Source organism: Thermobia domestica, chromosome 12, assembly GCF_964235325.1.
Source record: "Thermobia domestica chromosome 12, izTheDome1.hap1.1, whole genome shotgun sequence".
Classification (NCBI taxonomy): domain Eukaryota; kingdom Metazoa; phylum Arthropoda; class Insecta; order Zygentoma; family Lepismatidae; genus Thermobia; species Thermobia domestica.
In genome coordinates this window covers 194891898-194963986 of record NC_137465.1, presented here as the reverse complement: position 1 = coordinate 194963986, position 72089 = coordinate 194891898, and the positions used below count along the sequence as shown (strand labels likewise).

The following is a 72089-nucleotide window of genomic DNA, read 5'->3' as shown; positions in this document are numbered from 1 at the left end:
ATTTCAAATGCGGAAACCTGAAAATTGCATGATTAGTGGATATAGCAAATTATATACTATACTCAGATAATCATCATGGTGTAAATAACTGTTTGCATAACTTGAAGCGGTAAACCTTGACATGTTTCCAATTTTTCTCAGTGTCTCATATTCTTAAATTGATCGTACACTTTCCATATTACACGTGCGAATTTAAGAAGAGTAAGATAGTTGTATGAAGTTGGTACTGGATTTAGTAACAAAGGTCGCAACATGACATTCATTAACTTCAATTAGGAGGTATGTTGCAGGACAATCTTTCCAAAATATCTTTCCTTTAGAACTACAAAGGAAACAGGTATACGTTCCATAGCATGGGTAATTGGTTGTAAGAAATGTTCCCGCAATGCAAAATCACGTTGTTCGAAGTAGTTTTTATAATGATTTAAATTGTATCAGATGGTCTAAGACATGTCAAGACTTTTGCACACAAGATGGCGTCAGTGTCCTAAATCACATGGTATGAGTCGCAACGGGTCCAGTGTTCGTAGTTTTAAGGAAATTTCCCTAATCTAGGGAAATTTCATAGGTAAAGTTAACTGGGTCCAGTGTTCGTAGTTTGAGGAAAATGTCCCTAATCTGAGGAAATTTCATAGGTAAATTTTGCAAAAACGGTAAATTTTTTGATAAAACGTGAAAACCCCGGGAAGTCCTCACTGATTGGCCAATATATGCAAGTATATGCTTAAATTTTTATTGTCGTTCAGAAATAAACCAGTGCAAAATCAATCTGTCTCTCTCTCTCTCTCTTTGTGTGTACCGGTATGTATGTGTATGTATGTATAGGTATGTTCAAACTAGCATAATTTGCACCCATTCTTGGCTGAGTGTATTTGTATGTATTTTGATGTTTAAAAAGTGAAAGTGAAAGTAAAATCTAGAAGCAAGGAGCAAATGAATAAAACAAATGTGGTTGACACTCCTTTAATATATCTAAAGTAATCTTACCACACAATTTCTGTTATATGAATTACACATTTAACAGACTAGGGGAAATTTTATAAGAAATGGGAAAATTTTGTGTCAGTTGATGGAAACTTTCTTAAGAAAACGTACGAACATGCTGGTTATTTGTCAGGTGACAGTTAAATCTAGTAGGGGTGTAAAGCGTGTTCGAATTCTTACAAACAGATATAAGGTGTTGATCCGTGAAGATGAGGGAAGTTCCCGTAAAATAGCGCTACATTTTGCAAAATTACTTGAATCAAGGTGCAAATGCTGCACCGGAAAGAAAAAAGTGCTTTTTATGGCAAAAGTACGGTAACAAAAAACAATAACTAAAAGATAGTTCATTTTCTTCCGCTCCAAATCGCTTCTCACAGTGGGAGACCAATGAACAGGAATGGATGATATTTCGGTTGAAGTCAAGCAAGAATGGCATGTAAACAGTTATTATATCTCCAATGACCTAAACATCCATCACCAAGCAATGGCATGTAAGTAGTCATGACATCACCAACGAACTAAATAAACAACCATCACAAAACAATAGCATATAAGCAGTCATGACATTACCAATAACCTAAACATCAACCAACAAACAATGGCATGTGAGCAACTGTGATATCACCAATGACCTAAACATCCATCACCAAACAATAGAATGGAAATAGTCATGATGTTGCCAATAACCTAAACATCCATCACCAAACAATGACATGTAAGTAATCATGTCATCGCCAACAATCTAAATAAACATCCATCACCAAACAATGGCATGTAAGCAGTCATGACATCGTCAATGACCTACATAAACAAGCATCACCAAACAATGGCATGTAAGTAGTCATGACATTACCAATGATCTAAACATCCATCTCCTAACATTGGCATGGTAGCAGTCATGACATTACCAATGATCTAAACATCCATCTCCTAACATTGGCATGTAAGCAGTCATGACATGGCCAATGACCTAAACATCAAACACAGAACAATGGCATGTCAGCAGTCATGACAGCGCCAATGACCTAAATAAACATCCATCACCAAATAATGCCATGTAAGGAGTCATGACATCGCCAATGACCTAAACATTCATCACCAAACAGTGACATGTAAGCAATCATAAAATCGTCAATGACCTAAATAAACATCCATCACCAAATAATGGCATGTAAGCAGTCATATCATTGCCAATGACCTAAATAAATAATCATCATCAAACAGTGGCATGTAAGCTCTCATGATATCGCCAATGATCTAAACATCCATCACGAAACTGTGGGATGTGAGCAGTCATGACATCGCCAATGACGTAAATAAACATCCATAACCAAACAATGGCATATAAGCAGCCAAGACATCGCCTATGACCTAAACATCCATCACCAAACAATGACATGTAAGTAGTCATGCCATCACCAATGATCTAAGCATCAATCACCAAACAATGGGAAATAAGTTGTCAGGACATAACCAATGACTTAAATAAAAATCCATAACCAAACAATGGCATATAAACAGTCATGACATTGCCAATGACCTAAATAAACAACCATCACTAAAGAATGGCATGTTAGAAGTCATGACATAGTAAATGACTGAAATAAACATCCATCAACAGACAATGGCATGGTCATTGACGATGTCATGACTGCTTACATCACTAAACAATGGCATGTAAGCAGTCATGATATCGCCAATGACCTAAACATCCATCAGCAGACAGTGTTCAGCCATTTGAAAGAAAACTAGCTACAAAAAAGTTGTTTGAAGTTTGAGTCTGACTCAAAATCATTTATTCGATCGAATTTGTATACGACAACAATGTGTCAAATGGATCGTGGTTGAAACAACTAGAAGCTCCGCCGTCTGTGGCAAAGCCCACACTGACGCTCAGTAAGGTTATACTGGGCGTTCGGTGGTATTTGAACGAACTAGTGCATTATGATCTGCTGCTACCGAGCAGAACGATAGACTCAATGTCGATAACCAGCGCAAGCGCACCTAACAGTAATGGCTTATTTTCATGCAATCATCCGTTGCCTACGATTTCTATGTGTAGCCAATAGAAAGTTGTGTTAACACGTAGGTCTGTACTTAAACAACTTTCTCAATTGGCTATTCAGCCATCGCAAGCAAAGAACTCGACGAACGGTTGCATGAAAATACGCCTTAAAAGAAACGATCGACTGTGGTAAACAGAAACAGTAACTTTAACAATCTTAACAACGCCAGACCGCATACATCTTTAACTATCCATCAGAAACTGAGATAACTTGGCTGGGAGAATTTAATGCATCCACCGTTTAGCCCATCTAGGTGTCATTTATTTCGGCCTCTTCAAATATTCTCTGAATGCTTAATTTCAAAACAAGCCTATGGAAGCCACGTATCCACATTAAAAAAAAAAAAAGAAACCACGCAAGTTCTATAACGATAGAATTATGGTAATCAAAGAAAATTGACGAAAGGTCGTCCGACACAATGGTGTATATGTAGTTTCATAACATTTCATAATAAGAAAAATAACCAACTTCAATAAGAGACTAAAAACTAGAAAATAATTAGGAAAACAATATTAACCGAATATAACAAAAGCGCGAAAAAATAGAAAGTAGTAAAAACGACAAAATGCAGAAAATAATAATAATACAGCACTTAAAAGGAGAAAATAAGTCTTTACCATTATCTATAAAAAATAACTGAAGTCTGTGCCAAACCAAACAAGTAAATGCCTCAGAATGTTATCATCGAAACAAATCTGACATTGGGTATTAATTTATTTGGCTTGACGCAGACTTCAAATTTTTTTATAGTTAATAGTAATGAATTATTTTCTGATTTTTAAGTGCTTTATTATTTTCTACTTTTTGTCATTTTTATTCTTTCTACTTTCCAATAGGAGAGCTCAGTGGTAGACTTCTTACCTCTGGTGCGTAGGGTCCGTGGTTCGATCCCTGCTCAAGTAAGTTTGTGGTGGACAACATAGTATCCGTGTGTTTTCTCGGGATGCTTCCGTTTCCTTCCACATTTTATTCCGTCTATTCTTCAATTATAATTCAGTTGCCTTAGTCATAATCTCCCTTAGCCTAAAGGGCATAATCGTGGAATGTTAAACGTATTTTATTTTATTTTTGCTTTCTAGAACTTTTGTTGAAATCGGTTAATATTGTTTTCTTAAAAAAAGATTTTATTAATGAAGCTATATTTATTATACGTATATTCTTGCTTATTTAGAGGCCCGGCGAAATTAAAATACCGCTAATTTTACAGTAATTATGTGATATCTTCAAATAGATAAAAGATAATAGAAATTTGGAACAAGAGCGCCCTAGACAATATTATTTTGCGTGAGGTACCGTTATCACAAGTCACCTAGTGGCTTTCTGTTTTCAGCCGTTTAAAAACGCGAAAATAAATGGCGATTTTCAAAATGGATCGAAATCGAAAGCAGATAAGTGAGTCATGATAACGGTATCTCATGTAAAATAATATTGTCTAGCGCGCTCTTGTTCCACATTTCGATTATCTTTTATCTATTTGAAGATATCACATAATTACTGTAAAATTAGCAGTATTTTAATTTCGCCAGGATGAGGCCTCTTAAATGACATAGTGAAATGACCTGTAACGTCATTGGACGAAATTAATTTGGAAGAAGGAAATAATTCCACAACTTACTTATCTTTACGAATATAAACAAAAACTGTAGCACTGTTACCTAACTTACTTTGCTAAAAAGCAGTCTACTTCGGTTTTATGATCCAGAAATCTTATTCGTTCCGACGAAGTAAGATGAATCTTAATTATTATTTCTTTATAATATGCATAATGAGACAAAAGAACAAAATATCTTATGGACAAATTCTACTTTGCAAAAAATGATTGATGGCTGAATTGTACTTTGTCCGCAAGATATTTTGTCCAAAGTACAACTCGTTCCATACGACATTTTGTTAAAGGTACTATTCGTCCGTAAGACATTTTATCCAAAGTGCAATTTGTCCTATATATTGGGTAAAATGTCCTATTAATGAATCGTACGCAGGAGAAAATATAATAGGGACGAATTGTACTTTGAACAAAATCTCATATGAACGAGTTGTACTTTGAACAATCTCTTATGGAAGGATTGTACTTTGGAGAAAAGTCTTATTGACGGATTACGCTTTGGAGAAAATATCGTATGGGTTATTGTACTATAAACAAAATGTCTTATTGGCGAAACGTACTTTGGAACAAATATGTTATGGATGAATAAAAGTTTGGATTGAATGTCTTATGGACGAATTGTATATATTGTGTACAATCTGTCTCATGGACGAATTCTAGTTTAAAATGTCTTAACAATGAATTGTACTTTGAACAGAATGTCTTATGGGGGAATTTTATGTATAAGTCTTATGGACGAATTTTATGTTCGAAATAAAGTCTGTTGGATGCCGTGTCAGTAGACCAAATGTCTCCAGACAAGATGTCATTTGGATTAAATAAGCCTGAACGAAATGGGTTGTCACCGTTTTAACTGTATTTCTTAGCAGGAGGGGAAATGTTGCTTTGAGAATTAGCCTAATTTTCAATGTTTTAAAAATTAGAACTTTCTAAACATGTTTAAACTAGATATGTATATAATCGTGACTCCAGGTCACTGGTTCAATGGTCCTCCAGGACTCCGGGTCTTAATAACCGAGTCTGAACCCGTCTGAGTACGAGCCCTGTAAGAAGATAGCAAACCAGTATCCAATTGAGAGTGAACGTGATGCCTCACGAACAATGTCAGCGCAAGCACTAGCCTCATTGATAATAACGAGCCCTTATCCTTTAGATTAAATGAGGTTAAGTACCAAATAAAATTACGCTAGCACGAGTCTTGTTCAGAACAAACAGTCGAAACTCGATGAAATGCTACTGTGATTTAGTGTTTGCCCCAGAAAAATAATGAGAATAGGCTCCCCTAACTCCAAGTGGTCTCCAATTGCAAAATAGTCATTTCTGCTTTATACTCACAAAAACACTAAATGATACAATCAGACGTTGATCAACATGGACAGACATGTTATGACCTGTTTGTACACTAAAATATTGCTAACCGTTCCGGAACATAGCAATTCCCAGAACTTTTGAAACACTCCTCGTGTATAGGCGAGTAATAGAATGAATTGCCTTTTCCCGAAATTCATGCCCACGCAGGATAACTTCTGTGAACTTGTCTATATTGTGGCAAGTGGAGGTAAATCATCTGGGATGTGGCAATTAGGTAATAATTTTCTCTTAAGGGCAACCGTACGTACATTTGCTAACTATTTGCTATTTTGAATTAGCACAACATGCCATATGGAAGATACAGATTGAGTAGGAGTTTAGCAAGTCGTGGGCAAATGTATGAAATGTTAAATAATAAGGGAAAACGAGATATGCTTTTAGCGGCTTTCTGGTTCTCCCCATATTCTGCTAACCATTATATTAGCTCTTCTCTCTCTCTCTCTCTTGGTTTCCTTACTCTCAAACGATTATGAAATCTCTCTCTCCTACTTTGCGCTTTCCGCAAACCATTTCCACACACAATCTAACCAGAGAACGCTCGTTCTGCTCTAATGTAGACTTTTTTCCTCCAATGGGAATCGAGTGTGCTTCACCAATTAGCGGAGGTCAAAATGTACGAACACATTACATAAAAGAACTTTCGCGCTTGCATTTTGAGGTTTTGTGAGGCTTTGAGTGTGGGATTTCGAAACGTTTTTTTTTTCATCATTTGACTTTTTCTCTTGTATCTAATTCTAATTAAAATTGGTTATTACATTTACTAAAAATCAGTTGTGTATAAATACGTCTGTTAATGGTGTCTTAATTGATTTTACTGGCAAGGAATAGCATTATGCTTTAGTACTTCGGTAGATACTTTCTACGGCTAATTGGATTAGAGATTAGACTTGATCTAGTGAAATTAAAATTATTCAGCGTACGTTTAAGGCCTAATGTAGTAAAATCTGTTAAGAGCACTTTATTCACAACACCATTTACTATATGCATGAATATTATACAGGGTAAGCATAAATGATTCATTCACTTTGAAAGGGCTATATTTTCAAAAATATTACACGTACACGTATGAAATATATATGAAAAGAACCACAAACTCCAAGTTTATACGCCCTCTACAAAAGTTGAATATGTGCCCATTTGGTGACACGACACACGTCCAGATGATAGTCAAGATCATTCCATACATTTTGTAGCATAGACCTATCAAATGTCTGCACTGTAACACTGATGCGTTCAACGTCCTTAACGTATCCCCACAGGAAGAAGTCGCAGGGCGTTAAATCTAGGGATGGCCACAAAGTTCCGGTTCCGGCGGAATCAGTTCCACGAGGAACCGGTTCTCTTAGATCCGGTTTTCAGAACCGGTTCCAGATCTGGATCTGAAAACCCGGTTCCAGAACAGGATCTTAGGAACCGGTTCCAGACCGGGATCCGAAAGCCCCCAAAGACCCGTAAAGGAGGCACAAAGTTCACCTTCAAAACACTGCAAAAAGGACCATGTGCTTGTGCCCTCCCCGCCCAGACCCGCTTGTGACCCCAGAAAAAATTTTGGTCCACCAGTGGGTGTTTAGCCAAATGAGTTGGCCAGTTTGTCTGTTTAGCCAATGAGTTTGCCAGTTACCGAGTTTATTTAGCCAAATGAGACAAGCGGCCGAAGCCTGGGCGCCTGCCTGTCGCTTCTACCATTTCATCTAGCACAGTGTTCACAGCCTGCCAGGAGCTCGGGTTTAGCGTAGGGATGGTCACCAAGTTTCGGTTTCAGCGGAACCGGTTCCGCTGGAGATCTGGTTTTCAGAGCCGGTTCCAGACCTGGATCCGTAAAACGGTTCCAGACCTGGATCTGAAAAACCGGTTTCGGAACCGGATATTCTAGAAACGGATCCGTTCAGATCCGAAAACCGGTTCCACCAGGAACCGGTTCTGGCCATCTCTAGTTAAATCAGGAGGTCTAGGGGGCCAGAGGAACAAAGCTAAGTTATTCTCACCAATACACCCAATCTAGCGATGCAGGATGTGCCAATGAGGAGTGCAACGTCTTGTGTCCCCTCCATTGCTGCCCCTTGGAATACATAATACAAACTTGGTTCTTTTAATATATATTTCATGTGTGTATGTGTAATACTTTTGAAAATATAGCCTTTTCAAAACGAATTAATCATTTATGCTAACCCTGTATAGTATAGCATACATAAATATGTGAGGTATCAGCTGGCGACTATATTACACAAGCGTAACTTGAGCGTTATCCATAATCCTTCACTGTATAAACTCTTGTCCATAGGTACTTTACCATGTAATAATTGATTGATAGATTCATTTATTGATTGAGGTTCAATGGGGGCGTCAGCATCGACGCTATTGCCCCGTGAGCCGGACATACTAAAAATAACACAAAATTTGCCATTATTCTTGTGCTTATTTTTCGTAAGTAAAAGTTGATAATAAAATGCAACTTATCACAATTATAGATAATGTTATGCTACAACAGAAAATATGAACTTCAACAATTTGCAGTGTTGCTATCCATAGAATTTACAGTGTTGCCAGAATAATATTTCCCCCAAAATCTAAGTTAAGGCAGCGACTAGAAGAACGAACTCAACTGCATTTGATTACGTATCTTGTTCTCTTGTATCGTGTAAATAATAGTTGTATTTAGTTTGTAATAAACAAAATAGTTTGATTATACAGTTATTAAAATTAAATAATTATTATTTAAAAAAGTAGTTCACAGGATTCCTAAACAACATGATACGTAATCAAATGCAGTTGAGTTCGCTCCTCTAGTCGCTTAACTTAGATTTTGGGGGAAATATTATTCTGGAAACACTGTAATTTCTATGGACGGCAACACTGAAAATTCTTCTGGTTATTTCTCTCTCTCTCTCTTTTTTTTTTGTCCAGGTTTTTAATTACAATCTTGAGCTGACGAATGAATAGAGCTAGTATATTATAAATTTACTAGCTTCAATTACGAGTTTCGCTGGGTTTAATTAAGAGAAAATAGCAATATGTTTCGTTAGTCAGTCACTTTTACTATTACTAAAGAGCTCTTTGATATCAATATTATTTTGATCGTTTTTATATTTCCTTCCTCTCCCCATCTTGCGGGCACGACATCGGAAGTGCCACTGTTCATCTTAGAGCTAACGAAAACTATGGATCCGACACTGATATTGGTATTTTTCGATCATTTATATATATATCCCCTTCTCTTTCCAAATTTCGGGGCTGAATTTGAATTTAAACAGCATCGGAAGTGAAGTGTCATTGTTCATCTCTGCAACTCCGAAAATTATAGATTCGAAACTAATATCATTTTTTAAAAATCATTTTGTTAAATGCTAAAGCACAGAATAGCATTTACCTAAATTCGAGCCTGCATATACTAGGGATGGCCACAAAGTTCCGGTTCTGGCAGAACCGGTTCCGCGAGGAACTGGTTCTCGGAGATCCGGTTTTCAGAACCTTTTCCAGAACTGGATCCGAAAACCCGCTTTCAGAACCGGAGCTTAGGAACCGGTTCCAGACTTGGATCCGAAAACCCGGTTCCAGAACCGGATCTTAGGAACCGGTCCCAGGTGTGGATCTGAAAACCCGGTTCCAGACCTGGATCCGAAAGCCCCCAAAGACCAGTAAAGGAGGCACAAATTTCACCTTCAAAACACTGCAAAGAGGACCATGCGCTTGTGCCCTCCCCGCCCAGACTCGCTTGTGCCCCCAGAAAAAAAATTTGGTCCACCAGTGTTTTTTTGTTTTTTTTTTATTTTGGTCCACCAGTGAGTGTTTAGCCAAATGAGTTGGCCAGTTTGCCTGTTTAACCATTGAGTTTGCCAGTTACCCAGTTTATTTAGTCAAATGAGACAAGCGGCCGCCGCCTGGGCGCCTGCCTGTCGTTTCCACAATTTCATCTAGCACAGTGTTCACAGCCTTGCAGCAGCTCGGGCTTAGCGTAGGGATCGTCAGAAAGTTTCGGTTCCAGACCTGGATCCGAAATCTCGGTTCCAGACCTGGATCCGAAGAACCGGTTCCAGACCTGGATCCGAAGAACCGGTTCCAAACCTGGATCTGAAGAACCGGTTTCAGACCTGGATCCGAAAAACCGGTTCCGGAACCGGATCTTCTAGAACCGGATCCATTCAGACCCGAAAACCGGTTCCAACAGGAACCGGTTCTGGCCATCCCTAGCATATACACTTAATCACTCTACCACGTACTGAAGTGCTGTCTTCATTTTGTAGGCTCTGTTTCACTACCTTATCTAGATAGATATTAAATACTATAGGCGAGAGACAGCATCCCTGCCGTACTCCGCTCCAAATTGCACTCCCCTCTGTTATTTCCTTCCCTATCCTAGCACTTACTTGTTGGTTCAAATATACGTAATGTTATTAATAACATGTTTTTCCCATTGTCGATGTCAGAATATGAGGTATTTCAGTACTCTGTAAATCATATTATGAAATCGAGTATTTGGTTATTGGTTGAATTGAATTTAGGTTCCTTTAAGGCCATACGAGATATCAGGCATAAGAGATATGTGCATCAAGGCCATAAGAGATATCAGGTATACATCTAGGGAGGAGTTAAAACGGAGAGTTATTTTTGCCCTCGCTGAAATAGAACGTTGATGAGAGTTTTTAAAATATACTCAAAACTAGATTTAAAATCTCCTTTATTACCTGTTATCCGTGGAGTTTCTAGTTCGATTCCCGACCAAGTAAGTTTATGGTGAACAACATCATGTCCAGTCCATCAAGTCCTCCTTTTCCTTCCACATTTTCATTCCACCATTATCATCATCCCTTAATCATCTATCTTCCTTAGTGTAATAAACATATTCCTGGGACATTAAACTCAAAGACATAATTCCATTTCATTTCTAGTTCTTCGTCGCTTGTAGAGACTTTTCTCATCAATATTGAAAATGAAATGAAATCTTTCAGTTTTACGTCCCACGATTATGTTGGCTAGGCTCAAGGAGACGGCGATGATAAGAAACGAAGGAAATTTTGGAAGAAAGTGGGAGGAGCTGGAAGAACTCCGAGAAAACTCACGCACACGGTGTTTGTTCATCATAAAATTCATTTGGCGCGAACCAAGGATTCCATGCACCGGAGGTGAACGCTCTACCACTGAGCTTATCAATATTAAACATAATATTTAAAATCTGAGAAAATGATACAAAGCATAGACTTCAAAAACACCGTAAAAAAATTTCATAAGTAAATTTACAAAATACAGTGTCAATCTGTTTTCCACTCCTCTATGTAAATCAATTTACACCTTTAAAGTAAAATTACTAATATGAAATGGTCAAAAATTACATTTTTCTTAATAAAAATACCGTACTTTCTTATAAGTCTACTGTAAATTGTAAAAAAAAACAGTAAATTTTGGTAATTTAATCTAGGGAAATGTATATCAACTTAGAAAATGAAGGGGCAGCAGTGGCTCAGTGGTAGAGCGTTCATTTCTGGTGCTTTGGATTCCGGGTTCGATCCTAGCCCCCGAGAAGTGAACTTTGTGGTGGACAAACACCGTGTGCGTGAGTTTCCCCGGGGTTCTCCCGTTTCCTCCCACTTTCTTCATTCCACCATTTCATTCATTACTCATCATCACCGTCTCCTTTAGCCTAACCGGCATAACCGTGGAACGTAAAATTCAAAGATTTCATTTCATTTCATTTTTTACAAAATGATGGCTAAATGATTTTACATTGATGTTTGGAAATTTAATTACATTTTTTTTTCTAGTGAAGATGAAAGTTCAGTTTTAAAAAATTCAAAATATCTACCTTTTCAAAAAGTTCACGCCTGATTGCTGGGTAAGAAAAATATTCTACAGAAATATGTTAGACCATTCGTAAAATGATGTATTTTTCTGAATCTCTGCATGTCTAGAATGCATTCTTAGTAACTATAATAAATGCTGTGGATATGTAATTTTTTCCACACGTTTTATACAATTTGGTGTTGTTTATTTGGTTTACATTAGAAAACCTTCGAAAGTGTTAGTTGCACATCTAAATATTTCTTTTTCTACAGCTTAGTAACTGTCTTTTATACAATATTTGTGCTCTTTCTTATCATTTAGCGGCGAGCGCACGCGCCTAGGGTTCACGGGATCACTGGTTTGATTTATAGGGAGTAGATTGAATGTGTTAAGGGTCTTCACTACTGCGAAATTAAACTACCGCTAATTTTAGAGTTTTTCTGCAATATCTTCAAAACAAATAAAAATACTCGAAAAGCAGAAACGTTGTAAACTAAACAGTACGATTTTACATGTGATATCGTTATCACAACTCATCTAGTGGCCCCGCGTGGCGTAGTCGCTAACGCTCTCGCCTCCGGTGCGAGCGGTCCCGGGTTCTATTCCCGGTGGGGGCACTCGGTCAAAAAGTGTAAAACGCTTTTTCAGGCCAGCCACCCTGAATGAGGTTTTCCTGGGTTTTCCTCATTCACACTAGGCAAATGCCGGGGTGGTACCTAACTTATAGGTCCCAGGCCGCTTCCTTCCTTCCCCAATCCTTTCTTCCTCCCTTTCCCCGGATTGTGTGGTCGCCGAGGGACGTCATCCCTCAAAACGTGAAGGGCTAAATGGCTTTAGATGCCGAAAGCCCAGAAATCTAAATCCTATCCCATCCCCACAACTCATCTATCTGCTTTCGATTTGCAATTGTGGAAAGATTTAGCATTTTTGCGGGTTCTGTAAATAGCAGGATGCCAAAAGCTGATAGGTGAATTGTGGTGAATGTATCACATGCAAAATCGTATTGTCTAGTTTACTACTTTTCTGCTTTTCGAATATTTTTTATTTGTTTTGAAGATATTACAGAAAAACTCTAAAATTAGCGGTAGCTTAATTTCGCTGTAGTGAAAAACTAGTGGTTCATATTTTGCTTGAAACTATAGGTGTGCGTTTCATTAAAACTCGTTGCTGGAAAGTACGCTAAACCACAATGACGAACGTTTAATTCCCAACATATGGGAACACTGTTGTTCGCTTCAGAAGTAAACGAGTTCTGTAGCAGTTTGATTCATGTGAAAGCTGATATCGAATTATACTTTGAATACTGCACAAAAGTTACTACACAAACTGTGGATTAAATTATGTTTTGTAACAGCGGTGATTCACGACTTTTAATGACTTATTCACATTTCCTTTAAACATATTGGTAAAATATATATATATATATATATTCTTTGTTAAGAAAGCTAGTCTTTTCGGAGGCCATTCTGCTTGAAGAGATTAGAGTCCAAAGTGGCTCAGTGGTAGAGTGCTCATCGGTAGTGCGAGGCAAGTGATCTTTGTTTTGGTCACACACCGTGTGTGTGGATTTTCTCGGGGTTCCCTCCTTTACTACCACTTTTCCATTTTACCATTTCATTCACTCTTATTATCACCATCTTCTTAGCCTCGGTGCATAAACGTGGACTGTAAAACTAAAAAATTCACTTCTTAAAGTGAGACTGAGGATGTGAAATCTTGTTACAAATTATATAGAGTAAGTTTATAGAGAATCCACTTTAACACCAACTGAGATCCTATACTTCTCCTGTTGAATAGACAAATACGGCTAGTTTCTCCACCATTGTCGGTGAATCACTCTTAAAAGTCGAACACACATACACTTCTATTTTTATTTATTTATTTATTTTTGCCATAATGGTACTTTTCAATACAAGTCCACGTCAACTTCCTTTAATTTTAAATACCATTCTTGTCGTTGGTTGTTTATTATAAGTTGAAGTTGGAAGTTGTACCTGGTAGTTCTTTCAGATAAGTTTCTAGTTCTCAATCTTCTTTTCTGGAACCTCGTTTTTTTCCTTGAACTTCCGACTTGCATCTGGGTACCTGCTCGGAAAGCTTATCTGAGGAATTAAATTTGAACTTGTGACCTGCAGCGGAAATTTGTTCGTATAAGCTACTAGTTTTCAATCTTTATTTCTGGAACCATTTTTGAAATTTGAACTTGCGAGTTGTATCTGGAAGTTTGCTCAGAAAAGGTATCAGTTTTCAATCTTTATTTCTGGAACTATCTTAGAAATTTGAACTTGCAACTTGTAACTGGAAATTTGTTCGGATAAGCTCCTAGTTTGCAATCTTTATTTCTGGAACCATGAGCTCGTTCCTGGCTAAGCGGTTAGCGCACACGCCTTTGGCGTGGTAATCTGGATTCATTTCCCGATTGAAGCTCATGTGATTCGGGTTCCACGTTAACTAGTAGGTTCCGTCTCATATAGCTTCGGTGCTAAAAGAGACGTTAAAATCAACTCAACTCAATTCAAGAACCATATTGGAAGTACGAATTTGCGAGTTGTATCTGGAAATTTGTTTGGATAAGCTACTAGATTTCAATCTTTATTTTAGGAATCATTGAAGTTTGAACTTCCAGGTTGCATCTGGAAGTCTTTCAGATAAGCTAGTAGTTGTAACCTTTATTTCTGGAACCATATTTGAAGTATGAATTTGTGACTTGTATTTGGAAATTTGTTTGGATAAGCAACTAGCTTTCAACCTTTATTTTTTGAACCATCATTGAAGTTTTAGCTTGCAGGTTGCGTCTGGAAGTCTTTCGGATAAGCTAGTAGTATCAACTTTTATTTCTAGAATCATATTTTAAGTATGAATTTAGAGTTGTATTTGGAAATTTGTTTGGATTAGCTATTAGATTTCAACCTTTATTTTTGGAATCACCATTGAAGTTTAAACTTCCAGGTTGCATCTGGAAGTATTTCAGATAAGCTAGTAGTTATAACTTTATTTCTGGAACCATATTTGAAGTATGAATTTGCGAGTTGTATCTGGAAATTTGTTTGGATAAGCTATTAGATTTCAACCTTTATTTTCGGAACTCTCAATAAAGATTGAACTTGCAGGTTACATCCGAAAGTCTTTCAGATAAGCTAGTAACTTTCAACCTTTATTTCTGTAACCACTTTTGATGTTTGAAGTTTTGAATTGCACCTCGAAATTTATCGGATAAGGAACTACATGTAGCTTCCAAACCATATTTCTAAAACCTCCTTTGAAATATCAGAATGCATAATTTCTTTACCACATACAGGGTGTTTGTTTTTCTCAACAGCAACTGTTGTTCATCATTGTTCCATGTCATTTACCCGTTGATATTCTCAGGCACCGACGACTCTATTTCATGACAGTATAAACACCTTTGCAAAATAGTTACTACGTCTATGAATTAAAAATTAGACAAATGCGCGTCACGAACTGTGGTGAATATCGTGTTGTCTGTAGTCACATCATTATAGAGTAGCCATATTTCGTACATTCAGGCAACTGTATTACTTTTTGATATGAACTGACACAACACAGCTGAGAATTTGTAACGTTGCATGAAAGAGAATTTGAGTTTCAAATACCTTTTAGCAGAATGTTCACTTGTTAATGACGAACATTCTGTCAGCCTAGAAAACCTCAAATTTTCCTAAAACCTGAAAAAAAATAAGACATTTTCATAATGCTATGTAAATGGGAAAATTCGCGTTCGTATGTTAATGTCATCCAAGCATCTTATTATAATTACCCACTTGTTATTACTAAAATACTTGCTTAAAACTAGAAAGAAAATAAAATAATTTAGACATTGTTTTTATTGTAAATAAATAAAATAATTTATTTCTCTTTAAAATACAATAAATAATATAAACAATTCTGCAACTAATACATCTTATGTAAAAAATAAAAAATCACTCAGAATAAGATGAATGAGAAAATAATAATAATTCTGTACAATGTAAAAAAGATGGAACAATAAATGTTGTGTAAAAGCTGTCTCTTTGCTTTACTTTAAACAATCTGCTTCAAATTACACTTCAAGTTTAGTTTATTTGGTGACGGTAACGGTCGGCAGCTGCAGTTTGTACTCTACCAAACTTGACTGCCAGTAAATTACAGTACTTGATGTGGAGATTCATTCTAATGTGTATGCATTTTGGTCAAATCTCTAAGCACGAGTGTTTGCTTGTTGTATTAATCAGATGTTATTAAGAGTGTATAAGAGTACAATCGTAGAATTCTTAATAAGTTATGCTAAATGTAACGATACTTTTAAGTGACTAGCACATATTATTTAGATAGCTGGTGGTACGTAGTTGTTATACAAGAATTTCTGAACAACCGGGTCTTCTTCTGGTGAAGCAATATACATGTTTCTCTTAAGCATCCCTTCGTGTCCGTCATGGCTGTAGCTGTGAGAGTGAGTATATTTGGGGTGACTTACAATTTCGTATGTGGTGTGTTCCTTGTGTCCTTTCTTCTTCAAGTTGAGTACAACAGCAACAATAATGGACAAAATACTTAACATGATAGCCTTGGAAGCTAACGTGGCGACCACTCCGAAGCAAATCACTTTCATGGTTATCAATTTCATACCAATAATCTTCATATGACCACCACCACCTTTTCCCTTCTTATCATCACCTCCACCTGCAAAATCAAATAAGAAAAAAACATTTGAAATCATAATAACTGCCCCCGTTAGTCCCCAATTAACAATCTCATCAAGTGTTATTGCATACACATGCATAAGAATTAAAAAGCTTTTTATCATTTCAAATATGAAAAACAAATTTAATTTTCTTTTCCCAAGATTGTTACGAAAGGTAAATTGAAATTTAGATTACTGAAGGTACAAATTGTGTGTCTTCTGTGCAGATCTTTATGAATATCTGATTAACGTTTTATATCATTTTTAATAATATACAGCACATTAGCATATTAACACCCGAGAAATAGTAAAATAAAAATTCCAAAGTAATTACAAAGTTAATTCCATTTTTATACCTTCGTAACAACTTTAAAAAAGAAAAGAAGACTAATAATTACACAAAAGAGAAAAATTAACCCAAAACACTCAAGACACTCACAATATGCTCTAATAATAAAATATTGTTACAACAATATAACCATATTTTGTACAAGTACTATATACGACATACATAAGCTGGAAGAGATGTTTGGATGACATTATTTTTATTACAATAAATTGTTTCGAAATTGGACTCTATTTTGAGATTTTCTAGGCTTTTTATTTCGACGAGAACGATTTCTGGTGGTAGTTTCTGAATAACATTATGTAACATTTACAAAGATTGTGTTTTTCATTTGTCATTTATAAATTAAATTTTATTTAATTATCCTGAAATGAAATTCTCAAGTTAGGCAGAGTATATATATAAAGATTAATACAGCGTAGAAACAAGTATACGGCGGTGAATATAGCCATACAGAAATATATAACAATAAAGGACAAAAGGTTTGAAAATTATAAAAATAATTTATTGCTTAAGTTAAAAGTACATAAATAAATTATTTTTACATATGTTACATTATCAATGTTACACCAAAATAAATACAATGTTTAGATATATAGAAGGCAAATGTAATTATATAAAAACTACTTGATCAGTTAGTAGAAAATTATCTTTAATCTACTATTATCATTAATATTTATATTCCGGAACGGAACTGGATAATAAGATTTTTTAAAAAAATGGATGGAACTAGTTATTTAGTGTTTACGATATAAATTTGAAAACAAATTTTTAAGGTTAACAGTGACTCAGAAAGAGACAAAGGTAGATTTTCATATTAGATAAATACAACTAACGTTTATGGAAAATTTTACACTACATACAAATGAACAAAATTTAGCATATTAATATTGATTGTACTAAACGGTACCTTGAGAGGTAACGTCGTTATTGCATGTTTCTTGGAATTGTTTTTTGTTATAACAATTAAATATAACTTATTTTAAGAAATAGTATTATTCAATTAGTATATGAAAAGATGTCACAACAATAATTGAAATTTTTCTAATGTTAAATATTGAATTAACTTAAAAGTATACGATAGCTTTTAACATAATTTTAAGTTCTTGTCTTCAAATATTAAAATTTTTGGAATCTTCACGTTACAAAAGTTTAACACACTTGTCAAAATTAAATCAAGTTACCTTTTAATGAGATGTAATAAATATTATTGGAATGTGATCAAGGAAGTTACTTAAATTAAGATTTAATGCTTTGGTGTTATTAACTGAATATATAGGTTTTGTGTTTCAAAGATTTAACGGTAGTAATTGGTAACTGTTGGTGGAGAATAATTGTCATAATTGAGCTGGTAAGCGAGGGACTCATCTTGTGGAGTGACAGCGATATTTCTCTCATAACCATCATAATGATGTGGTGTACTAATGATTTCGTAAGTTGAGTGTTCCTTGCTGTGTCCTTTGCCAGTAAGGGAAGCAGATAGAACCAATGCTACCATTGCAAGTGTAACGGCTTTCATGGCGAAAGTGAAAACAGCTCCAATGGACAATGTAGTTAAGATGAGCAGCTTAGCCTTCAAAGCGCCGCCATAACCGCCGCCGCCGCCGCCTTTTCCTTTCTTGTCTCCTCCTCCTCCAAATCCGCCTAATCCTCCTCCTTTCTTGTCACCACTATCTTCACCACCATAGCCAAGGTCAAAATAATCGTATTCGCCGCCATCTTCTTCACCACCTGTTGAAAATAGTTACTATCAACACATAATAAAGAAAACATAATTTAAATAAGATCATAATTAAAATGCATATTCTTTAAATATCACTTCCAACAAAATGTGCTTATAAAATAAAACAGTGCCATTTAAATATTTAAAAGAATTAGTTGTCTTAAATTCTTTCTAGAAATAGGGTATAACCTTATTCTTAATAGTTGTATAAAACAAATTATTAAAATAATATTTTTAGAATGTTCAAACTGCAATTCTCTTACTAATTTACCAGTGAGCTCCCAAATTCTTATTTATTTCTTTGCATTGTTTTAGATAGTTTTGTTGAAAAATTTGATTTTAACACATTATTATAGAATAAATATTTACAAGTATAATAGCATACTAATTATATTCATTGCAATTTTAATATTAGGAATAAATATCGAAAGTAAAGTTGATGCCGAACTTAGTATAAGAAATCAATAACGAAGCCCTGAAGATATATCATAATGCCCAAAAATTAAGAATTTTCAATTTATACTGCAGAACTTACAAAAAGATTGTTCTTCTTCAATTGTACTGCTAAAGTATTTTGACGACTACTTCTCATAGTGTATGTATTTCAATGTATATTTAAGCTTACTTTAAAAAGGACATTTAGCAAAACCCAAAAACATTTTATTTCTATCGGTTTGAATTAAACAGAACATAAATACTGACGAACAAGATTATTTGAAGAAATTTTGTATAGTTCAGGGCTCTATATATGTTTTATCAAGAAACTTAAAAGAACAATGTAAATTTATTAAAAAAGCTCTCTTGAATACTCCAAAATGTAATGCTTTATTAAGGTAAATATTAGTCAATGTTAATACAATACTTCAGTTTAGAACCATTATGATTAAATAGTTTCCACACTTTCTTGCTCCCTTATTTATGCAGTTTTGTGAAACTAATAAATCTTTAAAGAATCCGATAAAGTAAACTATCTGATAAATCACAATACTTTACGAATGAAAAATCACAAAAAAGCAGATCGTGCAATTATTTATTTAGTTAACATATTTGTTCCCAATACGTCATTGTTTAAAAATTACACTTGGCAAAAATTTTTCAAATATTTATTTATCATGTGTAAACACTACTGGAAATTCTGAGTGGGAAGTTCAGTGAGCGAAAATATATTTTGTGAGAAAATTAAAATATTTGTTACGTCATTAAAACATGATAAACTTCTCATATACTATGAAATATTCATTATATACTAACATTAAATAAATAGAAAATCTATATAATCATATGAGTATTATTATAATCGTATATCGTAATATATATTCTCTTTAACGATGTTTAACCGAATTATTATAAAGAATTTTACTACTATAATCTCTTAAATTAATATTTTTGTTAGATCTTCTGTATCAGTAAGTTCATTTATATATATATATATATATATATATATATATATATATATATATATATATATATATATATATATATATTATATATATATATATATATATATATATATATATATATAATAAATTTGGTTATGTTTAAATTCATACTTACTTAAATTTTACATTTTATAATTTTTACTTACACTATATGTGTACTTATAACATTATTCAATAGTTAAATATAGGGCCTGACACTTATTCTACAGAATATATATAATTTAGATTGATATATTGACTTCAGTTTACGGCAAATATCTTGTAAGGATAAAGGTAAGAAAAATTATTGCTTGAGTGGACATTACTATACTGTACTGGTGAATGTAAAAGTTTGTATTTATGTAAATTTACTTTTTAAATGCTAAAAAATTTTGTTTGAAATATTTTGTTGCAAAAAAATAGCTTTGGTGTACTAACAAATTTCGTTGAAGATAGCATGTATGCGTGTTTCATTAGTAATGAGCTCTATTAATCTAATTATTATAACATGTATCTTTCTAATGGTATTAAAATATTATATTTGTTTTATGGTTTCTAACGTCTATCAAAGATTATAAATATTCTTAATAGTTGTTTAATAAAATATACCTACATTATAGTGTAATACAATTTCAAAATTTATGTTTGTGCATTCACTGCAACATTATTATTCATATAGCAACTTCAGTAATTGATAATCATTATAATCAACAACAGAAATCTTTTACGAAAACTCTACCATATCAATTAGTTAGTTAAATATTTTTCTGTGAGTGGATTAATAAACACTAATTATTTAACCTAAATACTTTAATAATAATAGATTCTAATATCATATATTTGAAAGACTGGCTGTGTAAATACATTAACTCAAATGATATTTTGACATTAGTCTTTATAGTCATTATCTATAGTTAATTAAATTTAAAAATCAAATATAAAAATGAGTAGCATGCAGGTATCGTTATGTTTTATACACTATCAAAAGACAAGTTAACTTATATGTGAAATATAAAGCAAAATTTTATCATGGATATTATTCTTAATTATTTTCTTTCTTTCAAAAAGTAGTATTCAGTATTTACTCACCTGACATCCTTCATGTGTGGCGATCCATTATGTGAACTTGCAGATCATAAATGCATGATATGTTATCTACACTATTTAATTAAAAAGTAAACATGTTGCTGTAATGCAAATAAATTATTTATTGAAAATTTCCTTATACATTAAATTCCCTTTGCTATCTCCTACATTCGATCCTTTGTCACAAGGAAAGAGAGACGACAGCAAACAATTATATTACTGTACACAATACTTGCCTTTTACTTACATTGATTTAATTCATTATGTAAATCGTAGACTGTAAATGTCAATATGAAAATACACAATCATTTGTCACATAATGTTACTCTCCTATCTACTTAGAAATCTCAGTAAAGAGAACAGTACTTTTTCGGTGGTATACTTTTAATTAAATTAATACTTTTATTGCCGTTCTATTTCGAACTTGACTAGGAGCAATTAATGTCAGTAATTGAATGTTTCTGAAACATAAATTCATAATTACATTTTAAAAGAATTTGGAAAGATTTACAATATTTCACTTTAATTTAAAATTTGATTTTACTTATTTCAGCCTTCTTTGTTTAAAAATCCTGACTTACATCATGATTATATTTATGTAGAAGTATATGGCAAACATAATAGTCAATGTTTCTGTTTAAAAACATTGAACTAGTTTTTTTTAAATTAAGTTCTTAATGAAATCTTCAATTGCAATGGTAATCTCATGTGGGGTTTCAAGCCATTTAATGAAATGTTAAAATTAGTTATTAAGCCTAAATCTAGTGTTGAAATTATCATGAATTAGGTATATAGTTGTAGTGCTAGAAATTTCAACGTTTCAGTTCGAATAGAACAGCATTGGAATAAATAATCATATTGTTAAGTAGAATAATATAAGATTAACTGTTCAAATTTGTATATATCACAAAATATTTTAATTTATTTTTCTTTATCGGATATTTGTTTTATTGTTGGAACGAATACTGAAAGTCAACTAGAAATTTTATGCCTTGCGAGTAAATAAGTTCATGTCATCCGTAGTCCAATCTTCCAATGTCCACACGTTAAAGTATAGTATTTCCGTTTAATTGTAGAAACACAAATAGTCTCAAATTATCTTTGAAGAAAAATACTGTCGATAGTTCAGTGTGTCTAAGATGAAATATTATTAGTTTTTTACATATTGTCATGATACGGAGGTGGTGGAACGTATGAATTGTAGGCAAGATCATGAACGTCATACGGGTGGTCAGAATGAACGTATAAATTTCTTCTTCTTTGATGACTATCAGCAGTATGTGTAACAACTTCGTATGTTGATTCTTCTTTGTGATGTTTTTTCATATTCATAACTGTAGATGCAACAATTCCTATCATAGCTAACATAGCTGCCTTTGTTGCCATAGCTATTACCATTCCGACACATATCATCTTCATTGTCATCAGCTTCATTTTCATCATTCCACCATGACTCCCCCCTTTTTTGCCTTTCTTGTCACCTTTCTTATCACTACCACCACTACTGCCATAGTCATAGTGTCCATAATCATATTCACTACTCTCCTCGTCATCACTACCACCACCACCACCTGTAAGAGAGGTATCATTTTTACATATTGACATACAAAACTTTAATTTGTAAATTTAATTAATTATGTTCTTTGTACGCACTTATATAGTATTAAGTAGTGACGTTGCTAAATCTAATTTTGAATTGAATATAACAACTTTCAAGAATTCATAATTATCAATGCTCTTTATACCACACCACATTAGACACTAAAAAAATACATCAGACTTAATTCTTGTTGTTTAATTTTCCAATATTGGTCTCAATAATTTAATATATATGCTATCCCGTAATTCAGACTTGATTACGAAGCAAATTTTATCAACTAGTGTTATACAATGTTGTGTTCAATTATAACATTATTTATATCATGATCATTATTAACAAATATGGGTAAAAGTAAACATTGTTTATGAATGAATATATGCTCAAAATATTTACTTACAGGAAAAGAGCATATTATATTAATATTTTTTTTTTTACTTTGATAAAATTCTTTTGCAATAATGATATCTCAATGCAATTTTCTCTCTCAACTTTTTGGTTGAATAAATAGTAATCGAAAGCATAAGGTGGATATACTGTGTCTTTAATGCCTAATATAGCCACAGTATACAAATCCGATTTTAAAAATGTTAAATTCAGATTAGTTATAAGTTGCAGTTAGATCAAACATTACACATTAATGTTTGTAACTTAAGACTTGAAAAAATGATTAAAAAGGAAGTACAATTATAGAAATATTTTTATCTCGTTTTTCATGATTTTACTTTTACTCTCTTTAATTATACAACTAAATTTAGCAACATCACGACTGGGACAATAAAAATTTACTTGTTCATTGGAACTTGATGTCATCGTGGAAAATTTCTAAAATACGATATATATACATATATAATATTAAGGTATGTAAGTAAAGACTCAAAATATTTCAATAAAGCTCTGTAAATTTGTTTTAATTAGCATTCGCGAATGTGATATTTAACGTAAATATTTTCTGAGGTAACTCTTGAGTCAACCAAATCTGCTAGAATAATTTAAATTCAAAATTTTACATAAATTATTTTACATAAGAATTTTACATATCTTAATCTTAAATTTTATATAAATTGTTATGCTTTTTAAGAATTATTAGAAATAATTATTTCTGAAAAATGAAACTATATTTATTTCGTGAGGTATATTTAATTATTACTGTTACCATAGATACTTCAAATTTGCAATGAAGACACAGATGTTACAGCGCAACATAATAAAGGTAAATTACATTAGGTTCACCAAATCATTTGCCATCATTTGCAAATTAAAGGAATTGAACAAGAATTTTACGACTTAATTATTTTTACAAGTATATAATAGTATATAGAATATCGTGTATCTATAGATTAAAGACGAGACCAAGAAGTGAAAAAATCAGACAGTAAAATGCAAGTTAGATCATTAATGTGTAAATACTGTACTTACTACGTGATGTAATCAAAGTGACTTGTAAATATACAAAAAATGTTGAAACAATACTAATATGCTTTTGTATGACGTATGTGTGAGTGTGCTTTACTTACGATTTTAAATAAAAATCAAAGCCCTTTTTTACGTGATTAAGGCGCAACTTCAACAGTGATTTTATAATCCAACACAGGGCTTTATTTTGTGCAGATACTAAAGTGTTCTGTTACGGTTAATCCCACTTGTAATGAGAGGTGATCAAACTTCTGCTGCATATGGTGATTTTAGCGATATAGAATGCTTAAACGTATCTTAATCTTACCTTTTATATTTCCTTATTGAGTCAGTGCACCTCAGAATCTGAACGTAAATCATAATCTGAATTATGGCAACATAAAATCTCCAATGTTCCAGTTATTCCTTTTATTCAAAGTTTGAAGAGTAATCAATAAATGTCACATTACACAATCATTGGTGTAATGTTTATTTGTATAAAATAGGAAAAGATTTTAAAACGTATTGAGTTCGTATGGGATTACTTCAAATTCTCGCAATTCGGTTTATGAGTATGGAGATCCAGAAGAGTAGTTTATCTTCTTGACATTACTACAGTATTCAAGCATCAATTCAATAGCCGCATAGCAGAACCATTAAAAATAAGTGAATTTGGAGAATCTATTGGCTTTTTGATAAATTAAGCAATAGCGGTTCTGGGATTCAGAAAAGTGAAACTCTCGCTTAAGAAGCGAGATGATTGATACCCCAACTAGGATCATTTTGGTAAATCTTTCAAGTACTGATTTAAATGATACACACAAAACGTAATATCGTTACACTTAACAAATTGTTTAAATCACTTTACATTCAAAATTGTTCAGTAAGTGTAACATTTTATTTGCTTGTCAAAATTTATGAAGCAATTTGGAGAGATTAAATTAAATGTATTACTCATTAGGTATAGTTTGGGCTGAAATATATCAGTTTATTCTGTGTTTGTTTTAGAGTATCTTAATGTTTGAACTTGGTCAGCCAGAATGATTGATTGGATTTCTCCGTATTATTGTTAGGTTCATAATATCCGGTGTGATTAGTAGTAGTTTATTTTCTTAGTACTTATAAACTGCATGTTAATATTAAATCGCTCAAAAATGTTGTTAGGAATGTACATATTAGCTCATAATACTAAGATCGTTTATAATTTGGATCTTAAAGAGTTTATTTTAATAAGCCATGCTGTGTGATTGTGATGATTTTGTTTGTTATATAGTATATCTGATAAGTAAGTAATAGTTCTTATAATATGTATTTGATGTATTAAAATGGCTGAATTCAATAGAAAAGAGAAGAATATCAATACCCAACAAACAATAAGAATATGAAAGGCATTTTTAAGGAATAGTTACTGTAAAAACAGTAATTTTCTTTAAAATTAAATCTGTTAAACGGTCATATAATACCAAGAGCCCAAAAGAGAAATAAAAAAAGAATAGAAAGTAACAAGGTAGAAAAAAGATTTCATAATCCTATTAGGGTTTTATATTAGTGATGGGATGAAACTGTGGAAGTTGATACTAGTACATCTGCACAGAAAAGTAACTCCAGTGAAAATAAATCGTAGATTTAAGGATGTTAATAAACTCTATTTTTTCAATTGGTAAAATTAAGAATAAGACTCATATATTTCATAACTTGCTCCATTTTAAACTTGTATACGTCCAAACTATTATGAATCAAGTCAGTGTTTTGAGATATTTATTAATATTTTAAATTTTAAAAAAAACATTGGAAAAAGTAACTTGCAAACACTCTGTAATTATGTTGTTAATATATAACGGATCCTAACACGAGAAACGTGCTATATATTAAAATAAATATTGATTATTGTTTATTTAAATTAATAATGATTGATTTCATGATAATCATTATTGTTTTGATACCAACCATATTTCTAGCGAAACGTATGGTTATAATTTTACAATGATAGATGCCTTCAATTTACCGAGTGATTTGTTTGGTAATTTTACTATATATTTAGACTACCCGACAGTTAACACTTTCAATCTTACGCCCAAGTCTTTCTATCCTACAACAAAACGAAGTCTAGGTACGATCTTAGATATATAGTCTCTCTCAGTTACCTTCTGCAAGGAGTGGTCGATTGTCAGATGTCTAGAAAACATTCAGAATCGCACGCTAGAAAAACATTTTTTTCCTGATATTTAACGATGAAATGTGGGTGTCTTGTAAACTGGGAGAGCGATTATTTTATATTTCAGTGAACCCCCCAATGGGAAAATAATCTATATATGGTTTTAAAATCTTTTCGTAATTGTAACTTCTCGTACATTTTTCATGTAACCAATGAAAAAATATTTATTTTAACTTTGTTGCAATTTTGTCAATGATATCAACTATCATTTTTATGTATTTTTATTTTATTTGTGTAGTACTTTTTTCATGTAAGAAAAAGAGCATTTGTTTTAAGCAACATTTTAGAAATTGGACTCAACAATTCCAATAAATACTGTGATAGAACTCTCACGTCTGGTGTGAAGAGTCTGTGGTTCGATTCCAGCTCTCACAAAGTGGGCTTTTCCCAGGATTCTACATGTTTATCTTTTCTACTATCTGATATTCACATTTTAAAGCAGCAAACTCACAGAAAACTTAAATTTAAATAGATATTACATAAGCAAAGGAGAGAAAGTATTATTTGTAGATATCTAAAAATTTGTTATTTTAGAAGGTTGTAATATCCTAAACTTGACACAAATCAGGAATTTAAGAGTACTTTTCCAGTATTCTCAATAATATAAGCATAATGAAAATCACCGTGTGATTGTAAAACAAACTCATAATAATCTGTCCATAAGTTTCCCAAACCGTTATATATATTACATCTGTTGTTTGTTCAACGGAATATTTTGCAGAGGCCTAATGGTGGTTCTGATTGGGTGACTTACATTACTAATTGGTTACGCTGTTATTGCGACGTGTAGCCAATTAAGGCATTAAGTTAATCGTTGCAGAACACGATTTAAAAATATATATCTGATAAAAAAATCTTCTTTTTCTTTAATGCAGTTAACTCCTCTTGCATGATAATATAATTGTTAAGGGGAGTGCATATTAACAACGAACTATTGAAAGGATGAATGAAAAATGGGGAATACACTTCCGTATGCTCTTGGACTGACCTACACTTGACGGGGTATTGCACTTCAGAAACATATTACATGATAATTAATAACAGGAAATTATAGATATAAGTATTAAGGAAAGAAAATATTGCTTCGCGCACGCACTTTTTGTTTGCAAATATGATAACGTTTCTTCAGGTATTAGCTTTAGAACAAAAGTAATATCTGTAGTGTGAAAATCGACATATTAGTTTGTTAATAACTTTTATGATTGAGAACATATATGTCAAATTTCTGGACCTCTAATAATCTCCCTGTCTGAAATATCAGTATTTATACTATCTTATGGGAAAATGTCTGCAATTACAGTATGTTTTCTTTGCTAATTAGTAAAATAGATCACTATCAGAAATAGATACATATTAAAATAACGGAAACTAATTTTTATTTTAACATCAATAGTGATACGGTGGATTGTAAATTAACTAAGAAGTAGTCCAAGTAAATTTTCATTCTACTGTGAAAAAATACGTTATGTATAGTGAGTGACAAAATACATGTTCGTTTAAACCCATTATGGTTAAACCGTGTCTAAAGGCTTACTGAAGATTTGTATCACGTTTTATATCATTTTATTCTATTACTCTCTCCAAACATCCAGCTAGCAATACATTTAAATGGAATGTTACTCTAATATTAGTCCTTTCATCATTTTTTCCTCAGCTTTAATACAATTCTTTCTTAAATGTCAATCAATCCATCTTAATGTATCATTACAGAGGCATTAGTGTTTTCCTATGTATCATTACAGAAGCATTAGTATGATATACTACTCTTTAACTCCGATGAATGTAAATATAGTAAAAATGTTAAATCTTCATAAATAGCTAATAAAATAATTGATAAAATGCATTTAACAAATTTGTAAGCAGCAATTTAGAAAATATTTTCGGTATAAAACATAGAAACATAAACTGACTTTAAACATTAAGCAATCAATGCTGTCAATCTTGTGTGAGCCATTATGCACGCTATCCTATAACAACTGCATTTCGATTAGCTAGTTCGGTTACCTTTTTAAACTAGATTGAAAGAAAATAAGTTTAGCTTTGAATTAAGGAAATAAGTCTCACTTTGTTAAATATGGTTTCTTCAGCTTATGACTTAGTAAATTCCAAAATGCTATTATCTTCCAGGTAGCGTTACTGCAAAGATTCCTCTAAAAATAGTAGGCAGAAGAATATAGCAAGTGTAGATGTTTTAAATATGATTAATATGATAGAGTATATTACCTAGGTATAATATTGTAAATTTATATCAAAGCAACGAGTTAAGTATAATACAAGGTAGAGATATTTTGAAATGTATCTATATTTAGATTTTATTAAAACTTCCGTAAAGTAGTTAATATGGAAAGAAGTCATACTTACTAAGCTAATGTGTATAAAGTTTGAATCTTATCGACGTGAAATGCATTTTATCAACAGAAAGAAAATCATTTACTTTTGGGGGGAAATCAATTTAAAATCTTTAATTGATTTCATAATGAATTGATGCCATTAAGTATTTAGCTATATGCATAGTTCATTTTCAATTCCACATATTGTCATTTAATCTGACATCATGAATCAATAAGAAACACACTAGAATAATAGGTGATAAATTCAAGTATATAATACTAGAGCAAGTGATGTTCGGGCCTGATGTGCTAACAACGCATCACCTATGGTTAAATTTTGCCATCTCTCTAGCTATATCTTCCAAAAATTTACCTTAGTTTAGTACTGTATATGTGTTATAAAGGACAAAATTAATTGAATCAGTGAATAACTTCACACAATTTTGATTCAATAGATAGATTGATCAACTTATGATTACGTATGTATCAATGAAATGAAAATGAGAAATCAATCTAATATTTTTAATTTAATAATTAAATTTGATTAAAGTCTTAAGAAAGAAAAAAAACAAGCATACGGTGCGTTTAGCGCCCAAGGCAATCAAGTCCAATTCTGGTCATTTGACATATTTCATCTTTAAGATCTCTATCTGAAACTTGTTTTCACAGTTTAAAGGGTCCATGTTCGGATATTGTAAATAACTATTATAAGGTATAAAACGGTGGAAAATTTTCAACGTAATTAAATGTTCAGTACAAAATGTATATCTATACGTTTCTAACAATTTTGATAATGTGACTTAATTTCCTGGTGCTCTGAGTGTTCCATATCATGGAGGTTTTTTTTAAGTGTATTTCTCCTGTACACTAGGAAACTATGTCTTTGGGCTAATATTAATTTTCGACCACAAGACTTCACTATATTCTTTATATGGACTAGGAAAAATGAAAAGAAAAATGGTAAACAAATTACAGAACACAATCTACACTTAAATTTAAACTACTTTCAGATAATGAATGTGATGAATCTGTCTGTAATTTTGATAGTAATGAAAAAATATATATTGGATAACTTTGCAAGATAGAGAAGTAGCGCTGAATGTTAGAGCAGTAGCGCTGAATGAATGCGAGATCTATGGTTAGCCACGAGTTTATGCGAGATCTATTAGAAGATGTTTTGAATTTCTTCTATTTCTGCTCACTTGCTCATTAATTGGCATTGCTCTTGGTTTTCAAAGCATAACTTTAAGATATTAAAATAAAAATAATTTTTATTTTGTATTTTAAAAAATGAGATATGAGATCAATACAAAAAAATAATAACAAAGTAACCGGTATAGAGGACTTTGTTGAACGGAATTTCTCGAACTTCTCTATTAACCAAAAAACCCACTGCTTTTGATAGCTTGTTTCGCGGAGGCAAGTTAGTGTGGTGGAGAACGGCTTCTTTTACTGTGAGAATTGACTTTGCAAGATTTTCTGTGATCCTCGTCTGTATCGGACCCAACCCCTAGTCATGATAAGGAAGAAACGTTAATAGTAGGTCCCCGCTCATCATAGCCTTGATGTTAAAAGTCTTTGAAATGAAACCTTTCCGTTTAACGTCCCACGATTAACTCCGTTAGGCTAAGGGAGACGGATGACTAAGGCAAGTGAATGATGTTAAAATAATTACTGAAACGAGAATGTGAAAGGAAACGGGAGTAACCCGGGAAAATCCACGGACATGATATTGTCCACCATAAACTTACTAGCCGGGGGCTGAATCAGAAACCCCACGCTCTACTACTGAGCCCCCATCTTGATGTTAAACAAGGACACAAAACATAAAAGCTTAACTAAAATAGATTTTTTGCGGCTCGCATAATGTGAAATTAAAGCGACAAATACATACCATTATATTGAATTGAATTTCAACTACTAGGCTATGTAATTTTGATTCTTCAAAGTTTTCTCTGTTTGTAACATTTACGATTTGTGACACTAACCCCACATTTAACATCGATACATCCCTTGTTACAGTGCCAATGAGATTTTTTTGCAATTTTGAAAATATTTCATTAGTTTCAATTTGACTATGATTATTTATATCGAAAATAACGTCAGAAAGGTAATACTGTAATAGAAAACATTTACTAAAGAGATGGGTGTTTTAAAGCACATTTCAAATCTAAAGTCAACTAAACTCATGCTACTAATTACAAACTCATGTAGCTTAATTTGTCTAATGCATTTGATTGATGAAATCCGTATAATGCAAGACGAAATTCTAGCTTCTAAACGAAATTTGTGTAATGCAAAACGAAGTTCTAGCTTATAAATGCAATTCGTATAATGCAAAACGAAATTTTATCTTCTAAATGTGACTTTATATTTGTCTTACGTAGTTTACAAAACAATATAAGAATATATTGTTACACCATTGTTTTGGTTTGGTTGGTTTAAAGTTCAGCATAGGCCATATGAGTGGTAGACATGATACAAAAAAAAAAAAAAAACACGCATAATCTTCCTTCAATAATTGAACCCGGGTCTCAAAAGTAGAAGTCGTGACGGAGCTCTTTGTCAACTAAAGAATGCTATGGAAAGATTTTAGCTAACTACACATGAAAACGTTTCAAAAGTTTGATTAGTGTCGAGACTAAATTGAATTAATGCATTAATATTATTCTAGAAGCAATGTACGAGTAACACTTTCATTCCATTTCGTGTAGTTTCGTATTTACCTTTGTTCTCATCTTTTAAATTTTTTAAATCTTCGTCACACTTACTTTCTCATATCTTTATTTTATACTGTATATAAGTCTAGGATTTAGGATTTAGGAATTAGATTTCTGGGTTTTTGGCATTTACGGTCATGTTAGCATATCACGTATGAGGGATGATACCCATGTCCCTCGGCAATCATATTATCCGAGAAAAGGGAAGGAAGAAAGCGTCCTGGGACCTATATGTTAGATACATTCCGGCATTTGCGGTAAACCCAGGAAAACCTCACTTAGCATGGCTGGTCTGGAAAAGCTTTTACAAGTTTTCGATCTAGTATTTCCACCGGGAATTGAACACAGGACCACTCGCACCTGTATGTAAGTCTGAATGTTTGTTTGTCCGTTATACAAATGCACACCGTGTTATTATTTGAATTTTTTTAAAACACAATAAGCACTTGAATTAATAAAGAATTGTAACACTTCATTTTGACTCAAATATGCAAATAAAATTCTTCGGTTTAACGTCGCACGGTTATCCCTTTAGGCTAGGGGAGACAGATGTTTGAGGCAAGTGAATGGTGATGGAATAATTGGTGGAATAAGGATGTGGGAGGAAACGGGAGTATCACGAGAAACTCACTTGGCCGGGGATCGAACCAGCGACCCGATGCACAAAAGGTAAGCGTTCTATCAGTGATCCACCGTGTAATTCAAATACGCGTCCTAAGGGGTTCCAATATACCTTTCATATGAATATATCCTTCCCATGAGAAAAACGGGTACATTATAATCTCTGAAACTACTTAAGGCTCTTTGCTAACAACTTTCTTCTTTTTTCTTTTTTCTGTTTTTTTCTTTTTCTTTTCTTTTTTTTTTTTATTTGAATTTCAAACATTACTAAGAAAACGATTAGATTAAGCATATAAAAATGTACAAAGTAAAGCAAATGGTATCTACAAAACGTCATTAAATAACCGTTTCCAAACCTCTTCTTATGGAGCAGAAATTTGGTTTCTCAGCTTATGGGGTCATAATTATTGGGCACCAAATTTCAAACCCTAAATGAGAGGTTTTGAAAACAATTATTAATTCATACAATAGACTTATCTAGATACTACCATGATTACTTTTTTACATTTTCTTTTATATTCTACAAGAGCCATAAGCTAGGTGACATAGTCTTTAAACTAGAACGCTTCAAGGTATAACTTTTGGCAGTTTTGGAAGCTGATAAAACTGAAAAGGTAATCATTTTTTAAAAATGGGATTGTTCGTAGTTTCATTTGAAAGAAAAACAAATATTCCAAAGTCTTATAATGTAATATCTCGCAGCCAATATATCAGGAAATTTTCTAAATGATTCGAATCCCTTATTGAAGTATCTATTCATGTCCATCTACTTCAATGTTGGAAAATGATGTTAAATTCAAACCAAAATTACGAAACCTAAACAATGTTAGAAAAGCCACCTACTTATCAAGGGACATGCGGAAAATTTACTAGTCTCGACGTGAAAAATCAATATTAAATGAAATATTGTTTCTAAAATTGTCGTCATATCTACGCTTGTATTTCTAAATATTCCACAATATAAAACTGAAAAGAATTTGTAACAAAACGGAAAGAGAATCAACACTGCACGGCCTTCACGTAAAGCGCATCTTCGATATATTTAGGATTTAGGAATTAGATTTCTCGGCTTTTGGCATCTATAGCCATGTTGGCCCGTCAAACATGAGAAATGACGTCCCTCGGTGATCACAATATCCGAGGAAAGGGTAGGAAGAAAGGACTGAGGAAGCGGGGAAACGGCCTGGGACTTATATGTTAGGTACCATCCCGGCATTTGCATGGTGTGAATGAAGAAAACCCAGAAAATCCTTACTCAGGATGGCTGGCCTAAAAAATGGTTTTACATTTTTTTCGACCGAATGTCCCCATCGGGAATTGAACCCAGGGCCGCTCTCGATATATTTCATACACTTCTGTTTTTTAAAAAATCTCTGATCACGTCTTTTGATTTTGCATTTTGTTTGTGTAAGTGTATTGAAGCAATTCAACTGGGGATTATGTTTAAATTAATATTTTTCCCCGTTCAGTTTAAATTATTATTGATAGAGTTGAATCTCTATTTTGTGTGATGAATGTATCGTAAGAATTGTATTTCTTAACATTATTTAATATAGACAATATCCGTTACTGTTCAGAAGTCAAATAAAGTTAAAATGGTTTGAAAATAGATACCAAATGAAAACAGTTTGTGTATTAGTGGTTTGATTATTGGTTAGAAAAAACATGTCTAATTAGCAAGGAAATGCAATTTTGAAATTGTAGTGAGAAATGAATGAGAGAAAAACATAACGAAATAAATACGTAAATCTCGTTTCAGAGTAAAACGACTGTCAAAGTTGGCTAATCCCATAAGTTTCTTACGAAAAGTGCGGTAGTAAACAATTATATCTGTGGCTAATAACGTTATTCTGCTGTAATCCCTTTACCACATGAACTTCCTTGTGAGTAGTGATCATTTATGTACTTAAACTGTTAATAATACCATAACGAGTTTCACTTATTCAAATATACGTAAAAGAGAAGTAAGTAAAGCTAAATTGGTTTCAACTATTTCCAAGGCTGGCAACCTCTTAGAAGGTTACACCGTTGCTCATGAAGAGAAGATGTGGGAAAAGGCAAATTAAGAAATCAGTGGGTAACCTGAGACTTGCAATTTTATTTCAAGCTGCTCATAAATTTTTGAATTTTAACAGTTACCCGTTTAGTTAAGGAAGCAATCATGTGTGATGAAAATATGTTGTCCTTGTACAAACAACATTCTTCCAGAAAATTAACTTCAAAGGTATTCCTATGATAGTTTACAGCTATCAAGTGTAGACAGAACGTACAATGGGGCATATTAGCAACTTAAGACTAGTGGAGGGGAGGATAAAATACTGAATGGTTTTAAAAAGTAAGGATAGTTCCTCTTATACATTTTTTGCTTTGTTTTCTGCGCACTATTGCCTATTATCTTCGCCAGAATCTGTACATAAGTTGGTAAATTTATAGGGATTTACCAGGTTGGGTTTAACCTCCTCACTTTTTGATCACACCAAATGTTTTTATGCTTACAAATCTCTGGTAATAAAAAAGGCATGATCATTTCCTCAATTCCGACGATTCGTTTAAGGGATGAATGTTTCGTAAGTATTAATAGATAGATAAAATGGACACAGACTTCAAATTTTAAATGCAAATCTACTGTCATTTAATATTTGCCTATTAAAGGAAGAAACAAATTATACAGAATTTATACTATTGCATTTTAAATGTGTATACGATTAAAATGACCTTTTCACTTGTGACCAATGCAGGAATAACATCATGCTAGTAATCATGAATTCTGTAAACTTGAACTGTGATTTTCGATAAAGTCACTCTAAAAATTATAGAATTTTAGTGAATATCTAAAGGTAATGAAGAAACTGAGCGAACTACCCACAAGATAATGTTATATAAACTAAGACCTTTTTATATAGTGTCCAAACTTGAATGTCCAACAATTATGTCGTCACATACTATGCACTCAAATTTCTTATATATTAGAGAAGGCATTAAGACAGTTATCATTTTGTTCAACAGACTTTTGTATACATTAATGTTACTTTGGCTCATGTTCTACATTTTTTTTAAATGTTTTTCGTTGCCTCCAAATTATTCATTAAAATTTAAAAGAAACAGAAAGAGTGGGGGCTAACTTAGTGAAAAGCATTAAGCGTAGAAAGAATTGGTACTAGTGGAAATAATTGCTCTGCTATCATAATATATGTAAAATCACTACCGCTAACTAACGACTGTCAGCACAATCAGGTATATAAGTAAGAGTCAACAAATGTATAATATACCTAACTAACTCTATGATCTATGCAACCCGGAGATTCAATGCTGCGTTCACAAAGGCTCTCCATTGACTTCTATTCTTAGCCATCTAGATCCAGTTTCTACTTTGTATTCCTATTTCTGCAAGATCCATTTTAATATTGTCCTCCTATCTGTGACTAGGTCTTCCTAATGGTCGTTTTCCGATTGGACTTCCAGTTGAAACTATGAAAGCGCTCCTACGTCTTCTAGTCTGGCTACATGACCTGCACATCTGACCCTCCTAGATTTGATGATGTTTAGTAAACGGTATAAACTATGTAGTTCCTTGTTATGAAGTTTCCGCCATTCCCCATTCCCGCTCTTCCTGGGTCCGAATATTCGTTTCGGGATTTTGTTCTCAAATACTTTCAGTCTACGTTCTTTCCTCAGAGAAAGCGACCATGTTTCCCAACCATATAGAACTACAGGCATGATTACTCGACAGAATTCGCGATGACAAAATATGTTGAACTAAATAATATGAATTTCCTGATTTTAGTCGACATTTAATTTCTTCTTGAATATGGTTTTGGTCTGTTAATATTGATTCTACATATTTGAAAGTATCCATTTTATCGAAAGTATTTTTTCATTAATTTGATAATTAACACATCCATAACGCATGATATACGTAATAAATTGATGTAGATATACTTCTAAACATATGCATTAGGAATTGTTTTCATCCACTTACACGTTAGGATGAACTGCTGTTAAAATTAGGATCATACAATGAAGATAATTCAAGAAAATTGAAATTGCATGAGAACGGAAATCTTTTACACAAGTTATATCCTTATACAATTAGACTGAAAATTGACCGCCGTAATGGAACAAAATAAATATAGCATACCGCGAGTGGAGTTACAGTGGGCATAAGAAAAAGTTGCTTCCCAAGGGTACCCAATTTATAAGGACATAAGAGAAATTTCTTCATCTTTTAGTTACATATTTCCCCACCTCAATTCCATTAAATCCGTCTGTGGATGTCATTTTGTGATATAAGAAAAAAATGGTGGAGATAAAAGTATAGTGAATAAGCATTTATAAGAAATGAATTATATCTTTTACTAGATTCAGGAAAAATAAATGTTCTAAGGCTAATTAGAAACAAGATTTACAAAAGTAGCCAAACGTGGCAAGATATTTATATATAATTTAAAAATTTACACTTTTTGTACTGGAACACTAGATCTGCAGGTTAACATTAGCATTTCTAGCTCTACTATCGAAACATTTACTTTCCCACTGAATATAGCAAAAAACGTTGTGGAGTAGTTCCATTGCATAGATTAAAAAAATACTTAGTCAACAGAACATGAGGAAAGAAACCTCAGGATTTGATAGAAAATAATAAATATTTGGTGGTAAAGCTCTAGTTCAAGTAGCGGCTCGTGAGATAAGTCACATTCATAAGAATGTTTAAAAATGTCGCTACAAGTTCAGTTAACAAAACTATCTAATTACCTAATTCTTTTTCACAAGAATTAGTATATTTGTAGGTGAATTTTCTTCCTTTAGCTTGTATAGATACATTTAAATATGTAGCGATCAAATTTCCCTCAGGAGCCGCCACTAAGAACAGATTAGATGAAAAGGACGAAAAGATAGTTAATATTGAAACTTTGAGGAAAGGTAGTGCAAATCTAAGGAACTAAAGACTAAGTGTGTTTAGTAATACTGGGCCTTATGCAAAATTGATTTGACTTATGATTAGCGTCATACTAAAGACCTGACTACTGTAGGAAACATATATGTTAGTCGAACTCCTTAGTATGCTACTAATCACGCTTCAGAACGACTGTGCATAAGGCCAATGTCTTTAAAACGGTTAATCAGAAATGTCATCACAAACATTATCTTGCTTTCAACTTACACGAAGAAAAAGTAATATGCGAGAATCTTGAGGGTTTTGAGTCTTCGCATAATTCAATGTTTTTTATACCTTCTTTTGTGTAAAACCAAACTTACTTGTCTTCCAGTGTGAAAGGTGGGTTTAACATGGGAAGGAATCCGAGGATAAAGATAACTTACGCGCTTGTCCGGCAGCTCGTCCTTCATTTGCGTTTTCCTCTATGACTCCAAAATCTACGGCATCCTTGTCGTCCTTATTCTGAGAGAACTGGAGAGCGTATCCGGGCATGATAGAATTCAGACTAATCCTCAGGTTGTGATTGCTGATAAATTTGCCTATCTTTTTCCACAGAAGGCCATCCAACCTGCTACTGTCACTACCCCTTGGAATTTCGTTATCGGCATCGGTCATTGAACGCCCATCAACATTGCTGTCTTCATTGTCTTTGTCATTAATAGCGTCAGGTTTGATAATGAAATAAACACTGTCAGAGAGCTTAAGTTTACCATGGGATCTGGAGGCTCTGTCAACAGCGGTGAGAGCTTTGCGTTTAACACAGTTAACGAAATCGAATGTGAAACACTCGGTTATAACGTCGTAAAACACTTTCAGCTCACCATTACCGTTTGACGAGAACAATGATCGTCCAGAATTTATGTAGTCATCGATTGCGGAACGAGTTGGAACTTGCTGTTTTTGTTGTTTTTGTGTTCCAGCGCCTGTGGACCAGAGTCCCAACACTAGCGGCACCACAAACCATACACTACAGGGCTTCATAGTGCCCGCTTAACACACGCCTTTGATAAAAACTCACACGTATGGAGTCCTCAAGGAACTAAATACAGTTGGTTCTCCTCGTCACTTGAGGCCTCCAGATCCAACCACCGCTTGTCTTCGATGAGTGACCACTGACGTCCAATCCAGTGACCCTGCTGCTTTTGTACTCCGGCCTGTTTTGGCCAGTGCCTACGGTCACGCTTGCAAGAATTTGCTATGCTGCCACGGGTAAAAGAATGGACCTCCCTTACTGCAAGTCCCCTCCCCACCTACTACTCCTTTCTGAAACACACACACACACAAATCAAGCACACACGCTATTACAGTTAATGGCTTGACACAATAAATGGCAATAAAAATCGTGTAGAAACGATAAGTGGGAGAGGGGAGAGAAATTGGTCACGACTTAGTTTTGTGTCTTCCATTGCGGCTGCAGCTGAGTGTGAAATTCCAAACGTGGTGTCAAGTCAGCCATCATCAGGTAGTGCTCACACCGGAACTTCAAGGGTGCTGCACTTGGGAGACAGCGTACAATGTTGCCAGATACATTTTCATGATTATTAGCAATTGGTGAAAAAGAAAATTTTCAGACTATCATTCTGAAAGCTGGAATTTTATAATAATTAGGTGCGGTAAGGGAGTCTTATGCATTCATTGGAGTGTATGTATATACTTCAATATTTCTTAATTCATTAAGACAATTTCTCTAATTGCTTTGGTACTAATTGTTTCGAATGTGATCATAAATTTGTGTTTTGTGAGTGATGGCTTCATTGGGCATTTAGTCTGCTAGTAATTCAGTCTTGTGAAGTCAAATGTAAGCATTAATTTAATGGAAAATTCACACTGCTTCAAGACGGTTTATTATATTGTGCATCATATCTGTGTAGTGTTAATAGAATAAGAATTGAAATAAATTTAGAAGTCAGTGGTGTAGCTAGATTTAGGTTTTTGAAGTGTTAGGTCCGCATCTTGACAAGCTTTACAGGGTATAACAAGCACATTAGTAAGTTGTTTACACCAACAATTTTCAAATATCGTGCCCCAACAAAGTAGATGGAATCACTGGTGTGCCGACTGAAAGTAGAACAATAACTAAAATGCACATATACAGCAAACTTTATTATTTATACAAGGGGCGAACAAAACATCACGAACACGCAACATGGAGAACTCTCATTCCTGTGTTTTAACGGACTTAAAGACAACGATAGTGGTCTGGTGTAGTAGCCCATGGTCCAAAAGTTAAGACACTAAAAATGTGCAGTGGGTAATATTCGGGTAATATCCACAATTATATTACGAAAGAAACCAGAATAATACATAACTCTATTTCTATTCAAGCACACTATTCAATTTGACGTACATAGCAACCAGGTACACTGTAAATATATACTATAATACAGTAAGTTAAACATTTTTCAGTTTAAAATAAGGACTCTCAAACTTAAAATATACACTATAATAGTAAAGTCAAATGTGACTTCGCGTAGCGTATTTGTTAACGCTGTCATCTTTCGTGCGAGGGGTCCCGATTTTGTTTCCCGTTGGAAACATTTGGCCGAAAAGGTGTGAAAGCTTTTTCACCCCAGACATCCTGAGTAAGGTTTACCTGAGTTTTGCTCATTCACATGATGCAAATAGCGGGTGGTACTTAACATGATAATGGGGCCGCAGTGGCTCAGTGGTAGAGCGTTCACCTCTGGTGCTTGGGGTTCTGGGTTCGATCACAAGTGAACTTTGCGGTGGACAACACTGTGTGCATGGGTTTTCTCGGCGTTCTCCCGTTTCCTTCCACTTTCTTCATTCCACCCTTTCATTCATTACTCATCATCACCGTCTCCTTTAGCCTCACCGGCATAAACGTGGGACGTAAAACTCAAAGATTTCATTTTTTTTAACATGAAAATGTCCCAGGTTACTTCCTTCTCCAATTCCTCGACTAGTGTAATAACAAAGGAATGTCACGCCTCATTCGTGACGGGCTAAAATGTCCATTGAACCAAAAGTTCAGACATGTAATTTCTAAGAATTCCAAATGTGGCTACGCGTAATGTATTCGTTAACACTCTCGCCTTGGATGCGAGCTGTACCATATTCGTTTCGTGGTGGGAACGCTTGGTCGAATTCTTTTCAGGCCAGACATTCTGGGTGAGTTTTCCTTGGTTTTCCTCATTCATACCAAACAAGTAATGGGATAGTATCTAATACAAATATGTATCTAGCCGCTTTCTTCGTCCTCAACTTTTTGGGGCAGTGTGATTGCCGAGTGATGTCATCCCTCATTCGCCATGGGTCATAGATGGCGAAACCCGAGAAATAGGTATAATTTCTAAGAATTCCACATGTGGCCGCGCGTTCAGTAGCCGCTGTAGTCCCGGGTTCAATTTCCGATGGAGACGCTCGGTCTAAAATATGTAAAATCACTTTCAGGCCAGCCGTCCTGAGAGAAATTTGTCCTAGATTTTCCTCACTCACTCCAGGCAAATGTTGGGATGGTATATAACATAAAAAGGTCACAGGCCGCTTCCTACCTTCCCCAATTCTCTAGGTAGTGGGATCGCTGATTCACTTCCTGCTCATATGTGATGAGCTTGTCCTGAATTATAATTCCTAATCCTAGTTCTAACAGTAAACTCAACGAGCCTTACGCAGAGTCGTATTAACACGTGATTAGAGATATACTAAAGAGTTCGACTATCAAAGGTTTCCTGCAGTAGTCAGACCTCTAGTATGACGCTAATCATACGTCAAAATGACTCTGCATAAGACCCAACATTTTAAAGTTTAAAATCAGACTTTCAAAATGTAAATAGTACTCCAGATAATGTCCGATGCTTCCGAAATCCATTAAATTGACGTCTATATACTGTAACCAGGCATGAGGGATCTTTGTTTCTAATATCCAACAATCTTAAGTACTGGTTTCGTTGAGACTTACTGATAAATCTAGTTTTATGTTTGCTTCACCTGTCATTTTCATTTATATACTTTCATATTTATCATAAATAAAAACAATGAGAAATAATGACTATGATCGAATAATAATAATAATAATAATAATAATAATAATAATAATAATAATAATAATAATAATAATAATAATAATAATAATAATAGATATTTTTGTAAAAATAATAATATATCGCCCCATTATTCAACATTTACAGTATATGTTTAATGAAGGAAGCATTAATGGGAATTGGGAATTTCAATATTGGAGGGCAGATCATTAACAAGATCAGAAATGAAATGAAATTTTTGAGTTTTACGTCCCACGCTTATGCCGGTTAGGCTAAAGGAGACGGTGAAGATGAGAAATGAATGAAAATGGTGGAATGAAGAAAGTGGGAGGAAACGGGAGAACCCCGAGAAAACCCACGCACACAGTGTTTGTCCACCACAAAGTTCACTTGGCAAGGGCGGGGGCGACCCCAAGCACCAGAGGTGAACTTAACAAGATCAGGTATGCAGATGATACGGTTTTAATAGCTAAAACCGAAGGAGGACTACAGGAGATGATTGACAAAATAGTTGACACTGGAGAACTGTATGGAATATAAATTAACATAGAAAAATCGAAGGTCATGAGAATATCTAGTGGAAACGCGCCCTTACGGGTCAGAGTAGAACAAAAAGAACTTGAAGAATTCGATAATTCCAAGTATCTGGGAAGTATTTTAACGAAAGACGCTTATTGCACCAAAGAGATCAGGTCAAGAATTGCCATAGCGAAAGAAGCATTGAACAAGAAAAGATCACTTTTAATCACCAGGTTTTATATTGGACCAAGGAACAAGTTAGTAAAGTGCTATATATGGAGTGTTGGACTCTATGGTTCAGAGACTTGGACGTTACGAAAGTTGGAGCAAAATATTTAGAGACCTTCGAAGTGTGGTGTTGGAGGAAGATGGAGAAGATAAAATTGACAGAGAGAGTAACAAACGAAGATGTGTTTAAAACGATAGGAGAGAAGAATACGCTTTTAACCAGCATGCTTCGTAGAAAGGCCAATTGGATTGGACATATTTTGCGAAGAAATTGTCTTCTTCATACAATCATAGAAGAAATATGGAAGGAAAACAAGGAATAGGAAGAAGAAGATCACAAATGATCGATGATTTAAAGCATAGAAGAAAATATTGGTAGTTAGCAAAGGAAGGTGAAGATAGAGAAACGTGGAAGAAATGTTTCTAAAACCAAAGCTAAGAAAAAAAAGAAAAGAAAAATCGCACATTGGTTCCAGGACATACCAAAAGGCAGAATACTTATAATAATAATAATAATAATAATAATAATAATAATAATAATAATAATAATAATAATAATAATAATAATAATAATAATAATAATAATAATAATAATAATAATATTCATAGAAGAAATTGTGTTGAACTTGCCCTTGTGAAGAATGTTTAAATTGCATTTTCTATAAAACAAGTTTTTGTTGAGTTTGCTCTTAATATCGGGAAGGCGAGTGATCTTTTCGAACGGTTAGAACAATTACAGTACTTTTCGTTATTTGATAGTCAGCCAATTAGAAATAGACTTTGAGTTTGGAAAATGTGCGACCAAGCTGGAATTTTGTGGAGACTTTTATTTTGATGTTTTCAGCATATCCTGAAAAGTACCTTTAATTTGAGCCGTTTTTTAAAAAGAAAGGAACGGGGGTAATTCTAGTTTTTTTTTGCTACTATCTCGTAAATGATCAATTTTTCGAATAAACAGTTGTGGGGAATATTGTAGCTTATAAAGTTCTACACATAAAAGTTCCTTAAACTTTTTTTTTCGTAGAATCAATCTTTTCAAAGATATGGACCGAATTATGTCGAGACAACAAAACAATTGAAAAAAGGGGGGAAACAATGGCTCAGTGGAATCGTGGGGTCCCTAGTTCGATTCCCTAGCCAAGCAAATTTTGTGGTGGACAACATCGTGTCCGTGAATCTTCTCGAGATACTTCCATTTCCTCCCAATTCCTCATTTCACCAATTCTGTCATCATCATTCACTTGCTTTAATTATGGTCTTCCTTAACACAAAGGGAATAATCGTGTTACGTTAAACTGAAAGACGTCATTACGTTACGTTACATTACGTTAGACGTCATTTTATTAAACTTTAGATGTCTTCGTGTATAGCGGCACTACTGACAGAGTACGAAAATAGAAATCAATTAATGTTATTATATACAGATGTACGTAAGCATACTCTGCAAACATTTGATTGAAATATGATTTTTTAATCTTTTAATGAATTAGTGGCTAAAACACTGAATCATTACTGTGGTAGATCAAGGATGCTAGAATTATTCGTACAGAGTCTGCTTCTTTCATCTGCGACACTGAGTCAAATGTGATCACAATTATATTCAAATTTCTCTTGCTTTTATCACGTAGAAGAAAATGAAAACTAATCATTGTAGATTAATGTTTCCTTATTGGTGGTCCACGGACCCCTAAGGATCCGTACAACAAATTTAGGGACTTCATGGGATTTATTACATCTCAACTATGACTACTGAGCCGATAACAAAATTTAAAGATTTGAGATCCCCGCCTTAGCTTAAAACTAAAAGGGGGTTCAGGAACTTCGAAGTAATAGAGAACCACTGTTCTAGATGACTAAAGGTAACCGAGGGATTTTTTTTTTTTTTTTTTTTTTTTTTTTACTGAGAGAGCAAGGACGATGAATTTGACTATAGAAATGCATGTCAGTACAAACCGCGAAAAGGCGTAGTCATAGAGGTTGGAAGGTGGAGGCTCCCAAAACGATTTTTTTGCTCTTTCCAAAAATAAAAGAAATGAAATCTTCAAGTTTTACGTCCCACGGTTATGCCGGTGGGGCTAAAGGAGACGGTGATGATGAGAAATGAATGAAATGGTGGAATGAAGAAAGTGGAGGAAACGGGAGAACCCCGAGAAAACCCACGAGCACGGTGTTTGTCCACCAAAAAGTCCACACGGCGCGAGCTGGGATCGAACCAGGGACTCTAAGCAATGGAAGTGAATGCTCTACCACTGAGCCACCGCGCCCCATTTCCAAAAATGGGGTATGTCTGTTATATGTTTATAAAACTTGTTTAATACAGCAAATGAAGAAGGTTTATAATAACAAATGAAAGTTTTTTTTTAAAAAAAAAAGAATAAAAATATCATCATCTTAAGACAGTTAAAAGAAGTGAAATCAATTATCCAGTTCCCTATTTTAATTTGCCTAATTATTTGTATTATTATTAATAATATTATTTGTCACCAGTTCGCTAGAACTGGTTGTTAAAATATTTTGAGTTCGCAGAACCACTTGTTATACCCAGATAACCAGTTATCTGCAGAAACAGTAAATTTTAAATTAACTATCTTTGTTTTTACAAATTCTTACAGCTGCAAGGTTAAACATATGATCTCTCAGAACAAGGTATGGGTAAACATATGATCTCTCTATATACATTTTTTTCTTAATCTCAAATGCTCAGATTTCAAGAATGACAACTGGGATCACATGAGTGTAGTGGTGAGGGTAGGGCCGTCGCGTGGGTTGTAAGCGCCCGGGGCAAGAATTCCAGTGTGTTATGATAAACAATCAGATTATTCTGTACTCCTAGATTTAAATATGAAATGTAAGATAAAGTAAGTTGGTATTATGTTATTTTTTAAAAGAGCATAGCTTTTGTAGTTAAAACATAAAACTTAATGAAACATGGTTGTGAATTATTGAAATCCAGTGCTATTCTTGTTTATTTTGAATAGCATAGAATATACAAATAACGATATAAATATTAAGGATCAGTGTGTAAGTGATAAACTAAAACTGTAATTTTCTGACTTTTGTTTAAAAAAAATAATCTTTCCTTGCGATTAAGACATAAATTTTTCAAAACATTTATCATAGCCTTGGAATACTAAAGTGACTTTTTCAGGTGACGTTTGGAATTATTTGCATTTGCTTCAATTCAATCCTACAACTATAATTTATGTTCAAAATCAAAATGTACGATTTATTAGCGTGTACGCTGCAAAACGATGCTAACTATACGTTGTTCCAAAACATGTAGGGTAAAGATCATATAATGATAATATAAAAATACTAATAAATTGCATTAGAAGTGATCAAAATTAACTGCATAATTATATATACATACTTTATTCAAACACTAAATGACATTTTCCTAACTTTTCTGTGAGCAAATATGGACAATATCTCTTTGAAATCTTAACTTTCTGGCTTCATCGTATTCAATAGCTTCTATGACCAATGAAATAAGTCTTTCCTGGGCCATTATTGAGCTTAAATAAATTTTTATCAGCTTTAACTTACTAAAATACCATGTTGGACACGACAACCGTTTGTGTTGTTGACATTGTAGTAGTTGACAGGGACTCAGCTAGGATTTCGATTCCTGGGCACCGAAAAAGGGTGTTTGGGAATACCCCCCCCCCCGAGTACACGAGGTCCGGTAGTACCCTTCGAAACTTTTTTGCAGAACTTAAGCCTTAAAATTACACTGTAATACCTTTTTTTTAAAAACTGTTTTCAGTTTAAACCAATACAGAATAGTCTAAATTTTAATTTTATTGAGATTTATTTTTACATTTTAGTTGTCGACTAAAACCAGAGAATTCGTGTTACTATTCGGTTCAAAATCTCTTGTCGTCGCGAATTCTGTCGAGGAATTTGAAGCTTAAAATACATAAATCGATAATCATGCCTGCTGTTCTATATGGATGCGAAACATGGTCGCTTACACTGAGGGAAAAACATAGACTGAAAGTATTTGAGAACAAAATCCTGAGACGAATATTCGGACCCAAGAGGAACGGAAATGGGTAATGGTGGAAACTTCACAACGAGGAACTACATAATTTATACGGTTTACCCAACATTGTTAGGGTCGTCAAGTCTAGGAGGCTTAGATGGGCAGGTCATGTAGCTAGAATGGAAGGAAGTAGAAACGCTTTCAAAGTCTTGAATGGAAGACCAATTGGAAAATGACCATTAGGAAGACCTAGGCGCAGATGGGAGGACAATATTTAGATGGATCTTGCAGAGATTGGAATACAAAGTAGAAACTGGATGCAGTTAGCTAGGGATAGAAGTCAGTGGAAAGCTTTTGTGAACGCGGCGTTGAACCTCCGGGTTCCATAGGCCATAGAGTTAGTTAGTTAGTTAGTTAGTTTTAGTTAGTGGGGAGACCCTTAAGCCCCCTCCATGACTACGTCCCTAATAGTTATAAACACAGTTGTTGTATGAGGTTAGTACAGAATTGAAGGACTGAAAAGATATTCATTCTGTTATTGGAGCGTTTCTTGCACGGAATAGGAATAAAGAAATGTTATTGAATTCTACTGAAGTTTCATCAGTTTGTAGCAAACTGTCAATACGGATAACAAGTAAGTAGTGGTAGATCTCGGTTAGTTTTCCAAGATAAAATCTCTTCTCACAGATGGCTTAAGAGAGTTCCCGTTGTATAAATATAATCCTAGACGATGTTTTACATTACTGGTAATTTTACTTAGCCGTGGCCTGATCATTATTAAAATATCTGAATTAACATTGAATTTTTAAAAAAGCATTTACCAACATAATATGAATTCCTTGAATTTTATTGTTTTGTCGTTCCGGCGCCCGGGGACAATCGTCCCGGTCGGCCCGCCCACACGATGGCCCTGAGCGAGGGTTATTTATATTTAAAACTCACACATACCATTATCAAAAATTGTCGATACATTGTTGAATTGAGGTCTTTCCAATACTTTTTGACAACCATCTTCCCTGGATAATGGTTTCTAAGATATTCACAGTGCTATCTAAGTTCATCACACCACTTGTATTAGGACGATGTGTAGATCCCTACTTGTCACTTGTGATATCCAGTAAAATAATGTTTTTTTTTTTTACCTTATATGGTTTATTTCTGAAGAGAGTTATCTCTCCATCTACTATCTCTCTGAATAACACCACTGAGTAGAAGTAGTAGTAGTATTAATAGTACTAGTATAGTAGTACTACTAGTAGTAGTTGTAGTAGTATATTAGTAATAGTAATAGTAGTAGTAGTAGCAGTAATAATAATAATAATAATAATAATAATAATAATAATAATAATAATAATAATAATAATAATAATAATAATAATAATAATAATAATAATAATAGTCATCACTGCTTTCATATTTTGGAGAAAAGGGCTTTTAGTTTGGATTTAGAATGAAGAAAACCTGCCCACACGTGTCCTCCGCTAGTAGTGATGCAATGGGTCATGGGTCATCGGCTCGGTTTTGTGTCACTTGGATGGCGACGTTTGTCCAGGTCTTCCGTGTCTGGGACTCGCTTCTTAGACGACCCGGTGTGACCCAGTTTGACTTGGAAATCCAGACATATCCTGAGACTCAGACAGACCCAAATTTGCAGAAGCATCCGAATTATCAACTGAGCAACATATTACAGCAGAATTTTATAGTTCACTAATGATATTTACTTTTCGAGCTCGGATATTCATTCTCGGTGTGAAACTTCTTAATCAAGTTACCATGTTTTGACTATTTCGCGATTTCACAAATTAACTGCTTACTGCAGAAAGCAAACATGTTCACATTTCGTAATTTTACAGGAGAGGCAAAAAAAAAAAAAAAAAAAAAAACCTGGATAAAACTATCTTTACGATATTTGCACCATAACATGTAATGATAGAAGTATACGTGATTAAAGTTCAAATATAAAATTTGTGTATCACGTAAGGGGATAGATGGGGGACTGATTTATGTTTTGGACATGTTTGCTTTCTACAGTAAATGCATTGTTCAAACGAATTGTGGATTGAATATATTGATTAAAGAAGACGAACATGAAATTGATAAATACATTTATTGGAAGAAAACGTAGCTGCTAAACATTTCGGAATATTATGTGAGTTGTGTAATTACAAATTAATCAATCATCGTTATCATCAGAACGTGTTTCCGTTGTGATGGGTCAGGGTCAGGATGCTATTGAACTCCAAAATAGCATGTTTTCTTGAGGTATGTAAACCAACGATTTTTGAAGTCATTTATTTCCTTGTTGTTTATGGGGCAGGACAGTGTTTAAAAGAGTTCCTCAGCCTACAAGTATCCTTACCAAGCCAATATTCATGTTACACTGAACATTATATGGAGTTACAGATGAGAACTACATCTTTTCTAGTATTTTGAAATGGTGAAAGTCGTTTTTAGATGTTTAGCGACTTTTTTGCCATAAACGTCATCGCTCAAACACACTATTTTGTAAAATTCAGGCCACCAAGAATTCTAGTCTATGAAATCAGGCACTTTCATTTGAGCATTGGAAGACTTGTTGGAGACGGTAGAGGAAGTTTTAATGAGCTCAACAACGTCATCCACTGTGTAGTTTTCCTCCTTCCTTAGCTTGTTCCGTCTGATACCGAAATCCCTATCATTGGGCAAGAAGGAGTAACCTCTAACAGGTCACCCTAACTTAAAAGTCTTCATTCCGGCGAAATTAAAATACCGCTAATTTTACAGTAATTATGTGATATCTTCAAATCGATAAAAGATAATTGAAATATGGAACAAGAGCGCCCTAGACAATATTATTTTGCGTGAGGTACCGTTATCACAAGTCACCTAGTGGCTTTCCGTTTTCAGCTGTTTAGAAACGCGAAAATAAATGCCGATTTTGAAAATGGCTCGAAATCGAAAGCAGATAAGTGAGTCGTGATAACGGTTCCTTATGTAAAATAATATTGTCTATTGCGCTCTTGTTCCATGTTTCGATTATCTTTTATCTATTTGAAGATATCACATAGTTACTGTAAAATTAGCGGTATTTTAATTTCGCCAGGATGAAGACTCTTAACAAGAAATAGATATGTAGCTGGGCATCCAATATGATTGAATCTAGACTTAACTTTTAAATATGAAAATATATTTCTTTAAACCTTTTTAGTCGGATGAGTTTTCTTTTTAGAAAAACTTAGGTATTATTAAGTTGATTATCAAATTTTTATAACTTAGGTCGTATTTACTTATACTTCACAGGGCCCGATGTCTAGAGCAGCATTCTAAAGAGTGATTAGTGAGTTTGATTAGAACCAAAGCAACAATATCACTTTCCTTGTAGAACTGCAGGTATTGCTGAGTTTATTTACAGTACTTGGAAACTTATTGACAGAACGTATTGTAATTTCTGTAGATCAATATTTAGTGTTTCAAGAATTTCCCCCCCTTTAATTTAGTATCCTATAGACAAACTATAATTTTGTCTTTTGAAAGTTGTATTTTTGTTTGTTGTCTTCGCTTATACACAACAGAATACGACTAAATAGAGGGGAGAGGTTCTTGAGCCCAGGAGCGTAAAATACCTAAATATAGGCCTGTTCAGTGCACATTCATCGAAGCGTCACCTCAGAAAGAACAAGATAAAGATTCCCACGTATGGTCATTATTTATATCTGGCCGTTACTGATTTAGAGACTCCCTTAATATGCACATCACTTCGTATTACAGCTAGCATACAATGAAAATATAGATATATCTTCCAATGTGATATCTTCACACTACACAGATGAGAGGAATAGGTCCATAACTCGGAACATTAAGGGCTCTTCTTTACATATTTATAGAAAATGCACATGTATAGTTATATTGACTTTTGTAGTTATTTAGCAAACTCGACATATTAAATGTAGTGAGAACTTCAAACAAAAAAAGAAGAAAGAAAAAGAAAGAAAGAAAGAAAGAAAGAAAAGAAAGAAAATAAATCTTTGAACATGAAATCACATTTTTTACTTTTACGTTTATGATAGCTAGACTAAAGGAGACGGTGATGATGAGAAAGAATGAAATGGTGGAATGAAGAAAGTGGGAGGAAACGGAAGAACTCCGACAAAACCCACGCACACGGTGTTTGTCCATCACAAAATTTACTTGGCAGGACCAGAGTTTGAACCCGGAAAGCCATGCGCCAGAAGTGAACGTTCTACCACTGAGCCACCGCGGCCCCCAAGAAATCTTTGAGTTTAACGTCCTATAATTATGCCTGTTAGACTAAGGGAGACGGATGATTAAGGCAAGGGAATAATGATGTATGTATTGGTAGAATGAGAATGTAGGAGGAAACGAGTGTATCCGAGAAAATCCACGGGTAAGATGTCACCACAAACTTAGCCGGTGATCAAACCACGGACCCACGCATCAACCGTAAGCACTGTACCAGATCCACCGTGTCCCCCGGACTTCAAGCAAGTAATTGGTTGATTTAGGTTTAACATCCATTTCTGTAGCGAGACCATATCAGACGTAGACCTAGCAGCATAACGTATGATCCAAGTTACATGAGCTTCCTCTGGGAATTGAACCCGAGACTTTCGCGTCGAAGACGCGTACGATAACAATAGGCACAAGGAAACTCCAAATGTGAGTGGCGTAATCATCATAAGTAAATTACTCCAATATTTAATGGGCTATTGACAGAGATATTTTGTTACTACAAAACACTGTAATTAAGTTCTATTGTAATATAATTACACTTTCATATGTAACATTGCTTTATTATGTTTCCAATTACACAATTAAGGCTATTTTGTTCCACATTTTCGTTTAGTAGTTCTGATTTCCATGAAATTACTAATTTATTTCAGAATAAGTTTTAACAGCATTTTTCCAAAGGTGTACCACTTTTACCTATTGAAATTAAGATCATTTTACGTAAGTTTAAGACTAAAACACGTTGACCGCCATGTGAATCACCGATGGTTCACAGTAGGTGTACTTTGTGGAGTCACATGCATCATGTCTGATTCACAGGCTTTGCATCCTTGTTTTTGAAGCCGTCTAAATCACCGGTGATACACAAACACATAAGTTTTAAATGGTGAAACATATCTCCGGCCTCAGAAAGATGTTCGGTATTCTTGGTTTTCGGGTTCTGATGGGTTTTTCTCAGAAATTATTTTAATCATTATGGTACATACTTTCCTCCAATAAAACTGGCCCAACAGTGCACTTTACCCGATTTAGCTGTGGCAGTCAGCGTGTTAATATTTTCAACAAAGTAAATATTATCATGTAAGAAAAAAATTTGGTATAATTGCTAATAAGAACTTATTTTGATTCTTTGTTTATTATTTCAAAAGATCAGATTAGACTAGTTATATGTGTTATTGTTAATTAATTGAGAAATTCCAGTTTTGAATCCATTATATGCCTTCTTAACTGAGGTTTTTCGTTAGTTAAACTAGGCAAGTGCCAGAACAATACATTTAAATATAAGACTTGGAACACCTCCTTCCATTTTCTGTTCCATTGCTATTGATTCTTAATCATTCCATTATAAATTTGACTGCCGGAGAGTATCTAATAAATTTACTAAAGAAATTAACGTATAACTCTAACAAGTACACTATTTTTATAGAACTCTAAATTGAGTGATTACAATGATAGGCGATTTCTTCGTTTTGTCAAGTTATGTCCCATTCGCTCTTGACCTCGAGTTGTCGTTGTGTATGACAAAGAAGTTTCTTTTGTCTGTTATCTCTCTGGACAAGGAATGGCACTTCAGAACGTGAGACCTTGTAACTACATAAAGTCAAGTTCAGTCTGGTGGATCCGAAATCCCCTGATCTCCTTCTTTGTCACAAGATTATCAAGTTTATCTGATACACCCTCGGTTTTCTCCCTATGACGCATATTGAAAGGTAGCTTGTACTGAAACAAGCCACGCAATCACCTCGAAATTTAACTGGTGACTACGACACATCTGGAAAATAATTTTGTTAACATGCAACGATCGGCCCAAGTACTCTTCCAAGCCCATGATGGGCACTTGCAACACTTTATATAGTCAGCAATTAAATGATAAACCAAGGCGAGTCTATGTACAGTATTCTATATATATATATATATATATATATATATATATATATATATATATATATATATATATATATATATATTGAAAGTAGTGGTGAAAATATTTCTTTTTAGTTTAAAGTTTCACGATTATCCAGCAAGGCTAAAGGAGACCGAGATGGATGATAATGGTGGAATGTCTAAGTGGGAGGAAACGGGATAACAACGAGAAACCCACACACTCAGTGTTTCTCTACCACAAAATTTACTTGGCGCGAGCTGGTATCAAACCAGGGACTCCATGCACCATAGACGAACGATCTACCAATGAGCCACCGCGGCCCTCGATTCTACGTCGATACCATATCTTGTCCTTCAATTAACACAAATCAGCACTACTCTCTCCACGTCCTCCTTGTTGGAAAAGGGAGCATCGTGATTTCAGGATATGTGCTATGAACAGAAACAGTCGTAACCCAAATGTGTAAGGTCAGGACTATATGCCGGGTATAGCATTAGTTTGAGTCCATCATGATCCTGAATTTTTTTGTTGCGTTTTTCGAATAGAGTGTGGTATTTGGTTATCCTGTTGCAGTAGAGAGGATTTTCGGTTCACCAATGCAGATATTTTTGGTGTAGAACAGTACACATCCAATCCAACTATTCGGAATATATGTTGGTATTGACGGTACGCCGCTAGGAATTCAAAGTAAATTCCTTTCGTAGTTACACCAAAGACTGAGCACGTCAGTCAGTTTGCTACAAGAGTGGAAAGAATCAATCTGTACCAATTCACAAGAAAGGCGACAAAACCGATTGTAATAATTATCGAGATATTTTTCTTCTGTCAACATCCTGTAAAATACTTTTATTAGCAAGATTGACCCAATTTGCAGATGAAATTATTGGAGATTATCAGTGTAGATTTAAACGAAATCGATCAACTATCGACCAGATATTTACCATTCGGCAAATACTCATAAAGAAGTTGGAATACGATAACTTAGTACGAGTACATCAATTATTTATTGACTTTAGAAAGGGTTACGACTCGGATAGGAGAGAAACATTGTAGAACATTCTTACAGAATTTGGAATACCGAAAAACCTACTTAGATTAATTAAGTTATGTTTAAATGAATCCCAAAGTAAAGTTCGGCTATGAAAATTTTTGTCCACGAGCTTTCAGGTCGAGAATGGCCTGAAACAAAGAGAAACGTTGTCACCATTATTATTCAACTTTGTCCTGGAGTACGCTATAAGGAAAATCATAGATAGTAACCAGGGTGTAGAACTGAATGGTATTCACCAAGTTATGGCGTAAACTGATGATGTGAATTTAATAGGAAATGATAGAAGAACTATAGAAATAAATGCAGAGGTCTTATTAAACATTTGCAGGGACATGAGTTTAGAAGTAGCAGAGAAAACTAAATATATATGGAAGTCAGTCAAGATCGTAATACTTCAAATTTTGGATGCGTTAAAATATCAAACAATGCTTTCGATAAAGCGGAAATTTTCAAATGCCTAGGATCAATATTAACAGATTCAAACCATATTCACGAAGGAATTAAATGCTGATTAAAAGCAGGGAATTTGAGTTATTATTCAGTTCAAAATCTATTGTAATCGCGAACTCTGTCGAGAAATTTGAAGCTTAAAATATATAAAATGATAATCATGTCTGCTATGCTGTATGGTTGCGAAACATAGTCGCTTACTCTGAGGGAAGAACGTAGACTGAAAGTGTTTGAGAACTAGATCCTGAGACGAATATTCGGACCCAAGAGGAACGGGAATGGGAAATGGCGGAAACTTCATAACGATGAACTACATAATTTATATCATTTACCAAACATTGTTAGGATTATTAAATCTAGGAGACTTAGGGCGTCATGTAGCGAGAATGGAAGAATGTAGGAACGCTTTCAAAGTTTTAACTGGAAATCTAATCGGATAAAGATCATTAGGAAGACCTAAGAGCAGATGGAAGGACAATATTAAGACGGATCTCGCAGAAATATGGATACAAAGTAAAAACTGGATCGAGTTGGCTAAGGACAGAAGTCAATGGAGAGGTTTTGTAAACTTGGCATTAAACCTCCGGGTTCCATAGGCTATAGAGTTAGTTAGGCTAAATGAAACGGATGGATAATGAAAGTGAATGACTACGAAATTATTTTTTATGCTCTCTCGCCCGGAATCGAACCTGTGACCACGTGCACCACAAGCTCACGTGCTAGCCATTAACCCAGTAAGGACGGCTCTATTTTAGCAACAAGCAGTGTCATGTAATAGAACTTTTCTTTATATGGAGTGATATTTTCCAATTACCGATGGATTAAGCATCATCAGTAAATATGAATCTTGAAGCTTTGAGTAGTAATGGATTTAAACCATTTCCGGTTTCATTATCTATTTATCAGACGCTGAATCGACTGCAGAAAACCGGTTCTCTTTATATATTATATTTTTGATCTAGGGTGACAAAAGATAGCGAGAATCTAAGGAAATGTTTGATCTCTGCAACATCTGGTTTCAGTTGAGACTGCTGAATGGATTCCAAAGAATCAGATTGTCACTATTCTATTCAGTGTATTTTTCCTGTGGTACCTACCAACAGACAGACAGCCGGACGGACATAGCCATTCTATCGTAGCACTTTGGATAATACGTACACCGTATTTATAAATAAATGGTGTAGATTTAATAATTAACGATAACTTAATTTATTACATTACTCGGGTAAAGCCTACACAGTAAGCAGTGGCGACTGTCCAAGTTTCTCATGCGCTACCAATGTTTGCTTGTCATGCTGGTTAGCTTGTCCAGACAAAGTGAAATGGCATGACTTTTGTGAAGAGATGCTGTTGAAAATGGAGGAAGATGGTTTTGTAGAAAGACTTATTTTCTGCGATGAAGCCACTTTTGGTATAAGTGGAAAGTTAAAACAAACACAATGTTCGTATCTCGGAAAGCGAGAAACCACATACACAGATACAGCAACCAACGTATCACTTTCCAAATAAAGTAATTTTCTGTGCACTCTTCCGGCAGAAAATGCACGGCTCATTTTTCTTCGAATAAGAAACTGTGACCGTGATTCATTTCTGGACGTGTTGGAAACCTGATTGTTACCCCAGCTGAATACCAATTATGATGATTACATTTTGCAACTGGATGGTGCCCCATCCCATTTTCACACGAACGTACGAGGGCTTCTTAATTGTGTTTTTCGCCACCGCTGGATTGGATGTGCTGCAACAGAAGACAACAACCTTTTCCCCTGGCGACCCAGTTCGCCGGATTTAACTCCATATGATTTCTTTCTTTAGGGGTTTGTTAAAGTCAGAGTTTATGTACAGCCAATGCAAATGTCCTCTGAGGAAGTTTGTGATTGATAACGCATAGATTGCAGACCATCACGGCGGATTATAGACACATAGGAAGAATTTGGTTACCGTGTAGATGTGTGACCAAAGGTGCACATATTAAAGAATTGTGATTAATACAATTGAAACTCTTGTAGTTGCTGGTTGCTTATGCTGTAAGGTTTTCCCATATAAAGTAAATAGATTTATTATTAATTTTTAAAACTGCATTATCCATTTAGAAACACACTGTATAGACTAAGTAGAAAGTGTAAAATATTAGATACAACACATGATGAATGAAAAAACTACTATTGTACCTGACGAGTCTAAAGAAAGATTTCAATATTGTGCTAATGCTGTCAGAAATACACAAACTCTAAATGAAAAGATAACTTCAATATAGGGAGGAATCGATAGAAAACAACTAAGTTTCAGGCTTATCAAAGTAAACTTCTCCCTCCCACAAGAAAAAGAAAAAAAGAGTAAAGAAGGCACGAAAAAAAATAATAAACTTTTCTTTCCATACACTTATTTTTGATGGATATGACACGAAATCTTAACAGAGAAAAAAGACAGGATAAACCCAAACATTTTGGAACTTTCTAAAAAGTTTGGATAACAAGCAGAGAAAGAGAAACTGGAAAGATTTCGGTAAAAAGACTAAGATTTTTCTTGTCTTTTCATTGAAGTTAAAAAGATTTTCAGAGATTCGATGTCTATACACTCTTTTTTCTCTTATCCTTGTCTAGAAATCTAGAGTCCAGTTACAAGGAAGAAAATGAAAAAAAGTATTGGCTGGCTATAGCTCAAATATCCAATGAGAGAGAGAGAGACTCTGAAAGAATAAAGTTGCTCAAAGTTCATTCTTAAGTTGGATATTTCGTTTTATACTTTGCCTTGAGGGAAAAATAGTAGAAAACTCACAGTCAAAAGCAAATAGGGTCAAAACGAAAGATGGCCGGTCAATCCCTTTCTTTTTTTTTCGTTTTTTGCTGACAAAAGAGAAAGGAGAGAAATCTTGGTCAATAGACTTCGCTTGTTTAACACTTTTAGCTACAAGTTCAAAAGGTGGCGTAAACGAATAGATTTCTTTTTGATATAAGATCTGGCAACAAAGGTCAATTTCTTTTCCGAAGTTGTTCCTTTGTGTGTTTGATTCTTATGAACTATTTACCTTTGGTGTTAGTATTACCAAATTCTAACTAACAACTTCTCATATGAATTTTAAAACCATTTTATTTTTAAAGCGTTAGGAATAATCCGGACCACAGTAACACACAGTAACTCAACCACATAAACAGAACTCATCAAACGAAAAAAAAATGTTTAACTCTTTTAAAATATTCTTTCTACATAGTTTCTTTCACATGTTTTATCTAGAACCAGGAAATAAATTGTATTAAAACTAGCGTACTGTATCATACTAACCTTAATACGTTTCCTTCTTTGTACCATCTTAAATGTTTCACGAGTGGGGTGCAAATGCATCCCACACACAAACCGCTGTTTTTAATTTTAAAAAATGTTTAATTATTATAATATATAAATGTTATAATGGAACTTTTTTTTGCCTAAGTAGTGTTTTGATATTTAAAATAATGTAATATATTCGTATGTTTTCTCAGAAATACAGCATAGTTTGAATTTTGTGTAAAATATAGCATGTTAATATTTGTCTGCAAACAAACAAGATTCCAATATTGTTACAAAATTACTTGTATATTATACGCTATATTCAAATACAGAAACATGTAAGATTATTCTTATTATTACAAATACTAACAGTCTTCTCATATAATCTTCTTCGTTGAGTGATATTTGGAAATAAAACTGTCGCAAACGTCACATTTTGTTCGAACCTTTCTGTCCTTGAAGCGTGGATATTTTACACATCTTTCTTGGTTCAATTCAACAAAAAATTTGTTTCCTGGATTTGTTCTTACTTCTCATCCTTCTCTTTTGCTCTAATGAGTAGGGTGTGTGTGTGTTCCCAATTCTGGCGATCAGCCAGCAATCATTAGAAGGTTGCGCCTTCTGTGCGTTAAGAGATTTAAATGTGTTATTGGAGGTCTATAATTTTCGATGGACTAAGGTATGTTCGTAGAGCTGGAGTAGGATTTTCTATTTTAGTTTCATTAAATGGGATTTAGGTAGGACTTTATTGGGTTTCTATTTTATTTGTATAATTTATCTGAAACAGGAGAGAAGAAATGAAAAATGAGAAACATGAAGTGTACTGTAACAACACAACACATAGGTGAAAGTTAGTGAGACAAGTGAAAGTTATCTTCTGTCCAGGGGCGACTCTGGACGTAATGAAGACAAACGGGTGCCCTGTTAAAACATAAGGTTCTTATTGTGCAATAAATGACTGTGCTATGTAATGAGGAAGGATGGATGTTGAAAATGCTGTAACTGCATCCAAATCCGGATGAACAGGAGGAGGTGTATATCTGTAGCGACAGTTGCATTTCCAATAGATTGCGAGATAGGTTGTATGGAATGTCTGCTTGCATGGTAGCTAGAAATAATGGGTGTCGGGATTCAAATCTGCTGGTAATATACTTCAATCGTAAAGCTTCAAGATGAAAGAGACGGCTTGGTAAAGGCAGTACTTCATAAAGCTCTTGAGTAGGACTCGGGAGTCTTATTCTATATGTTAGTCGCATGGTATGTCGTTCAAATATATTCAGTTTTTCATAATGAGTTTGGAGGGCGGCTATCCATACTGTGAAGCCGTAAGTCAGGACTTGTCGTAGGAATACTTTGTAGGTGTTAAGAACAGTATTAGCTCGTGGTCCCCATGTATTGTCCGTTTACTGTAGCTTGGCGCTGTGTTTTGACACAAAACCTGGCCAGCGAATCTTATCAGTCCTTCCCCTACTTTCCCCTTATAGCAGTGGTAACAGTGGCACTAACTCATCAATTTTAGCACTAGTAGGGTTTGGTATTTGCAAGTTGCGTAAATTTCGAAAGAGTTTACTTTTTCTCTAATCAGGACCGTAACTTGTGTAGCAGGGGAGGCGCAACTGCCCCACAGGGAGGTTTCCCCGCCATTCGAAGAGGCCCATTTAGAGACAAAATTTTCTTAATCCATATACAATACGAACATGCAATTATAAATGAAGTATCAAGCAGTTTCACTACATTACATAAAGCAGCGCACAAAAGGTAAATAGAAACAAAAGTGAGCCGTGGGCCCACTTCAGTAAGAAACGTCTATTATTAGGGGCCCTAGAAATAACATTTATTCGCATGGCTTTGAGATTTGTCAATATTGTCCCCTTAATTAATTTGTCATGTATGGAACGGTCCCAGGGGCGTAAGTAACGGCCACGCAGACCTTGCCGTGAGGGAGGGCCCACAGGCTCCGGGGAGCATAAATAGTAAGAGAAAGATAGAAAGAGGGGGGCCAAGAATGAGAAAAACAACTTTTTCTAGGAGGCCCAAATACACGTATTAATGCTTGCCCCCCAGAAAAATCTAAGTTACGGCGCTGTCTCTAATGTGAATTTATTGGTACAGTTCTGCTAATAGTTAACTATATCAGGTTGGTCTCTTTAAATCTTGGGCCGTGGAGAGAAACAATCTTACAGGAGGATAGTATTCAAATTTAAAGAAGGTGGGGAAAGGAGAGCGAGGATGAGAAGGAAGAGAAGAAAGAAAGAAAGAGAATTAAAGAAACACTTCTTTATTTACTTCATAATGAATTTAAGCACATATAAACGAAAAAGGGATATCTGAACCCACCACCGTAATATTTGTGGAAGTGTTGGCAACATAATATTCTGAAGAAATATATTTCCCTCCAATTCTTGGGCCTCGGTGTTTAGCCCATTTCTGGCCTTACAGCAGTGGTGGATCCGGGGGCGATCGTGGCGATTGCCCCCCCCCCAGGAAAGGAAACTTTCCCTTTTATATTATTTAAATAAAACCCAATCCCAGACTTTTGAGCTCTTAAAAGTTGCTCTAACTCGCAGTATTAAAACCCACCGCCCCCAGAAATCCGTCCTGGATCCGCCCCTGCCTTACAGAAGCTACCATCTAGGCATTCATCTCGTGGGACTGAGGAAAACCTTAATAAGGAATACCGGCCAGAGCCGGGTTCATGCCCACGCTCGATTTATCTATTTTAATGCCTTTTTCTGTGTTGCAGTGTGTCTGGTAAGGACACCCAAACAGGGCAAATGTGTACAGCTTTAAAATGTTTAAATGTTAAAATTCGCTTTATACTGTACTTTGAACACGTAATTCAATTTGTATTATATTTTTCTTACAGCAGCATGGTTTATTTCCTAATACTTTAAGTCTATGGTTGTTAGTGTTTATAATTATTGCATCATACTAATCCTTCTCAAAGCTCATTCAATTAGTATGAAATTCTAGACTTAGCAGTTTGCAACATTGCAAACCTTCACCAACAGGCAATATGTGGCGAGAATATTTCCGCCTATACTCGCATCGAAATTCCCAGTCCTTGTTTACAATCAGTACAATATGTTTCTGTCGCCTTATCATGAAAACAACGCTGTCCAGCGAACCTAACGGTCTTCGTTCTCTCTGTGTTCATTGTTTACAACACAAACTGCCATCTTCCAATATTGCCAGGCGTACAGGGTTTTTGCATACTTTCGAACAAGAACACTTGTACAAAATTAAGTGTGCATTATATGTAAGATTGTATTACATAATAACTAACTCGATTTGTCATAACGTTAATATCTCAGTCATCTCAAAAGCAGCAATTTATGTAGTAATAGCACTTGGTCCATGACTGTGCAGAAGTAGGTACATTCGGTTCGGCGATTCATGTGCCTGGCAACCATGAATTAACCATGTAGGGGTGAGAAACAAGGTTTTGACGCTCGCACTACAATTGTTGTTTTTAAACAATTTTCCATCCTAGAGTGAACGAGCAATAGTGCTAGTGATACGTTTGAGAAGATTAAGTCTATTATATGCTTTATGTATTACATTCTGAAGGTGAGGGCGCCAAATGAGATGTTGATCGAAAATAATTCCAAGATATGTTAAATTAGATGAACCCACGTGTTATGTACTTTGATGTTAAGTAGCGAAGAATTTCGATGTACACGAGATCTGCGTTTTGTCCGGAGAAAGACTATGGCTTGGGTTCTCTCTGGGTTGAGTTTCAAACGCCATTTCGTACACCAGGTAAGAAAGGTTTGAATTGCTGTATTAATTTCAGTACTGATGCGATGGATAGTTTGGCTCAATGTAAGAAATGCATTATTATCTACATATTAAAAAACATATGTGTTTGGTGGCAACGGTGGTATATCTGATACATATAGAAGATAAAGCAAAGGTGATAAGGCAGACCCTTATGGTACTCCAGAGAAAATAAATATCGGATGTGAGAGAGTGTCATTAAGAGCGATATATGCAACATCGTTATGAAGAAAATTATAGATGAATATGATGTATGGGATTGAAAGTGTCAGACGTATAAGTTTATATGTGAGAGCTGCATATCATGCCTTATCAAATTCCTTTTCCATATCGAAGAGCACTACACACGATGGAAATTTATATTAAACTGATAGGTGATAAGATTAATCAAACGAAGTAACTGATTGTTTATACTAAAACCGGGACGGAAACCAGCCTGATGTAAATGGATTGTGTTACGTTCTGATAGATAAGAGTGGAGGCGTCGGACAAGAATTCTTTCAAGAATTTTGCAGTACACAGAAGTAAGTTGAATAGACCTGTAAGAGGAAACAGTATTTGGTGGTTTGTGAGGTTTTAGAAACATGAGAGTTTTTGAAGTCTTCCACTCACAAGGAAGAAAGCCTGTCAGAAGGATGAACGTACAAATGACAGAAAGGAAGTAAAACAACTGATAGGGCGCTTCTTTAATATGGTGATAAGTAATCCCATCGAAACTAGGTGCTGTGTTTTTCTTGTTCTGGACAGTGCGAGTGATATAATTGGCTTAGTAAGTTCAGTAGAAGGTGTAAAAATTAAGTGTCTCAACCGAATGACGAAGCTGAGAAAAAAAAGCCGGTGGAAGAGGAGTAAAGATTCCCTGCAGGTATGCTACAAATGTATCGGCTTTATTCTTGTCATTTTGTAGTGGAGAGTCGTTATCTATTAACGGATGTGAAGTAGGAGTTATTTTTGCTGTAAGCTCATGGAAAAACGCTTCCAGTATTCTGTAGGATGAGCTGTTTCGTTTCAGGTATCAATATATTCTTTATAAAGGTCTCTCAAACGTCGAGAGGTAAGTATTGTGGAGGTAACGGAGAATGGCACGGAGAGGTAATCTTGCTAGTGGGGATGTGTTTCTCCCCGACCTCTTTTAATTGCCTTTAATTGCCGTGCTGATAACATTTAATGTATTATACAGTGTTTTTTTCAGGACGAGAAGTTCCTGCCAACGCAGTAGCTATGTCATTTCTATAAGTGACCTAGTTCGTTTTATCGAAACGAAGAATGCGTTGAGCAGTATGACTGGATATAGTTTGAGAAGATTTCAGACTCACGATTGTTAACTTAATTGGTAAATGATCGCTACCTAGATTCCTCAGAGATGTAACATTACAGCGATTGTGAAAGGAGGCAGAGGTAATCACAATATTTGGGGCGGTTTATGAGATGGGTCGTGTGTGCGACAGGAGTTGATGAATGATACATGTCGTGTTTGTTTCAGTGAAGTTAATAAACTGTTGTTTCCCTCTCGCAGTTCTACTATGAATGTTAATATCAGTCATAATGATATAGTTACGAAAGCTATTGGAGATGTATTGGAAGAATAATGGAATATGGTGACCTGGACGTATACGTATGGTTGCAAGAGTGACATACAGTTGGCGAAAATAAATCTCAATTATAAGGTATTCCGGAAGACGAAATGTTGTCAGATGGCAAGAGTAATAGTAGCTACGTAGCCATTTGCACGTTGTGCTGGTACAGTGTTGTCATGACTTAGAAGTTGATAATGTGGTATTTTCAGTTTTGCTTGGATGTAAGATATGTTTCATTCAACAGAAAGGCGTTAGCTTTTACTTCAAGAAGATGCTCGAACAAAAGCTTGTGTGTTAGTAGTGATCGGATATTAAGAAATATAAGCATAAGTTCCATGATCACTTTATGCTTACACTGCTGTTTCGAGTGGGACAGCATGGAAATAGATTGTCCTGAATATATAGTATTAAGATTAATGTATAAAACATTTCGGGCAGTATATTGGATCTGTTGAAGAATATGTGGACTATCAAATGGATGTATATTTTGAAGGACGATGGTTATGAAGGAGAGTAGTTGCGCTACAGTTACAGTTTGTTCAGTTTTTGTAGGAGGCATTTGAGTTTGTTGTGTTGTATGTAGTCGAATCGGAACGACAAGACTTGGTTTTGTAGAGTCAGGTGCTGGGCGTAATTTACATTTAGAGGTGTGTGTAGGATGATTCTCCGGACAAGCTGAAGAACCAGGCGTGGTTTTCAAATTCGTACAGTGATTAGTGGCATGGGGACCGGAGCAATAACCACATTTCGAGGCACTCTTACAATTAGTTGTAGTATGGTCATTGTATTTTTGACACCTCTCACATCGAATCGGTAATAGTTGGGAAGTTCGAAATGGTTCAACACGGTGTCGTTTCTTAAAGATGTACGCGCCGTTGGAAAGTAGAGTGTCAATTGCATATTGTGAATTTGTTAGGATTCTCGCCATGTAGATCGGGCCTTGGCTATTGCGAATACGCAATATTTCTGGATGTCAATGCCTTCCAGCATTATTTCTTTCTCTACTTTGCCGTCTGGGATGATAGAGTCGTGCCATGAAAAAAATTAGGTGCCATGGAAAACGGAGCAAGTCCCTGGGACCCATTATCCCTGTAAGTATAAACAAAATTGTAGACTCGGAGTGAAACAACTATTGCTTCAACACTGTTCATTGGAAAGTCATGGAAGTCGCTGTTCATTCTCTTCAGCTTTCCAGAGGTGCTATGTATTGGGGCCCATAATATATGGGGGCCAAAATTCCCTCACGAAATCCTTCCCATCAACTTTGGACCTCTTTGGAGTGGCCACGGATAAAGCACACAATCCAAATGTATCTGGAAAACTACTATAGGGGATTGAAATGTGTGTGGGTTTTGTATTGATAAACGGCATAGATATGAGGAAAAAGCTTGTATACCAATACACGCTTTTCCCTCATACCTATTCCGTTTAAAAATATCACATATCCCCGGGATATTCGCCAGTGATTCATTCTAATATTGGAATTCATTACGTTCTGTAGTGATATTTTTTCGATTTCATTTTCCACTTCAAATCACAATAATCGCTTTAACAATGTTGTATTGCAACAAATCAAGAAATTAGCTGTCTATTGACTTTTAGTGCTTGTGTTCTGGCTAGCCAGTATAGTTAAGCAGAAAAGCACTCGCACCTCCCATTCCGATAACTCTTTCAACCAGTAACAGCATATAAAGAAATAGCAGACCTGAAAACAAACGCACGAATTCATCAGATAGGTTGTAATAGTTTTTGATGAACTTCATCCACAAATAAATAAATAAAATGTCCATAAATAGATACAATTAATGTTTAGGGAAAACAATACGTATTTTGGTCATACATTATACCATATGTAACTGAGATTCATAAAGTATGAGCAGCTTGGACGAGCATAATGATGTGTCACATTTTCTAACTTTTGAGTAAACTGAAAGAAAAGAACTTGACAATTCTTATGTAATTCAATGTAATAATTAAGGCCCGGATTTTTATGTAGTACAAAGTACCGAAATATGTACATAAATATGTAACAAAAATCAATGAAATATGTAAGAAATATGTTAAAAATATGAAAATATGTAAAAATATTTTTCCGTGTTTATTTTGTGTCTGCTATTTTCTTAGCTAATAAATATACTGTAACACATTTATGTAATAAAAGCTTAACAAGTGTAAATAACTTCCTACAGATACGTACAAATTTTCAGGAGAAACAAATGAAAATATGTAAGAAACTAAAAAATCACATTATTGAACATATGAAGAGGAAGCCATCATTGAAAACAAGAAACTGACTCAAAGCGTGCACACTAACAAACCGGTCGCGAAACTGAATCCTTTCCCCCTTTGTTTGAAGTAAAAAGTGGCGGAGTAGCCATCGGGTCATACAAAAGCGATTTTTTATTCGATTTAAGAAACAAGTGATAAAGCCTAGCCGCTCCAATCACTTCCCTCTCACCGGCACCCCCACCCCCACCCATAGAGGTTGCACATACAAAAAAGGTGAGAAAGCTAGCCAACTGCGTGCGTTTTAGTTTGTTTTGTCGGCACACATCCGAGTGGCGTCTGCTTACAAAGGCGATAAGCACAAAAATCCTTATATTGTTTTTCTTCTTTATATATAAAAAAACATCTTTTTTTTTGGGAGGATTGGAAGCGATAACTGACGACGTTTCTTTGCATATTGTAGAGGGTTTGTTTTAACCCAGCTTTCCCGCAATGCAAATCGGTTGAACAAAGTGAGAGAAAAAAATACAGAGAATTAAATAAAGTACTTTTTGAGTTATTGTTCCATATATAGGCCTATTTTCATTTGCGTATTATTTAAAGAAAATTAGCGAAAAGGAGCAAGGAAACTGAATTTATGTAAAAGTATGTACAGTAGACGGTAAATATGTAACATACTTCCAAATGTGTAAAAATATGTAACGTGATTTCGGTTTATATGGCTCATTACTTTGTAATTTGCGAACATTTCATATTTTCACCAGCGTACATACAAAGGAAAAAGTATGTAAAAACATAAAAATCCGGGCCTTAGTAATAATACACACCAAAAAGTTTCCCTCTGCCATCTGTAGGTACGGTTCCGAAACTAAACTACCTACATGCTCTTCTGGAGTAAATCAAAACTTGTTCTACCTCATACCTCAATTTCAGCGGAAGTGGATCTTACTGTTATGTTTGCTCCAGCCACTCGTATACTGATGAACACACTAGCATAGTTGAACACCTGGTTGTTTGGAAGTTTATTCTTTGTATATATGTGTGTGTGGTTCGCTTATTAAATATATTTCTTGATGTCACACCTTAAAGTTTCAACTGTGTGGAACAATATATCAATGTGAAAATATACAGTATATGTATGTTTGCAGAAGTAGGATGTTTTTCAATTCAGGTGCTTAATGTGAAATAGGTATGTTTTCTTAAGTGGGGTTACATGTTTAAAGTGCAAATAATTGGTTACATATTATTATTATTTTTAATGTTTGGACCTGGAAATATTTATTTCACATTTTTTGATCTGCAGCTTCCTCTTTTAACTCCCAATATTTTCTTTAATTTTTTAAATGATCGATCAATTGTGTTCTTCTTCTTCTTCCTTTTCCTCGCTTTCCTTCTATAGCGGTATGAAGAAGACAATTTCTTCGCAAGATGTGTCCAATCAAATTAGCTGTCCTACCAAGGATGTTGGCTAAAAGCGTCCTCTTCTCTCCTATCCGTTTTGAAAGATCTTCGTTTCTTACTCTATCTCTCTGTCCAGTTTATCTTTTCCACCTTCCTCCAACACCACATTTCAAAGCTCTCTAAATATTTCTTCGCTAACTTGCATGGTGCCCAAATCTCTGAACCACGCAATCCAATACTCCATATAGACAATAGCACTTGGCCAACTTCTTGCTTAGTCCGATGTATAATGTTTAACCTGCTATATTATTAATATGTTTGAGGTAATGAAAAACGTAAAAATCTGTTTATATTGGCTAATCTCTCTTACCATCCCCAAATCCTGAAATTTCGCCACTGTGTTGTAATATAGCATTGCTGAGTGATTATTGTGATTTAATATTGTAGTAATTATTTTTATATTATTATAAATATAAGAATGTACCAAAAATAGAACAGCTAAAGAAGTATTGGCCCACAGACTTCAAAATGTGAGCGAAAGAGTTCAATAATGTTGCCATTTGATGTCTAATGGGGGACTAACTTTGATTTCTTGTTATTTGTGACAAAGGTCAAGTTGAGTTGAGTTGATTTTGAGTTTAACATCTCTCTCTGCAGTGAGGCTATATGAGACGTGGAGCTACTGATTAACGTGGAATCCGAACCACATGAGCTCCCGCCGGGAATCAAACCCGGATCTTCCACGCAAGCATTATAGACGAATAAATTTTTTGTTAGTCATTGAAATTTCCATTGTAGTCTGAATGCAAAAACATCATAAATCCCTCAGCTGAATTGAATAACAACTCAAGTCGTTTAGCTTGGGATGTTAGTCTATTCAACTGAAATTATATACTGTATTAAAAGATGATTTTGAGTTCCACTTACGTTAGACCTGCAATATTACACAAGTGAATAGCCCTTAGAACATAGGTGCGGACGAATAGATAGACTTCAAAAAAATGAAAATAAAAATAGTAAACTTGGGATCTTTTTCAATTGAAGTCTTCAACTTTAGAGTTTCTTTCCTTCAGATTATCAGATAATTTAAAGTATACACAAACTATAATTAAAAATATCCCTAGAAAGTTATAATAATCACACAAAAATTCAAGTCTTATTCCAGTTCCTACTCGTGTTTACGAATGAAACCAATATAACATACTTTCTTTTGTGACCAAAGTAAGTCAAGGGGAAAAAAATTAAGTATACAGAAACCCACGGAGTGAAAATTTACAATTATAAAAAAAGAATGCTTTCACTCAAAATTTTCATTGACAGAAATGTTTATATTGCTTTCTTTAAAGGTAGAGAAGAATTAGTTAACATACACAGATAAAAGTAAAGAAAGTAAAATGGAAAGAATTAATAAAGACATTTTCTCTTTAAGACAGTTTGTTTGGTTAACCTTTTTTTATGATATGAAAATTGAGTGAAAATTTTTGTGTTCTAATCATGAAGAGAATTATCTTGCTTTGATAATGTGATAATTGTAGCAATTATTTTATGAATGTGGAGATGTAGAAAACAGATATATAATATGTACTTTACTCTTTAATGATGAAAAATGATTACTTATTTCTTGTCACATATGACAGTGCATAACCGATGAGCAATTTTGAACGTTTTACCACAAATTGTCATTATCTGTAATCTGACCTGGTTTTGAAGAATAGTATTTTTATTAATGTTGTTTGAGTTTCTGATTTAGTGTCGTTTCAAGTAGATTAGATGACTGTTTTCTTACATGATTTCTTCTCCAAACAGTTTGCAATCATACAAACACCTTCTACGTATCAAACACAATAATGTACTTCTTCACACCTTTTGTTAAAGAAATATTTCATTCCACAGATTGTTTTCTATTTTGTTGAGCATTTCCTACTTCTTAACAGGGCTAGGGGTTCGATTCCCGACGGGAACTCGTGTGGTTCAGATTCCACGTTAATCAGTAGATCCTGTCTTAAATAGCCTCGCTGCTGAAAGGGACGTTAAACTCAAAATCAACTCAATTAACAGAACCGGATCTACCATATGTGTAACACGTGCATTTGCATGGGGCCGCAAAATCTCTCATAACTCAATTATCTAAAATAAATATTTCTTTTTGGAAACAGACTTCATGATGATGGTAAGTTGAATTTACTAAGCTGACCTTCTATATGAATACTACATTCATAAATTACTTTTAGGTCGCATTAGTTTAAGGTCACATGAACAGTTGTAAAGCAATGGGTCAAACAAATTCCAGCATGAATTCCTCGATTGTTGTCAAATACAAGAACTCAATCATCGAACAGTAGCGAACACCCGTTCCATTTAGTTAGTTATCACAGTTTTGATATGAAAATTAGTCTTGTCCTTGTCACAAACAAGTTCCTTATCATTGAACGTAGAAATATATATATGTATGTATATATATATTAATTTTTAACATATGTAGAAGGAAAATCAAGGACAAATGAAATAGTTGCACTGGAATTGCGAACTGATATATTGAGATTGAAGCTCGATATATCTTCTCTGCAGGTGTGTTTGCTTTAATAATTATCTTTCTATAATAATAATAATAATAATAATAATAATAATAATAATAATAATAATAATAATAATAATAATAATAATAATCTTTCACTAAAGAATAACAGACACAACGAGATTGCATTTGTAGTGATTAGGCCTTTGTGAGTGCTAATGCACTTTTCCTCCCCTTCGTTGTTCATGAAGATGTAGCATACTTTAAGTCGTGGCTTTTAATATTTGTTCTTTCTGGAGAAGGTGTCGGAAAATGATGGTATTCCACGGGCCGGCAAATTGCTTTAGGCCGGCCCTGCTTCTTAATGTAACCACGTGAGGGAGGATTCAAGTTAACTAGATCACGACACAAGTATGTTGTAAGGATTTTTTACTATTTTAATCAGTTTGTGGGGGGTACAAAATCTCCATAAGTTTTCTCAGGGTTCTTCCATGTCCCTACACATTCCCATTCCACTAATTCTTTCACATCCATTCTTTTCATTAACGATCCATCTTCTTAAGCCTGCAGAACATAACATTGGCGGGTTGATTTAAAGATTTAATTTGATTTATTTTAGTTTATACAAGTTACGCAATTATTGTACTGTGTATATACAAAAAAAATCATTTTTTATTATATCAACTCTCTATAGTTTACTAATAGGCATCTCGTTGATGACGCGCGCCAATGGTTTTTATTTTCGTGTTCCTGTGCCATTAGACAAAATGGAAAAAGAAGTAAAATCTTTGAGATTAACGTCCCATGTATATGTTCTTTAGGCTAATGGAGACGATTGTTAAGACAAGTGAACAATTATTAAAGAATTGGTGGAATGGTAAAGTAGGATGAAACGGGAGTGTCCCCAGAAAACCCAAGGACACGATGTTGTCCACCACAAACTCACTTGGCCGGGATCGAACCATGGACCCCACGCAATAGAAGTAAACCTTCTACCACTGTGCCACCTTGCCCGCCTTGTGCTATCAGACACTTAGGAATGCAACAAGATGGCAACTGATCAGGAAAGATTGTGTTTAGCATGATTTTTAATTATCGTAAGTTTTTCAAGTTTATTTTTATATATATTAATTTGTATAATGTTAAATTAAACACAAAGAATGAGAACAAATACAAATATTTATACGATAATAAATGTAATTAATAACACACGTTCGCAACAAACACGGTAAGCTATGGAAGAAAATTTCAGAAGTTGAGCATTACCACTACATGGATAACTATAGGATCTCTCTACTGCTAACTATAGGCCGCATGTGACTTTGGGGGAAGTGGACCGGGTTCGATTCCCGAAGGGTAGCACAAAAATAATTTCAGAATCATTTACTTATCGTTAATTATTTGTCTCCTTTAGTCTAAAAGGTATAACCATGTGACGTTATGATCTATTATGTGATCACACTTCATCAACAAATTCTAAATGAGTAGTGGCTCATAAGTTTTTTCTTATAAAATAGGGAAATGAGCAGCACGAGCCTATAATAATATACACTATAATGCCTCTCTATTAATGATTAGAATCTATTCCTATATTGTATTCAACTGACAATAGAAGATTCTGAAAAATTAATAAATTTAAGGTTTCAATGAAAACAATTACCGGTACGAGTTAAAAACAATTAAATAAAACGAAAGAATTGAAGGTTGAACTTGATACGAGAATTGTACCAAAAGTAAGGTTCCCATATTTTTTCTTTTTACCAATAGAAAACATTGTTTATTGTTATTAATTTATACATCGTTCGACAAAGCTTACACTGTTGTCTATTTTTGAACATAGTCTCCATTTTTTTCAACACACTTTTGAAGACTGTTTTCCAGCTTTTGTATTCCTAAGTCGAAGAAGTCTCCCACCAATCCGTTGAGAAAGCGTGTGACCTCTGCTCCGACTTCATCGTCGCTCTTGAAGCGTTTGCCACCTAAATGTTCCTTTAGCTTGGGGAAGAGGGAAGGACAAGTTCACGGACAGTGACCCTCCGATCTTTGAGCAGCTCACTGTTGATCTTCAGGACAATCACATCCGACACCGGCGGTCTTCCACTTCGTTCTTCATCGTGAACTTCGGTGCGACCCTCAGCAAAAGCCCTGTACCATTTGCGGACGTACTGCACGGACATGCGAGCTCCTTCGTGGCTACGCGGTTAGCGTACGCGCCTATGGCGTGGGAGACCCGGGTTCGATTCCCGGCGGGAGCTCATGTGGTTCGGATTCCACGTTAATGAGTAGGTCCACGTCTCATATAGAATCGCTGCTGAACGGGACGTTAAACTCAACTTAACTTAACTGCACGGACATGCACTCTTCACCATAAACCTCAGTCAGTTGCCGATGAATCTCCACGGGCGGTAACTTCCTTGCACCGAGAAACCGGATTACTGCTCGAACCTCGCACTTGGCGGGAGCGGCAATCAACACTTCCATCTCTGACGGCTGTCAAGCGAACACTGAGCGACCTGAAAAAATGGAAACTATGTTGAAAAATAGGCCACAGTCTAAGCTTTCGAACGATGTATAAATTAATAACAATAAACAATGTTTTCTATTGGTAAAAATAAATATGGGAACCTTGCTTTTGGTACAACCCTCGTATATAATATTAATGGATGAGTTTAATAAAGTTCTAAGCGAAATGGAAATTGATAGGAAGTTTGAGTAGGTAATATAAGAATTGAATTTATTAAAAAAATAACTAAAGAAGTGAAGCAAAAATATTCCGAACTAATATCACAAATATATGTATCTACATAGAAAGCCTAATATTGCTTTGTGATGATAAGGATTTCGTCACAAATTAAATTCAAAAATACATGAAGGCGATAGAACTATTATAGGTCAACAAAAAGAGATTAGCTTAGTAGTTCCATGCAGTAACGGAACGGATCACGAATTACGTAACCTCTGACCCCATGTGACACGCAGATAACGTAATATCGTTATGCATGTATTATAAAGTAGTTCTAACAAACGTGATAACCTTTTCTCTCTTTTTTCTAACTAAAAGTATCACTTCCTTTTCTCTTGTTGTGTGTATGTTTTTGAAAACACAACACTTATAGATAATTACAAGCTACATAAACGTGGTAACGCATGACAATCACAGAAAACAAAACTTCATGTTTCCCTTATGAGGGATGTTGAAGTTGAACAGAGCAAGCCTCTAAAATTTTTCGTGTAGAGTACAATAGAAGCTGTGTGCTTAAGCAGTGTTTTGTTATTTTTGTACGTATAGTCTGTATTCAATACAAGCGTGTTGAATACGGGAAGATGCACAAACATGAAATTATACTTCAAATATTGAAGACATAGTACCTTGTTTAAGAGATGTCATACACAAACTTACATTTGAGTCGAGTAATGAACATTATTAATTCTCTATTCGAGTAATGAACAGCATTAATCCTTTATTCGAGTAATGAACATAATTAATCTTCTATTCGAGTAATGAACATCATTCATCTTCTATTCGAATAATGAACAATATTAATTCTCTATTCGAGTAACGAACATCATTAATGCTCTTTTCGAGTAATGAACGTCATTAAACCTCTTTCCAGTGATGAATATAATTAATCCTCTATTCGAATAATGAGCATAATTAATTCTCTATTCGAATAATGAACATCATTCATCTTCTATTCAAATAATGAACTAGCGTGGAACCTGGGTTCGATTCCCAGCGTAGCTCATATGGTTCGGATTCCACGTTAAATAGTAGGCCTCATCTTATTTAGTCTCACTGCTGAAAGGTGCTTTAAACTCAAATATATAAATACATAAATCGAGTAATGAACATCATTAATCTTTTATTCGAGTAATGAAAAACATTAATCCTCTATTCGAGTAATGGATATCATTAATCCTCTGTTCGTGTGATGAATATAATTAATCTTCTATTCAAGTAATGGATATCAATTACCATCTATTCGAGTAACGAACATCATTAATCCTCTATTCGAGTGATGAATATAATTAATCTTTTATTCAAGTACTGAATATAATTAATCCTCTATTCGAGTCATGAATATAATTAATCTTCTATTCAAG

General features: G+C 34.5%; 1 protein-coding gene across 3 annotated transcripts; it reads right to left on the bottom strand.

Moving 5' to 3' along the window:
* Positions 1-15687: 15687 nt before the first annotated feature.
* LOC145666913 (uncharacterized) lies at positions 15688-38005 on the bottom strand. 3 transcript variants are annotated; one of them, XM_081734510.1, is made up of 2 exons: positions 37254-38005; positions 15688-16482 (listed from the first exon to the last, which is right to left on the bottom strand). In XM_081734510.1, the coding sequence occupies exons 1-2, from the start codon at positions 37849-37851 to the stop codon at positions 16127-16129; spliced, it is 954 nt and encodes a 317-aa protein (XP_081590636.1). In that variant the 5' UTR covers positions 37852-38005; the 3' UTR covers positions 15688-16126. The 3 variants fall into 3 exon arrangements, with proteins under 3 accessions (XP_081590636.1, XP_081590634.1, XP_081590635.1); XM_081734508.1 differs by lacking the exon at positions 15688-16482 and adding an exon at positions 17403-18560; XM_081734509.1 differs by lacking the exon at positions 15688-16482 and adding an exon at positions 20802-22627.
* Between the last annotated feature and the right edge of the window lie 34084 nt (positions 38006-72089).

Coding starts and splice junctions, on each gene's coding strand:
- LOC145666913 (XM_081734508.1), bottom strand. CDS start 37,851: ATGAAGCCCTGTAGTGTATGGTTTGTGGTGCCGCTAGTGTTGGGACTC. Junction 18,561..37,253: donor ACGAGCTGCCGGACAAGCGC/GTAAGTTATCTT, acceptor TATTTTCAACAG/GTGGTGAAGAAGATGGCGGC.